General features: G+C 42.8%; 1 protein-coding gene across 2 annotated transcripts; it reads left to right on the top strand.

Annotated features, from left to right (window-relative positions):
* Positions 1-43057: 43057 nt before the first annotated feature.
* On the top strand, positions 43058-56384 carry amigo1 (adhesion molecule with Ig-like domain 1). Of its 2 annotated transcripts, none has more exons than XM_014134315.2 (5): positions 43058-43574; positions 44510-45090; positions 47448-47630; positions 53574-54062; positions 54391-56384. In XM_014134315.2, the coding sequence occupies exons 2-5, from the start codon at positions 44626-44628 to the stop codon at positions 54796-54798; spliced, it is 1545 nt and encodes a 514-aa protein (XP_013989790.1). In that variant the 5' UTR covers positions 43058-43574; positions 44510-44625; the 3' UTR covers positions 54799-56384. The 2 variants fall into 2 exon arrangements, with proteins under 2 accessions (XP_013989790.1, XP_013989791.1); XM_014134316.2 differs by having other exon boundaries at positions 43063-43267.
* The last annotated feature ends 15705 nt before the right edge of the window (positions 56385-72089 follow it).

The following is a 72089-nucleotide window of genomic DNA, read 5'->3' as shown; positions in this document are numbered from 1 at the left end:
ATATTGAAGATATTGGAAGAACTGTCTATATTTACTTTACATTTACATTACATTACATTTAAGTCATTTAGCAGACGCTCTTATCCAGAGCGACTTACAAATTGGTGCATTCACCTTATGATATCCAGTGGAACAACCACTTTACAATAGTGCATCTAAATCTTTTAAGGCGGGGGGGGTAGAAGGATTACTTTATCCTATCCTAGGTATTCCTTAAAGAGGTGGGGTTTCAGGTGTCTCCGGAAGGTGGTGATTGACTCCGCTGTCCTGGCGTCGTGAGGGAGCTTGTTCCACCATTGGGGTGCCAGAGCAGCGAACAGTTTTGACTGGGCTGAGCGGGAACTGTGCTTCCTCAGAGGTAGGGGGGCCAGCAGGCCAGAGGTGGACGAACGCAGTGCCCTTGTTTGTACTTTATTTATTTACTTTTCGGCAGCCTACAAGATGAGTGAACTAACAAAGAGCAAAAGCACTAGTCTATGTCAATCTACTCTCCCCCATAGTACAAAAGTTGACCTATTCTATTATGTGTGAGGAAGAAATATTCCAAACATAGTCTGGGACAGTTGTGGGATGCGATAGATCCCAAATTAATACAACCACTAGCATCAAAAAACTTTTTTTAAGCATTGAGGTTGACTCAACAGATCAGAATGTTTAGCTTAAAATGTTGATAAACTATTAGGGTATTTCTTCACATTATAAGCGCAGCAATGCGCACACGGCAGTAGGCTATAAGCGCAAATGTTCCATTAGCGGAAAACACCATTCTCAAAAGTGACCACAAATGCATTTATGCATGTAATACTTTGATTATAAAGGTTTAAAATGGTGAAAATTATCTTCCCTAAACTTGAAACTCATGTGCTGCATATTTATGCCAGTTAGGCTCTACACCCATTATAAAGCAAATTAATGTGCTTCATTTTAAGAAGTTATTTGGCCAATTTGTGATACAACTAAAACAATGCATGTCATCTAAGCACTTAAATAGCTAATGGAGGACACTTTTCCCGTGGTTAATTTTCCTGTTGTAAAGAGAAGCAATGTGCTTATTATTAGGAAAGTTGAAAAATAAATATAGTAGGCCTCGCCTATAGAAAGCTGATGGGATCCTCCTCTTTTTAATAGAGGCCATCACTCTGTTTCTCACGCAATTGCATAGCCTATAGAAATGTTGTGCAACATGAGCTCATGGGCTCTCATGTAATGTTTGATTAGATTTTTGACTACATTTGCATTGATGTCAGAGTGATTAGAGGGACAATAGAGTGCTGAGTACCAGGCAGTTAGCAAGTTTGGTAGACTACTAATGACTATCAGCAGCATCAGAGCTTGGAGAAGCCTAATTACCGTGACTAAATGGTCATGTGAAATTTGAATGCCGTAATTACTCGTAACCGCCGGTGTGGCAGTAATACGGTCACCGTAACAGCCCTAGCTGTAACAGTTGGAATGTTTTCATTAGACAAGAACATTACTGTTGAATACAAGGACATGCTGGTAAAGTCACCGTTCAATTCAAGGAATTGACAAGATCAGAATGCTGTCGTTACCACAGGTAAATCCCAAACTGTTTCGCACAGCACAAGTTCTACAGCAGGTATTCCCAAACTGGGGTACGCTTACCCCCAGGAGTACGCGCATTGCCATCGGGGGTATGCCAAATAAAAATGTGATTCACATAAAAAAATAAAAATATATACAGTTGAAGTCGGAAGTTTACATACACTAAGGTTGGAGTCAGAAGTTTACATACACTTAGGTTGGAGTCATTAAAACTCGTTTTCAACCACTCCACAAATTTCTTGTTAACAAACTATAGTTTTGGCAAGTCAGTTAGGACATCTACTTTGTGCATGACACAAGTCATTTTTCCAACAGTTTTTTACAGACAGATTATTTCACTTATAATTCACTGTATCACAATTCCAGTGGGTCAGAAGTTTACATACACTAAGTTGACTGTGCCTTTAAACAGCTTGGAAAATTCTAGAAAATAAATCAGCCAAGACCTCTGAAAAAAAATTGTGGACCTCCACAAGTCTGGTTCCTCCTTGGGAGCAATTTCCAAATGCCTGAAGGTACCACATTCCTCTGTACAAACAACAGTACGCAAGTATAAACACCATGGGACCACGCAGCTTTCATACCGATCAGGAAGGAGTTGCGTTATGTCTCCTAGAGATGAACGTACTTTGGTGTGAAAAGTGCAAATCAATCCCAGAACAACAGCAAAGGACCTTGTGAAGATGCTGGAGAAAACAGGTACAAAAGTATCTATATCCACAGTAAAACGAGTCCTATATCGACACAACCTGAATGGCTGCTCAGCAAGGAAGAAGCCACTGCTCCAAAACCGCCATAAAAAAGCCAGACTACGGTTTGCAACTGCACATGGGGACAAAGATCATACTATTTGGAGAAATGTCCTCTGGTCTGATGAAACAAAAATAGAACTGTTTGGCCATAATTACCATCATTATGTTTGGATGAAAAAGAGGGAGGCTTGCAAGCTGAAGAACACCATCCCAACGTGAAGCACAGGGTGGCAGCATCATGTTGTGGGGGTGCTTTGCTGCAGGAGGGACTGGTGCACTTCACAAAATAGATGGCATCATGAGGGAGGAAAATTATGTGGATATATTGAAGCAACATCAGTCAGGAAGTTAAAGCTTGGTCGCAAATGGGTCTTCCAAATGGACAATGACCCCAAGCATACTTCCAAAGTTGTGGCAAAATGGCTTAAGGACAACAAAATCAAGGTATTGCAGTGGCCATCACAAAGCCCTGACCCCAATCCTATAGAACATTTGTGGGCAGAGCTGAAAAAGTGTGTGCGAGCAAGGAGGCCTACAAACCTGACTCAGTTACACCAGCTCTGTCAGGAGGAATGGGCCAAAATTCACCCACGTTATTGTGGGAAGCTTGTGGAAGGCTACCCGAAACATTTGACCCAAGTTAAACAATTTAAAGGCAATGCTACCAAATACTAATTGAGTGTATGTAAACTTCTGACCCACTGGGAATGTGATGAAAGAAATAAAAGCTGAAATAAATAATTCTCTCTACTTGTCACAGGCGTCGAAATGAGTAGACCAAGGCGCAGCGTGTATAGCGCTCATATTTAAACTTTTAATGAAGACACTTGAACCAAAACAATAAAACGACCGACAACAGTTCCGTAAGGTACACTCTGACAAAACGGAAAACAACTACCCACAAAAAACAAAGGAAAAACAGGCTGCCTAACTATAGCTTCCAATCAGAGACAACGATAGACACCTGCCTCTGATTGGAAACCATACCCGGCCAAAACATAGAACACAAAACATAGAATGCCCACCCACCAATCACACCCTGGCCTAGCTAAACAGAGAAAACACAGCTCTCCTAGGTCAGAGCGTGACAGTACCCCCCCCCCCCAAAGGTGCGGACTCCCGGCCGCAAACCTGAACCTATTGGGGAGGGTCCGGGTGGGCATCTATAATTGGCGGCGACTCTGATTCGGGGTGTAGCCCCCACACCGCCCGCTGATCCCCCCGCTTCTGTATCGCCGGAGAAACCAGATCGTGGATCAGCGCCGGAGGCTCTGAACTGCCGACCGTCGCTGACGACTCGGGGCTGTAAACCGTCGCTGAAGACTCGGGGCTGCAGACCGTCGCTGAAGACTCGGGGCTGCAGACCTTCGCTGAAGACTCGGGGCTGCGGACCGTCGCTGAAGACCCCCGGGCTGCGGACCGTCGCTGAAGACTCCGGGCTGCAGACCGCCGCTGAAGGCTCCGGACTGCGGAGCGTCGCTGGAGGCTCCGGACTGGGGAGCGTCGCTGGAGGCTCCGGACTGGGGGGAGTCGCTGTAGGCTCCGGGCTGAGGGGCGTCGCTGGAGGCTCCGAGCTGAGGAGCGTCGCTGGAGGCTCCGAGCTAAGGAGTGTCGCTGGAGGCTCCGGGCTGAGGAGCGTCGCTGGAGGCTCCGGGCTGAGGAGCGTCTCTGTAGGTTCCAGACTGGGGACCTTCGCTGCAAGGCTCCGTGCCATGGATCATCACTACTGGTTCCGTGCCATGGATCATCACTGGAGGCTTTGTGCTATGGATCATCACTGGAGGCTCCGGGCCATGGATTATCACTGGAGGCTTCGTGCCATGGATCATCCCTACAGGCTCCGGGCCATGGATCATCACTGGAGGCTTCGTGCCATGGATCATCCCTACAGGCTCCGGGCCATGGATCATCACTGGATGCTTTGTGCCATGGATTATCACTGGAGGCTTCCTACGGGGAGCTGGAACCGGTCTCACCAGACTGGGGAGACGCACTGAGGACCGCGTGCTCAAAGCAGGCACCGGCCGTACTGGGCTATGGTGGCGCACTGGAGGAAGAGTGCGCGGAGCAGGTACAGGACGTACTGGGCTATGGTGGCGCACTGGAGGGAGAGTGCGCGGAGCAGGCACAGGACATACTGGGCTATGGTGGCGCACTGGAGGAAGAGTGCGCGGAGCAGGCACAGGGTACACTGGGCCTTGGAGGTGCACTGGAGGTCTGGCGCTTAGGGCTGGCACAACCCGTCCTGGCTCGATGTTGACTATAGCCCGACAAGGGCGGAGCACTGGTACAGGACGAACTGGGCTGTGCTGGTGAATGAGGGGTACCGTGCGTAGAGCAGGTGCAGGATAACCTGGGCCGAAGAGACGCACTGGAGACCAGGTACGTTGAGCCGGTGCACTTCTCCCTGGCTGCCGGCCAACTCTAGCACGGCAACGGTGAGGAGCTTGCACCGAGTGCACCGGGCTGTGAGTACGCACTGGCGACACAGTGCGTATCACCGCATAACACGGTGCTTGCTCGGTCACTCGTTCCCCACGGTAAGCACGGGGAGTTGGCTCAGGTCTTAACCTTGCCTTAGCCAATCTACCCGTGTGCCCCCCAAAATGTTTTTGGGGGGCGCTGCCTCTCGGCCTCCTGTTGCTTGCCTAGCCGTTCCTCCCAGAATCGCCGTTCCGCCTTCGCTGCCTCTATCTCCCATTGCGGACGGTGATACTCCCCAGGCCTTGTCCAGGGTCCTGCCCAAACTAGGATCTCCTCCCAGGTCCACTCCTCTGAGCCATACTGCTTGGTCCCGCTCCTCCTCCTGGAGAGTGCACGCTGCTTGGTCTTCTTGTGGTGGGTAGTTCTGTCACAGGCGTCGAAATTAGTAGACCAAGGCGCAGCGTGTATAGTGCTCATATTTAAACTTTTAATGAAGACACTTGAACCAAAACAATAAAACGACCGACAACAGTTCCGTAAGGCTGACAAAACACTGACAAAACGGAAAACAGCTACCCACAAAAAACAAAGGAAAAACAGGCTGCCTAAGAATGGCTTCCAATCAGAGACAACGATAGACACCTGCCTCTGATTGGAAACCATACCCGGCCAAAACATAGAACACAAAACATAGAATGCCCACCCACCTATCACACCCTGGCCTAGCTAAACAGAGAAAACACAGCTCTCCTAGGTCAGAGCGTGACACTACTATTATTCTGACATTTCACATTCTTAAAATAAAGTGGTGATCCTACAGTGAGGGAAAGAAGTATTTGATCCCCTGCTGATTTTGTACGTTTGCCCACTGACAAAGAAATGATCAGTCTATAATTTTAAGGGTAGGTTTATTTGAACAGTGAGAGACAGAACAACAACAAAAAAATCCAGAAAAATGCATGTCAAAAATGTTAGAAATTGATTTGTATTTTAATGAGGGAAATAAGTATTTGACCCCCTCTCAATCAGAAAGATTTCTGGCTCCCAGGTGTCTTTTATACAGGTAACGAGCTGAGATTAGGAGCACACTCTTAAAGGGAGTGCTCCTAATCTCAGTTTGTTACCTGTATAAAAGACACCTGTCCACAGAAGCAATCAATCAATCAGATTCCAAACTCTCCACCATGGCCAAGACCAAAGAGCTCTCCAAGGATGTCAGGGACAAGATTGGAGACCTACACAAGGCTGGAATGGGCTACAAGACCATCGCCAAGCAGCTTGGTGAGAAGGTGACAACAGTTGGTGCGATTATTCGCAAATGGAAGAAACACAAAAGAACTGTCAATCTCCCTCGGCCTGGGGCTCCATGCAAGATCTCACCTCGTGGAGTTGCAATGATAATGAGAACGGTGAGGACTCAGCCCAGCACTACACGGGAGGATCTTGTCAATGATATCAAGGCAGCTCCAATACTTTTCCCCCCCGCTGTATATGGTGAGCTACCGAGTGGCTAGGACAGGCAAGCCCCATACTATTGTGGACTTAATTCTTCCTGCTGCCGTGGATATGGCTGGGACAACGCTGGGGGAAAAGGCAAAAAAAACTAAACAGACAATGACTTCATCAAACAACACTGTTTCACGACGCATCAGTGACATGGCAGGAGATGTTTTGAAACAATTACTGCTTCGCATACAAGCCAGTGAATTATATGCGTTACAGCTGGATGAGTCAACAGTCGTGGCGGGCTGGGCACAACTCCTGGTATACGTCCGTTACGTTTATGGGGAGTCGATTAAGGAAGACATCCTCTTCTGCAAACCACTGGAAACCAGAACAACAGGAGAGAATATTTTTTAAGTACTGGAAAGCTTTGTGACATCAAATGGACTTTGGTGGTCAAGATGTGTTGGTATCTGTACTGATGCCGCAAAAGCAGTGTCAGGGAGACATAGTGGTGTGGTAACGCGTGTGCAAGCAGTTGCTCCCGACGCCACTTGGGTACACTGCAGCATCCACCGAGAGGCTCTTGCTGCCAAGGGAATGCCTGACAGCTTGAAAGACATTTTGGACACTACAGTGAAAATGGTTAACTTTGTTAAAGCAAGGCCCCTGAACTCTTGTGTATTTTCTGCATTTTGCAATGATATGGGCAGCGACCATGTAACGCTTTTACAACATACAGAAGTGCGCTGGTTTTCAAGGGGCTAAGTATTGACATGTTTTTTTTTAAATTGAGAGACGAGCTTAAAGTTCTTTACTGACCATAATTTTCACTTGTCTGACTGCTTGCATGATGACGAGTTTCTCACACTGCGCAATTACGCAGGTACTTTCCCGAAACGAATGACACAAACAACTTGATTCATTATCCCTTTCATGCCCTGCCTCCAGTCCACTTATAGATATATGAACAAGAGAGCCTCATCGAAATTGCAACAAGCGGTTCTGTGAAAATGTAATTTAATCAGAAGCCATTGCCAGATATCTGGATTGGGCTGTGCTCAGAGTTTCTTGCCTTGGCAAATCATGCTGTTAAGACACTGATGCCCTTTGCAAACACGTACCTATGTGAGAATGGATTTTCAGCCCTCACTAGCATGAAAACTAAATACAGGCACAGACTGTGTGTGGAAAATGATTTAAGACTGAGACTCTCTCCATTACAACCCAACATTGCAGAGTTATGTGTATCCTTTCAAGCATACCCTTCTCATTAACCTGTGGTGAGTTATTCACAATTTCTGATTAACAAATAAGGCTTTATATGTAAGATGGCTAAATAAAGAGCTAAATTATTGATTATTATTATGTTATTATTTGTGCCCTGGTCCTATAAGAGCTCTTTGTCACTTCCCATGAGCCGGGTTGTGACACAAACTCACACTCATTCTTATGTTTAATAAATGTATCGTATTGTGTGTGTGGCAGGCTTACAATGATGGCAAAAAACAACATTTGAGAGTGCGCTGACCCTGGTACTAGAGGGGGTACGCAGCTGGAGGCTGAATGTTTGAAAGGGTACGTGACTATAAAACGTTTGGGAACCACTGTTTTACAGCATAGCTTATGGTGCCAACCTAGCCCCTCCTTCCTGTGTTTGTATCTCCCTCCAGCCTTCCTGTCCTCCCTGACCTCTTAATTACTGTAGTCCACAGATAAGTTGTGTTTCTGAGAGATGTGTTCAACCCCAGACAGATGCTGCATGGTCTATAATAGTCTTAACGCCGCAAAGGCCTGCCGCAAGTTGCCAGGAAGATAGCACCAGTCAGGCCAGATGACGTTCTGCAGTGGAGTCAACCAGCTAGCCAGCCACACTAACGGTGTGAATGTAACGTTTATATTGGACTACTGCAGTGTTTCTCAATCTGTTTTAAATCAGGTACTGGAAAACTATGATCCTTCCTCCTTGGGGGGAGGGGGGGGGACATTAGCACTGAGGAATACAGTGTTAGCTAACCATCGAGTATCATCACCATGGGTCGTAGAGATCCGTAGAGAGAAAAAAATCAATCTAATAGAGAAAAGTCTCCATCAAATTAGTGAATGAGTTCAGCTCAGAGGAATAACACTAATCCTGCTGTAATCTGCATGATGGGGTTTGTCTGTTGATTTTACTCTGCATTAATCACATCTCAATGACTCTGGACTAAAGCCATACTAGGCCATACCAGGCCATACCAGGCCATACCAGGCCATACCAAGCCATACCAGGCCATACCAGGCCATACCAGACCATGTTAAGTACACACAACTGCTATAGAGGTTGAAGTCAGTTAAATTTGAGAGACATTTCAGAAGCTAGCCTACACAGAACATTGCAGATATACATTTTTCAAAATGGCGTTTTTTTCCCTCCACAGTAATTCATATGGGCTATTATTTGGATGTTTATCTGAAGTCTAACCTGTCTGTGTTTATCAGAGACAAGAGACGCTGAGATATTGCTTTGAGGGATTAGACGAGCATTTCCTGTGTGTGTGTGTGTGTGTGTGTGTGTGTGTGTGTGTGTGTGTGTGTGTGTGTGTGTGTGTGTGTGTGTGTGTGTGTGTGTGTGTGTGTGTGTGCTGTGTGTGTGGGTGCCTGCCTGCCTGCCTGCCTGCCTGCCTGCCTGCTTGCCTGCTTGCCTGCTTGCCTGCTTGCCTGCCTGCCTGCCTGCCTGCCTGCCTGCGTAATGATGATGGCAGAGGGATCAAACTGAACCCTAATAATGACAGGACAGTATTATGTTATTAAGAGACCATAACCCTCCAGACACACTACAGCAGGGATGGTATTACTAGAGCAGAGAAACCTTTTCAATCTCACCACGAGGCTCTTCACCAAGCACCAAGAGTGCTGCAGCTTGACATAGGCTTTATTTAACACTATGAAACAAATGTGTAAGGCTCTAGGGCTTACACAGGGCTGATCTAAAGAGTCTGCCTGCAGCGGGGGCTTCGCTAGTCACAGGAGGATGATACGAGACATAAAACAAAACGCGTTGCTATTCTTCTCTTCATTTTGTCCCATTCTTGTGTTAAACAGTGATTACAGACAGTCACCACACACCACACACCACACGGTGACTGGCTGGCTTATGTAACCTGGTCATTGGGAGTTAGGACAGCTTGCACAGCCAGGAGCCCCCGCCTCTGTCTCCTCCCTCTCCTCCACCTCCTGAGGGAGAGAGAGGGAAGGGAGGAAGAGGGGAGGGAGAGAACGGGGGAGAGAGAGAGGGAAGGGAGAGAGAGGGAAGGGAGGAAGAGGGGAGGGAGAGAGGGGGAGAGAGGAGAGAGAGGGAAGGGAAGAAAGGGGAGGGAGAGAGAGGGAAGGGAGGAAGAGGGGAGGGAGAGAGAGGGGAGAGAGGAGAGCGAGGGAAGGGAGGAAGAGGTGAGGGAGAGAGATGGAAGGGAGGAAGAGGGGAGGGAGAGAGAGGGGAGAGAGAGAGAGGGAAGGGAGAGAGAGGGGAGAGAGAGAGAGGGGGGAGGGAGAGGAAGAGGGGAGGGAGAGAGAGGGAAGGGAGGGAGGAAGAGGGGAGGGAGAGAGAGGGAAGGGAGGAAGAGGGGAGGGAGAGAGAGGGGGAGAGAGGAGAGAGAGGGAAGGGAGAGAGAGGGAAGGGAGAGAGAGGGGAGGGGAGTGAGGGAGAGGGGAGGGGAGGGGAGGGAGGGAGAGGGGAGGGAGAGAGAGGGGGGAAAGGGGAGGGGGAGAGGGGAGGGAGAGACAGTGGAGGGGAGGAAGAGGGGAGGGAGAGAGAGGGAAGGGAGAGAGGAGAGGGAGAGAGGAGAGGGAGAAAGAGGGAAGGGAGAGAGAGTGGAGGGGAGGGAGGGAGAAGGGAGGGATGGAGAGGGGGAGGGGGGAGAGGGGAGAGAAAGAGGGGAGGGAGAGAAAGGAGGGAGGGAGGGAGTGGGTAGGGAGAGAGAGGAGAGGGGAGAGAGAGAGGGGAGGGAGAGAGAGAGAGGGGAGGGGAGGGAGAGAGAGAGAGAGAGAGGGGAGGGGGAGAGGGGAGGGAGAGAGGAGGGAGAGAGAGAGAGAGGGGAGGGAGAGAAAGGAGGGAGGGAGGGAGTGGGTAGGGAGAGAGAGGAGAGGGGAGGGGAGGGGAGGGAGGGAGGGAAAAGAGGAGGGAGAGAGAGGGGAGGGAGAGAGATAAGGAAAAGAGAGGAAGGAGAGAGAGGGGAGGGAGAGAGAGGGGAGAGAGAGAGGTGAGGGAGGGAGAGGGGAGGGAGAGAGAGAGGAGAGAGCGTGGAGGGATGGAGAGGGGAGGGAGAGAAAAATAGGGGAGGGAGAGAGAGGGGAGGGAGAGAGGGGAGGGAGAGAGAAAAGAGAGCGGAGGGATAGAAAAAAAGGGGAGGGAGAGAGGGAGAGAGAAAAAGAGGGGAGGAAGAGAGGGAGAGAGAGAAAAGGAGAGAGGGGAGGAGAGAGAGAAAAAAAAGGGGAGGGAGAGAGAGGGGAGGAAGAGAGAGAAAAAGAGGGGAGGGAGAGAGAGGGGAGGAAGAGAGAGAAAAAGAGGGGAGGGAGAGAGAGGGGAGGAAGAGAGAGAAAAAGAGGGGAGGGAGAGAGAGGGGAGGGAAAGAGAGAAAAAGAGAAAAAGAGAGGAGGGAGAGCGAGGGGAGGGAGAGAGAAGAGAGGGAGAGAGAGGAGAGGGAGAGAGAGGAAAGGGAGAGAGATGGGAGGGAGAGAGATGGGAGAGAGAGGAAAGGGAGAGAGATGGGAGGGAGAGAGAGGAGAGAGAGAGGGAAGGGAGCGAGAGAGCGGGGGGGAGTGGTGCAGCACTAGATTCCTCCTTCGCTAAAGTTGATAAATCCTCTCACAGACTGATTCATATCTTAGTCAGTCAGTCCAGTGTTCCATAATGTGACTTTACATAATCAGTACCCTCTCGGGTTTAGTTTGGACTGCTGCCTGAGTCACACACACACACACACACACACACACACACACACACACACACACACACACACACACACACACACACACACACACACACACACACAGCACACACACACACACACACACACACACACACACACACACACACACACACACACACACAGTCTTGTACAGCTAACCATGTGGGGATACACAATTCAGTCCCATTCAAAATCCTATTTTCCCTAACTCCTAACCTAACACTGACCCTTACCCGTACTCTTACCCTAACCTTAACCTTAAACCTAACCCTAACCTTGACCCAAAAACCTAACCTTAACCCTAAACCTAAAACGAACCCTAGCTCCTAGCTCTTAACTCTGAACCTTATTCTAACCCAAACACTAATTCTAACCTTAACCCTAAACCCCCTAGAACAAGCATTTGACCTCGTGGGGACTAATAAAATGTCCCCAGTTGGTCAAATGTTTGTTTGTTTACTATTCTTGTGAGGATTTCTGGTCCCCACAAGAATAATTAAACATGTCCTATCTCAAAACACACAAAAGAGTGAAAAGCCATATAGATTTCCCATTAGCAGCCTGTATCAGCCTGAATCCTCTGCTGAGGGAGCCTCCTCACCTACAGTATCCGCCATCGTTAACAGCCAGAGGCTAAATAAATAGATTCCTCTATCTAGCTAGCCATAGCCATTCTATAACAGCCTGCATGGGTATCATATCCTTGGCTCCTATGCCATTATAGTGTAATGTGTCTTCTGTTGTTCTGGGGTTGGAAAGCAAACAACAAACATAGCTTGGATTTAATTTATGCTGTGGGTAAAGGGTAAGCTGTATATTATGTTTGCCAGTGGTACTCTGTGCGTAGAAGCAGAGAAACAAACATCATCACCAGATCCCGTCCTCCTCCCTTTGCCATTCTCTCTTTAAAATACCCCACTTCAAATAAAACACACATCCAATTGAAAAAACACCCCTCCCCCAGAGAGAATAGTTACTGTGACATTAAACTGAAGAGTCAGCCAGGCGTGATCTGCAACTAGTGACCACTACAGCAAAGAGACAGAGGGAGAGAGAGGGAGAGAGAGAGGGAGAGAGAGAGAGAGAGAGAGAGAGAGAGAGAGAGAGAGAGAGAGAGAGGGAGAGAGAGAGGGAGAGAGAGAGGGAGGGAGAGAGAGGGAGAGAGCGAAAGAGAGAGAGAGAGAGCGAGAGAGAGAGATAGACGAACCCGGAGAAGAGTCCCCTAAGCAAGCTGTTCTTGGGGCCCTCTTCAAAAACACAAACAGACCCCACAGAGCCTCAGGACAGCAGCACAACTAGACTCAACCAAATCATTCAGGGGCAAAAAAATTTAATAAATAGAAAAGCAGCCAACAAGTGCTCAGCCTATGTGGGAACTCCTTCAAGACTGTAGGAAAAGCATTCCAGTTGAACCTGGTTGAGAGAATGCCAAGAGTGTGCAAAGCTGTCATCAAGGCAAAGGGTGACTACTTTGAAGAATCTCAAATATAAAATATTTTTTGTTTAACACTTTTTTTGGTTACTACACTATTATTCTAAAATTTAGAAAATAGTAAAAATAAAGAAGAACCTTGGAAGGAATAGGTGTGTCCAAACATCTGACTCGTACTGTACATGTATTTACATTCCGGATACCGACTCAGCTCGTTTGAATATTTCTTAATTTCTTCGTTGTCTTTCTTCTTTTGTTTATTTTGAGTGAAGTTTGTATTGTTATTGTATTGCTGAATATTGCTGTATTGTTATTGTATTGTTAGATATTGCTGTATTGTTATTGTATTGTTAGATATTCCTGTATTGTTATTGTATTGTTAGATATTGCTGTATTGTTATTGTATTGCTGAATATTGCTGTATTGTTATTGTATTGTTAGATATTGCTGTATTGTTATTGTATTGTTAGATATTGCTGTATTGTTATTGTATTGCTGAATATTGCTGTATTGTTATTGTATTGTTAGATATTGCTGTGTTGTTATTGTATTGTTAGATATTGCTGTATTGTTATTGTATTGTTAGATATTGCTGTATTGTTATTGTATTGCTGAATATTGCTGTATTGTTATTGTATTGTTAGATATTGCTGTATTGTTATTGTATTGCTGAATATTGCTGTATTGTTATTGTATTGTTAGATATTGCTGTGTTGTTATTGTATTGCTGAATATTGCTGTATTGTTATTGTATTGTTAGATATTGCTGTGTTGTTATTGTATTGTTAGATATTGCTGTATTGTTATTGTATTGTTAGATATTGCTGTGTTGTTATTGTATTGCTGAATATTGCTGTATTGTTATTGTATTGTTAGATATTGCTGTGTTGTTATTGTATTGCTAGATATTGCTGTATTGTTATTGTATTGCTAGATATTGTGGTATTGTTATTGTATTGCTAGATATTGCTGTATTGTTATTGTATTGCTGAATATTGATGTATTGTTATTGTATTGTTAGATATTGCTGTGTTGTTATTGTATTGTTAGATATTGCTGTATTGTTATTGTATTGCTAGATATTGTGGTATTGTTATTGTATTGCTAGATATTGCTGTATTGTTATTGTATTGCTAGACATTGTGGTATTGTTATTGTATTGCTGAATATTGCTGTATTGTTATTGTATTGTTAGATATTGCTGTGTTGTTATTGTATTGTTAGATATTTCTGTATTGTTATGGTATTGTTAGATATTGCTGTATTGTTATTGTATTGTTAGATATTGCTGTATTGTTATTGTATTGTTAGATATTGCTGTATTGTTATTGTATTGCTGAATATTGCTGTATTGTTATTGTATTGTTAGATATTGCTGTATTGTTATTGTATTGTTAGATATTTCTGTATTGTTATGGTATTGTTAGATATTGCTGTATTGTTATTGTATTGTTAGATATTGCTGTATTGTTATTGTATTGTTAGATATTGCTGTATTGTTGGAATTAGAAACATAAATATTTCACTGCACCTGCAATAACATCTGTCAGACTGTGTACCAATAAACTTTGATTTGATTTGGTTTGAGAGGGAGCGACAGAGATGGAAAAAGAGAGAGAGCGAGAGATGCCATGTTTAAAAGGGCAGGCCTGGGTAAACAAACACTGCACCTTTCAACCTGTCAACTCCGGCATGTTAGACAGCCACTTACTAACAATAACAGCCAGGACCCAGACCACGTGCTCTATCACTCACTCTCTCTCTCTCTCTCTCTCTCTCTCTCTCTCTCTCTCTCTCTCTCTCTCTCTCTCATGTTCTGACCAAAGGGGTTATTTGTTATTGTAGTTTGGTCAGGACGTGGCAGGGGTTGTTTGTTTTATGTGGTTCGGGTTTTGTTGGGTTATGTTATTATGTAAGAGGGGTGTTTGTTTAGAGTGTTCCAGGGTTTTTGGGCTATGTTCTTGTTAGTTTATTTCTATGTTAGTTCTAGTTGTTCTATGGCTATGTTTAGTTAATGGGGTTGACCTTCAATTGGAAGCAGCTGCTCCTCGTTGCTTCTAATTGAAGGTCTTATTTAAGAGGGGTGTTTGTTCTATGGTATTTGTGGGTAGTTGTCTCCTGTTTTGTGTCTGTGCACCTGACAGGACTGTTTAGTGTCGTTTGTTGTTTTGTATACGTGATTTGTTTGTTTTTCCTTCTTTTGATTTAAAACGGAAGATGAGTATACACGTTCCCGCTGCACCTTGGTCCAATCCTTACGACGCCTGTTACTCTCTCTCTCTCTCTCTCTCTCTCCCCATCTCCCTCGCTTTATCTTTGTATCTTTCTCTTTCTCTCTCCTCTATATTGTTAGTTCAGTGGAGTGGTTCAGGTAATAATGTCACTGGTGTTAAGGCTGCCTGGCCTGCAGCAGCTGAGATCAACCCTGGTGTTATGGCTGCCTGGCCTGCAGCAGCTGAGATCGAACCTGGTGTTATGGCTGCCTGGCCTGCAGCAGCTGAGATCCACCCTGGTGTTATGGCTGCCTGGCCTGCAGCAGCTGAGATTCACCCTGGTGTTATGGCTGCCTGGCCTGCAGCAGCTGAGATTCACCCTGGTGTTATGGCTGCCTGGCCTGCAGCAGCTGAGATCAACCCTGGTGTTATGGCTGCCTGGCCTGCAGCAGCTGAGATCCACCCTGGTGTTATGGCTGCCTGGCCTGCAGCAGCTGAGATCCACCCTGGTGTTATGGCTGCCTGGCCTGCAGCAGCTGAGACCCTCCCTGGTGTTAAGGCTGCCTGGCCTGCAGCAGCTGAGACCCTCCCTGGTGTTATTGCTGCCTGGCCTGCAGCAGCTGAGATCCACCCTGGTGTTATGGCTGCCTGGCCTGCAGCAGCTGAGATCCACCCTGGTGTTATGGCTGCCTGGCCTGCAGCAGCTGAGACCCTCCCTGGTGTTATGGCTGCCTGGCCTGCAGCAGCTGAGATTCACCCTGGTGTTATGGCTGCCTGGCCTGCAGCAGCTGAGATCAATCCTGGTGTTATGGCTGCCTGGCCTGCAGCAGCTGAGATCAACCCTGGTGTTATGGCTGCCTGGCCTGCAGCAGCTGAGATCAACCCTGGTGTTATGGCTGCCTGGCCTGCAGCAGCTGAGATCAACCCTGGTGTTATGGCTGCCTGGCCTGCAGCAGCTGAGATCCACCCTGGTGTTATGGCTGGCTGGCCTGCAGCAGCTGAGATCCACCCTGGTGTTATGGCTGCCTGGCCTGCAGCAGCTGAGATCAACCCTGGTGTTATGGCTGCCTGGCCTGCAGCAGCGGAGTGCCTCTCATACAAACCCAACATGATCCTCCAGTTTACCAGGCTAAAAAGGGCCAGTGAGTCAGTACTGTACTGAACTGAATACACAAGGATGACAGGTCCCTTGTGAGAATACGAGAGTGGTTATTTGGAGCCTTGGTTTCCCTCCCTGTGTCTTCTGTCTCTAGTCTGCTGGATCTCAGCACTACTAACCCATTGGGCACACAATGGTTGAATCAACATTGTTTCAATGTAATTTGTCAACGTATTGTGGCATGGAATCAAAGTGGAAAATTAGAATCTCCAAATCTCCGAACTGACTAGGTGATAAATCTGTCTGGTTAGAATCTCAGAGCTGACTAGGTGATAAATCTGTCTGGTTAGAATCTCAGAGCTGACTAGGTGATAAATCTGTCTGGTTAGAATCTCAGAGCTGACTAGGTGATAAATCTGTCTGGTTAGAATCTCAGAGCTGACTAGGTGATAAATCTGTCTGGTTAGAATCTCAGAGCTGACTAGGTGATAAATCTGTCTGGTTAGAATCTCAGAGATTCATTTTAATAGAACTGTGATATGTATAGATCCATGGTTTAAGATTTATATTTAAATTTAAATGTATATTTACATTTACATTTCTATTTCTATTTTAGTCGTTTATCAGATGTTCTTATCATAGAGATCATATAATCCCTTCATTATTTATCTTGGTTAACCCAAAACTAAAATGTTGCACAATATGGTATGTTTACGTAGTCTGTCCACGAGAGATTAATTCATTATGGTATCTCTCGTGGTTCTTATCCAGAAAGACTACAGTTAGTGCATTCAACTAAATTAGGTATAACATACAGATCATGATATTGTCTTCAAGATGCTTTACAGAGAGGTTTGAAGAGTTCATGTAAACAACTCATGCGAAGGCCTTTATGCTTGTCTCAGATCAAGGCCAACAGCACTGTATACTGGAAAATGTTCATGTGGGAAGCAACCCGTCTGCCTAGTTGATGCAAATCCCTCTTTTATGCAGATGACTATGCGTACGTGTACCACTCTGACAGCGTATTGCCTGAACACCTGTCGAGGTCTGGACTTGGTTTGGTGTAGTGGCCTCTGTTGTCAACACTGACATGGGTACAACAAATCTTCAGCCTGTTGCTAAGCGATGGGAGGAGGGACGTGTTAGGGATTACAATAAGTGTTGTTTGTGTAGTATCATCATCATCACCGTCATCGTTGTTATCAATGAGTAACCTTGCCTAAGACTTGAGTTAGCTCCCTGAGCTAATGCCTAGGCTTAAGCTCAGCAGGCTAAGCTAGTCCTGTGGCCATGCAGGGGACCTACATTTGAATCCCGGTCGGCTACTGTATGTCTCAGATTTGTTGGAGAGAGAGAGGAACTAAATACTGCAAATTGGAACCTGAACCCTGAATAAAACACCCGGCTTTACTTGACTATTGTTCTCTACCTCCCAACACTAACACCTGGCCTTGCTATTGTTCTCTACCTCACCAACACTAACACCTGGTCTTGCTATTGTTTCTACCTCACCAACACTAACACCTGGTCTTGCTATTGTTCTCTATCTCCCTCTCTCAGCCCAATCAGTCTATTAATAGATTAACTAACTTTCATTTGTGTTGGAAAATCATTCCGGGTGACTACCTCATGAAGCTGGTTGAGAGAATGCCAAGAGTGTGCAAAGCTGTCATCAAGGCAAAGGGTGGCTACTTTGAAGATTCTCAAATATAAAATATATTTTGATTTGTTCAACACTTTTTAGGTTACTACATGATTCCATGTGTTATTTCATGGTGTTGATGTCTTCACAATTATTCTACAATGTAGAAAATAGTAAAAAATAAAGACAAACTGGAGTAGGTATGTCCACATGTTTGACTGGTACTGTATGTGTTTGGATGCAGACTACCATAATACAGATACAGTAGAGGGAAATACACCAATCTGTTCTCAGCCATCAAGTCATCTGCAGCTATAAGAAAAAAAGGACTAGATTGGTTGGTGAGTGATGATGAAGGCTATAGACAGGCTTTACATTGAAACACTGCAGGAGGAGACAACAGCGCCGTCACCAGCATGCAGGTCAATTATTCATCTGTGGAATAGGTTTTTTGTTTGCCACTTTCTGTCACATCTTAAATATTTAAATGGAGCTGCTGCATTATGAAATAGGAAAGTCTTTTTTATAACGGTCCTTGTCATTCTGCAGCCCAAGGCGAGACTAGAATAGTCCCAGTAAGCAAAATGATGTTGAAAAGACGTTTAAAAAAAGGTACAGTGTATTCGGAAAGTATTCAGACACCTTGACTTTTTCCACATTTTGTTACGTTACCGCCTTATTCCATTTTTTATTAAATCGGATTAATCTACACACAACACCCCATAATGATTTTTTTGCAAATGTATAAAATAAAATAAAAGTGAAATATGCCATTTACATAAGTATTCAGACCCTTTACTCAGTACTTTGTTGAAGCACCTTTGGCAGCACTACAAGCTTGGCATGCCTGTATTTTGGGAGTTTCTGCCATTTTTCTCTGCAGATCTTCTCAAGCTCTGTCAGGTCGGATGGGGAGCGTTGCTGCACAGCTATTTTCAGGTATCTCCAGGGATGTTCGATCAGGTTCAAGTTCGGGCTCTGGCTGGGCCACTCAAGGACATTCAGAGACATTGTCCCGAAGCCACTCCTAAGTTGTCTTGGCTGTGTGCTTAGGGTCATTGTCCTGTTGGAAGGTGAACCTTTGCCCCAGTCTGAGGTCCTGAGCGCTCTGGAGCAGGTTTTCATTAAGAATCTCTCTGTACTTCGCTCTGTTTATCTTTCCCTCGATCCTGACTAGTCTCCCAGTCTATGCTGCTGAAAAACATCCCCACAGCAGGATGCTGCCACCACCATGCTTCACCGTAGAGATGGTGTCAGGTTTCCTCCGAACGTGACGTTTGGCATTCAGGCCAAAGAGTTAAATCTTGGTTTCATCAGACCAGAGAATCTTGTTTCTCATGGTCTGAGAGTCTTTAAGTGCCTTTTGGCAAACTTCACACGGGTTGTCATGTGCCTTTTACTGAGGAGTGGCTTCCGTCTGGCCACTCTACCATAAAGGCCTGATTGGTCGAGTGCTGCAGAGATGGTTGTCGTTCTGGAAGGATCTCCCATCTACACAGAGGAACTCTAGAGCTCTGTCAGAGTGACCATGGCACCAATGATGATGGCACCGACAGAGATGGTCGCCTCGCTTCAGGTCCTTAGAAAACTATGCAGTTATTTGTTTTTTTAATGTATTATTTCTTACATTGTTAGCCCAGAAAATCTCAAGTGTTATTACATACAGCCGGGAAGAACTATTGGATATAAAAGCGATGTCAACTTACCAACATTACGACCAGGAATACGTCTTTCCCAAAGCGGATCCTTTGTTCTGACCTCAACCCTGGACATGGGATCTTATCCCAGAGGCCGTCCCAAAACAACGCGGTCGCCACAGGAGAGACAGACGGTGCGGCCTACTGGTCAGACTCCGAAGGCGAGCACACCATCCACCGTTTCCGAGCATATTACTCGCCAATGTCCAATCTCTAGATAACAAGGTGGATGAAATTAGGGCCCAAGTTGCCTTCCAGAGAGACATCAGAGATTGGAACATTCTCTGTTTCATGGAAACATGGCTCACTCGGGATATGTTGTCAGAGTCGGTACAGCCACCCGGTTTCTTCATGCATCGTGCCGGCAGAAACAAACATCTCTCTGGTAAGAAGAAGGGCAGGGGTGTGATTAATTATGATTAATGACTCATGGTGTAATCACAACAACATACAGGAAGTCCTTTTGTTCACCTGACCTAGAATTCCTTACAATCAAATGTCGACCGCATTATCTTCCTAGAGAATTCTCTTCGATTATAGTCACAGCCGTGTACATCCCCCCAAGCAGATACCTCGTCGGCCCTGAAAGAACTTCACTGGATTCTATGTGAACTGGAAACCATACATCCTGAGGCTGCATTTATTGTAGCTGGGGATTTAAACAAAGCTAACCTAAGATCAATACTCCCTAAATTCTATCAGCATATCGAATGCGCGACACGTGCTGGCAGAATTCTGGACCATTGCTACTCGAACTTCCGCAATGCATACAAAGCCCTCCCGCGCCCTGCCTTCGGCAAATCTGACCATGAATCCATTTTGTTGCTCACAGCCTACAGACAGAAACTAAAACAGGAAACGCCCATGCTCAGGTCAATACCCTGGTCTGACCAATCGGATTCCACACTTCAAGATTGCTTCGATCCTGTGGACTGCGATATGTTCTGGATAGCCTCAGACAACAACATTGATGTATACGCTGACTCGGTGAGCAAGTTTATTAGCAAGTGCATCGGAGATGTCGTACCCGCGGTGACTATTAAAACCTTCCCTAACCAGAAACCATGGATTAATGGCAGCATTAGAGCAAAACTGAAAGCGCGAACCACCGCGTTTAATTACGGCAAGACGACCGGAAACATGACCGAATACAAACAGTGCAGCTATTCCCTCCGTAAGGCAATCAAACAAGCAAAGAATCAGTATAGAGACAAAGTAGAGTCGCAATTCTATGGCTCAAACACGAGACGTATGCAGCAGGATCTACAGACAATCCCGGATTACAAAAAGAAAACCAGCCCCATCGCGGACATCGACGTCTTGCTCCCAGACAAATTAAACAACTTCTTTGCTCGCTCTGAGGACAATACAGTGCCACCAACACGGCTCGCTACCAAAGCCTGTGGGCTCTCCTTCTCCATGGCCAACGTGAGTAAAACATTTAAACGTGTTAACGCTCACAAGGCTGCCGGCCCAGACGGCATCCCTAGCTGCGTCCTTTGAGCATGTGCAGACCAGCTGGCTGGTGTGTTTACGGACATATTCAACCAATCCCTATCCCAGTCTGTTGTCCCCACATGCTTCAAGATGGCCACCATTGTTCCTGTTCCCAGGAAAGCTAAGATCGCCCAATTGCACTCACTTCTGTCATCATGAAGTGCTTTGAGAGACTAGTCAAGGATCATATCACCTTACCTGATACCCTAGACCCACTCCAATTTGCTTACCGCCCCAATAGGTCCACTGATGATGCAATCGCCCTCACACTGCACACTGCCCTATCCCATCTGGACAATAGGAATACCTATGTATTAGGTCTCGACCCTGCCCTGTGCAACTGGGTCCTGGACTTTCTGACGGGCCGCCCCAGGTGGTGAAGGTAGGAAACAACATCTCCACCCCGCTGATCCTCAACACTGGGGCCCCACAAGGGTGTGTTCTCAGCCCTCTCCTGTACTCCCTGTTCACCCATGACTGCGTGGCCATGCACGCATCGAACTCAATCATCAAGTTTAAAGACGACACTACAGTCGTAGGCCTGATTACCAACAATGACGAGATGGCCTACAGGGAGGAGGTGAAGGCCCTCAGAGTGTGGTGTCAGAAAGATAACCTCTCACTTAACGTCAACAAAACAAAGGAGATGATCGTGGACTACCCCCCCCCCCCCCCAATCCACATCGACGGAACAGCAGTGGAGAAGTTGGAAAGTTTTAAGTTCCTCGGCGTACACATCACTGACAAATTGAAATGGTCCACCCACACAGACAGCGTGGTGAAGAAGACACAACAGCGCCTCTTCAACCTCAGGAGGCTGAAGAAATGTGGCTTGTCACCAAAAACACTCACAAACTTTCCAGATTCACAATCGAGTGCATCCTGTCGGGCTGTATCACCGCCTGGTACGGCAACTGCACCGCCCTCAACCGTAAGGCTCTCCAGAGGGTAGTGCGGTCTGCACAACGCATCACCGGTGGCAAACTACCTGCCCTCCAGGACACCTACAGCACCCGATGTCACAGGAAAGCCAAAAAGATCAAGGACGTCAACCACCCAAGCCACTGCCTGTTCACCATGCTAGCATCCAGAAGGCGAGGTCAGTACAGGTGCATCAAAGCTGGGACCGAGAGACTGAAAAACAGCTTCTATCTCAAGGCCATCAGACTGTTAAACAGCCATCACTAACATAGAGTGGCTGCTGCCAACATACAGACTCAAATCTTTGGCCAAATAAATGACTTAATAAAGGCATCACTAGTCACTTTCAATAACGCCACTTTAATAATGTCTACATATCCTACATTACTCATCTCATATGTATATACTGTATTCTAAACCATCTACTGCATCTTGCCTATGCCGCTCGGCTATCACTCATCCATATATTTATATGTACATATTCTCATTTAACCCTTTAGATTTGTGTGTATAAGGTAGTTGTTGTGAATTTGTTAGATTACTTAGATATACTGCATAGTCGGAACTAGAAGCACAAGCATTTCGCTACACTCGCATTAACATCTGCTAACCATGTATATGTGACAAATCAAATTTGGTTTGATTTGATTTAATATTTTGGTCACCTCCCTGACCAAGGTCCTTCTCCCCCGATTGCTCAGTTTGGCCGGGCGGCCAGCTCTGGGAAGAATCTTGGTGGTTCCAAACTTCTTCAATGATGGAGGCCACTGTGTTCTTGAGGACCTTCAATGCTGCAGAAATGTTTTGCTACCCTTCCCCAGATCTGTGCCTCGATATAATCCTGTCTCGGAGCTCTATGGACAATTCCTTCAACCTCATGGCTTGGTTTTTGCTCTGACATGAACCGTCAACTGTGGAACCTTATATGACAGATGTGTGCCTTTCCAAATAATGTCCAATCAATTGAATTTACCACTGGTGGACTCCAATCAAGTTGTAGAAACATGTCAAGAATGATCAATGGAAACAGTTGTGATTGTCCATTCCATATTGTCCATTTTACTTCGACCTGTCCTGTTTTTAGGATATGTTGTTTGTCAACATGACAGCACTTTTTTTTGGGATTGTGTGCCATTTATGTTAGGCTATTTGATTGGAGAAACCTTCATGATATAAAAAGTGTCCGTCTCATTACATTGTCGTACATTTTATCTCCAGCCTGTAGGCTACAGAAAAGGCCACATACTCTTTCTATCATATCCTATATCTGCTATATGATTTATGTTAGATATTCTTTTGAAGGAATGTTGGTTTAGCGCCTCAGCGATGCATCTCTCCAACAGCACTCTGTAGAGGCGCGCTGGGAATGGACAAACAAAATATTTTGCACCCTTGCCTTTGACAAAGTGGGCACTGCTTATCACAGGGCAGCATCAACGCTCAGCTAAAAAGCCCTTATGCCACTTGTTGAGAACAATCGTCATTGTTTTTTGGCATAATTATGTGAAGATTTCTGTGTTGTTGGAGGTATGTCTTGGTCAGTTCAACTCAGAAAATGCCACCCTTGTCAATCTGCTGCCATAGGCGGCTGCCTGATCATGCCTAATGAGAGGGCCGGCCGTGAATGTGGTTCAGGCCACCATCATGACTGGCCTGTGTTCATCGGAAGGCCGTAATTACCCCCCCCTCCTCTCTCTCCCTCTTTCTCTCTACTCCTTTCTCTCTCTCTCTCCCCCCAATCTCTCTCTCTCTCTCTCTCTCTCTCTCTCTCTCTCTCTCTCTCTCTCTTTATCTCTTTCTGTCCCTCTCCCCCTCTCTCTCTCTCTTTCTGTCCCCCCACCTTTCTCTCTCGCTCGCTCTCTCTCTCTCTCTCTCTCTCTCTCTCTCTGTGTTGTTATGGGGTCGGTTTCCTGCAGCAGAACCCCTAAGTGATCTGGTTACATGGAGAGCAAAGCGAAGTAAAGTGGAGGCTGAGTACTGTAGCCACCACCACAGTACAGTCAGTTACTAGGCAACGCTGTCCTCGTCACAGCAGGAAAAAGAGTCGAACTGAACATGAATCACTTTGTGCGTCTTCAGATCTCAATTTCCTTCACATCACAACGGCCTTCAGATCTCAATGGTCTTCACATCTCAATCTACTTCACATCTCAATGGCCTTCACATCTCAACGGTCTTCACATCTCAACGGCCTTCACATCTCAACGGTCTTCACATCTCAATGGCCTTCACATCTCAACGGTCTTCACATCTCACTGGCCTTCACATCTCAATTTCCTTCACATCTCAATTTCCTTCACATCTCAATGGCCTTCACATCTCAATTTCCTTCACATCTCAACGGTCTTCACATCTCAATTTACTTCACATCTCAATGGCCTTCACATCTCAATTTCCTTCACATCTCAACGGTCTTCACATCTCAATATCCTTCACATCTCAATTTACTTCACATCTCAATGGCCTTCACATCTCAATTTCCTTCACATCTCAACGGTCTTCAGATCTCAACGGCCTTCACATCTCAACGGTCTTCACATCTCAATGGCCTTCACATCTCACTGGCCTTCACATCTCAATGGCCTTCACATCTCAATTTCCTTCACATCTCAACGGTCTTCACATCTCACTTTCCTTCACATCTCAATTTACTTCACATCTCAATGGCCTTCACATCTCAATTTCCTTCACATCTCAACGGTCTTCAGATCTCAATTTCCTTCACATCTCACTGGCCTTCACATCTCAATTTCCTTCACATCTCAATGGTCTTCACATCTCAATTTCCTTCACATCGCAACGGTCTTCACATCTCAATTTACTTCACATCTCAATGGCCTTCACATCTCAATTTCCTTCACATCTCAACGGTCTTCACATCTCAATTTACTTCACATCTCAATGGTCTTCACATCTCAATATACTTCACACCTCAATGGCCTTCACATCTCAACGGTCTTCACATCTCAATGGCCTTCACATCTCAACGGCCTTCACATCTCAACGGCCTTCACATCTCAATGGCCTTCACATCTCAACGGCCTTCACATCTCAATGGCCTTCACATCTCAACGGCCTTCACATCTCAAAGTCAGACAGAATGAAGTTTCTTCCTAACAAACTAAGGCTGATTTAAATTGATGCCATAAAACAAATATACAGCGGCAGAATTCTGAAGTTCAGCACCACAGGGCAGTGGACAGCAACTGTCTCAGGGGCATCCCCGCAGAGACTAAATTGCTTTTTATTTTTTGATGTGACTCAATCAGGCATCCGTAGCCTTGCCAAATAAGACCCAGTATAGCAGCATTTCGAATTCCCAAAGCTCATAAAAGCTGGTGGTGAGCAAATCAACCTGCCTGATTAGAATGATCAGTTTTCCCTGATCCTTGGCTCTGTGCATCCATCAATCCAAAATGGGATCGATCACAGGGGGTAAACTCTCCTAGTAAACACGGCTTGCCTGCATAGTAAGCAGGTTTGGTGTGGATTCGATGTGACTGTGTTGTGTACTAGCTTGGATCCTTCCTGTCTCCCTCCCTGTCTGCCTGTCTGTCTGCCTCCCTGTCTGTCTCCCTCCCTGTCTGTCTGTCTCCCTCCCTCCCTGTCTGTCTCCCTCCCTCCCTGTCTGCCTGTCTGTCTGCCTCCCTTCCTGTCGGCCTGTCTGTCTGTCTGCCTCCCTGTCTGTCTCCCTCCCTGTCTGTCTCCCTGTCTGTCTGTCTCTATCCCTGTCTCCCTGGCTGCCTGTCTGTCTGCCTGTCTGTCTGCCTCCCTTCCTGTCGGCCTGTCTGTCTGTCTGCCTCCCTGTCTGTCTGTCTCCCTCCCTGTCTGTCTCTATCCCTGTCTCCCTCCCTGTCTCCCTGTCTGCCTGTCTGTCTGCCTCCCTGTCTGTCTCCCTCCCTCTCTCCCTCCCTGTCTGTCTCCCTCCCTGTCTGTCTCCCTGTCTGTCTCCATCCCTGTCTTCCTCCCTGTCTGTCTCCCTCCCTGTCTGTCTCCCTCCCTCTCTGTCTCCATCACTGTCTTCCTCCCTGTCTGTCTGCCTCCCTGTCTGTCTGCCTCCCTGTCTGTCTCCCTCCCTGTCTCCCTGTCTCCATGTCTGTCACCGTCGCTGTCTCCCAGTCTGTGTCCCTCGCTGTCTCCCTCCCTGTATGTCTCCCTCCCTGTCTCCCTCCCTGTCTGTCTGTCTGTCTGTCTGTCTCTCTCTCTCCCTGTCTCCTTATCTGTCTCCCTCTGTCTCCCTCTGTCTCCCTACCTAACTGAGATCAACAGGACCAGTCAACAGGACCAGTAATCACAGGATAAATACTAACTGAGATCAACAGGACCAGTCATCACAGGGTAAATACTAACTGAGATCAACAGGACCAGTCATCACAGGGTAAATACTAACTGAGATCAACAGGACCAGTCATCACAGGATAAATACTAACTGAGATCAACAGGACCAGTCATCACAGGGTAAATACTAACTGAGATCAACATGACCAGTCATCACAGGGTAAATACTAACTGAGATCAACAGGACCAGTCATCACAGGGTAAATACTAACTGAGATCAACAGGACCAGTCATCACAGGGTAAATACTAACTGAGATCAACAGGACCAGTCATCACAGGGTAAATACTAACTGAGATCAACAGGACCAGTCAACAGGACCAGTCATCACAGGGTAAATACTAACTGAGATCAACAGGACCAGTCATCACAGGGTAAATACTAACTGAGATCAACAGGACCAGTCATCACAGGGTAAATACTAACTGAGATCAACAGGACCAGTCATCACAGGGTAAATACCAACTGAGAAGTCAACAGGACCAGTCATCACATGGTAAATACTAACTGAGATCAGGACCTCAACAGGACCAGTCATCACAGGGTAAATACTAACTGAGATCAACAGGACCAGTCATCACAGGATAAATACTAACTGAGATCAACAGGACCAGTCATCACAGGGTAAATACTAACTGAGATCAACAGGACCAGTCATCACAGGGTAAATACTAACTGAGATCAACAGGACCAGTCATCACAGGGTAAATACTAACTGAGATCAACAGGACCAGTCATCACAGGGTAAATACTAACTGAGATCAACAGGACCAGTCATCACAGGGTAAATACTAACTGAGATCAACAGGACCAGTCATCACAGGGTAAATACTAACTGAGATCAACAGGACCAGTCATCACAGGGATAAATACTAACTGAGATCAACAGGACCAGTCATCACAGGGTAAATACTAACTGAGATCAACAGGACCAGTCATCACAGGGTAAATACTAACTGAGATCAACAGGACCAGTCATCACAGGGTAAATACTAACTGAGATCAACAGGACCAGTCATCACAGGGTAAATACTAACTGAGATCAACAGGACCAGTCATCACAGGGTAAATACTAACTGAGATCAACAGGACCAGTCATCACAGGGTAAATACTAACTGAGATCAACAGGACCAGTCATCACAGGGTAAATACTAACTGAGATCAACAGGACCAGTCATCACAGGGTAAATACTAACTGAGATCAACAGGACCAGTCATCACAGGGTAAATACTAACTGAGATCAACAGGACCAGTCATCACAGGGTAAATACTAACTGAGATCAACAGGACCAGTCATCACAGGGTAAATACTAACTGAGATCAACAGGACCAGTCATCACAGGGTAAATACTAACTGAGATCAACAGGACCAGTCATCACAGGGTAAATACTAACTGAGATCAACAGGACCAGTCATCACAGGGTAAATACTAACTGAGATCAACAGGACCAGTCATCACAGGGTAAATACTAACTGAGATCAACAGGACCAGTCATCACAGGGTAAATACTAACTGAGATCAACAGGACCAGTCATCACAGGGTAAATACTAACTGAGATCAACAGGACCAGTCATCACAGGGTAAATACTAACTGAGATCAACAGGACCAGTCATCACAGGGTAAATACTAACTGAGATCAACAGGACCAGTCATCACAGGGTAAATACTAACTGAGATCAACAGGACCAGTCATCACAGGGTAAATACTAACTGAGATCAACAGGACCAGTCATCACAGGGTAAATACTAACTGAGATCAACAGGACCAGTCATCACAGGGTAAATACTAACTGAGATCAACAGGACCAGTCATCACAGGGTAAATACTAACTGAGATCAACAGGACCAGTCATCACAGGGTAAATACTAACTGAGATCAACAGGACCAGTCATCACAGGGTAAATACTAACTGAGATCAACAGGACCAGTCATCACAGGGTAAATACTAACTGAGATCAACAGGACCAGTCATCACAGGGTAAATACTAACTGAGATCAACAGGACCAGTCATCACAGGGTAAATACTAACTGAGATCAACAGGACCAGTCATCACAGGGTAAATACTAACTGAGATCAACAGGACCAGTCATCACAGGGATAAATACTAACTGAGATCAACAGGACCAGTCATCACAGGGTAAATACTAACTGAGATCAACAGGACCAGTCATCACAGGGTAAATACTAACTGAGATCAACAGGACCAGTCATCACAGGGTAAATACTAACTGAGATCAACAGGACCAGTCATCACAGGGTAAATACTAACTGAGATCAACAGGACCAGTCATCACAGGGTAAATACTAACTGAGATCAACAGGACCAGTCATCACAGGGTAAATACTAACTGAGATCAACAGGACCAGTCATCACAGGGTAAATACTAACTGAGATCAACAGGACCAGTCATCACAGGGTAAATACTAACTGAGATCAACAGGACCAGTCATCACAGGGTAAATACTAACTGAGATCAACAGGACCAGTCATCACAGGGTAAATACTAACTGAGATCAACAGGACCAGTCATCACAGGGTAAATACTAACTGAGATCAACAGGACCAGTCATCACAGGGTAAATACTAACTGAGATCAACAGGACCAGTCATCACAGGGTAAATACTAACTGAGATCAACAGGACCAGTCATCACAGGGTAAATACTAACTGAGATCAACAGGACCAGTCATCACAGGGTAAATACTAACTGAGATCAACAGGACCAGTCATCACAGGGTAAATACTAACTGAGATCAACAGGACCAGTCATCACAGGGTAAATACTAACTGAGATCAACAGGACCAGTCATCACAGGGTAAATACTAACTGAGATCAACAGGACCAGTCATCACAGGATAAATACTAACTGAGATCAACAGGACCAGTCATCACAGGGTAAATACTAACTGAGATCAACAGGACCAGTCATCACAGGGTAAATACTAACTGAGATCAACAGGACCAGTCATCACAGGGTAAATACTAACTGAGATCAACAGGACCAGTCATCACAGGGTAAATACTAACTGAGATCAACAGGACCAGTCATCACAGGGTAAATACTAACTGAGATCAACAGGACCAGTCATCACAGGGTAAATACTAACTGAGATCAACAGGACCAGTCATCACAGGGTAAATACTAACTGAGATCAACAGGACCAGTCATCACAGGGTAAATACTAACTGAGATCAACAGGACCAGTCATCACAGGGTAAATACTAACTGAGATCAACAGGACCAGTCATCACAGGGTAAATACTAACTGAGATCAACAGGACCAGTCATCACAGGGTAAATACTAACTGAGATCAACAGGACCAGTCATCACAGGATAAATACTAACTGAGATCAACAGGACCAGTCATCACAGGATAAATACTAACTGAGATCAACAGGACCAGTCATGACAGGATAAATACTAACTGAGATCAACAGGACCAGTCATCACAGGATAAATACTAACTGAGATCAACAGGACCAGTCATCAGAGGGTAAATACTAACTGAGATCAACAGGACCAGTCATCACAGGGTAAATACTAACTGAGATCAACAGGACCAGTCATCACAGGGTAAATACTAACTGAGATCAACAGGACCAGTCATCACAGGGTAAATACTAACTGAGATCAACAGGACCAGTCATCACAGGATAAATACTAACTGAGATCAACAGGACCAGTCATCACAGGGTAAATACTAACTGAGATCAACAGGACCAGTCATCACAGGGTAAATACTAACTGAGATCAACAGGACCAGTCATCACAGGGTAAATACTAACTGAGATCAACAGGACCAGTCATCACAGGGTAAATACTAACTGAGATCAACAGGACCAGTCATCACAGGGTAAATACTAACTGAGATCAACAGGACCAGTCATCACAGGGTAAATACTAACTGAGATCAACAGGACCAGTCATCACAGGGTAAATACTAACTGAGATCAACAGGACCAGTCATCACAGGGTAAATACTAACTGAGATCAACAGGACCAGTCATCACAGGGTAAATACTAACTGAGATCAACAGGACCAGTCATCACAGGGTAAATACTAACTGAGATCAACAGGACCAGTCATCACAGGGTAAATACTAACTGAGATCAACAGGACCAGTCATCACAGGGTAAATACTAACTGAGATCAACAGGACCAGTCATCACAGGGTAAATACTAACTGAGATCAACAGGACCAGTCATCACAGGGTAAATACTAACTGAGATCAACAGGACCAGTCATCACAGGGTAAATACTAACTGAGATCAACAGGACCAGTCATCACAGGGTAAATACTAACTGAGATCAACAGGACCAGTCATCACAGGGTAAATACTAACTGAGATCAACAGGACCAGTCATCACAGGATAAATACTAACTGAGATCAACAGGACCAGTCATCACAGGATAAATACCAACAGATCAACAGGGCCAGTCATCACAGGGTAAATACTAACTGAGATCAACAGGACCAGTCATCACAGGATAAATACTAACTGAGATCAACAGGACCAGTCATCACAGGGTAAATACTAACTGAGATCAACAGGACCAGTCAACACAGGGTAAATACTAACTGAGATCAACAGGACCAGTCATCACAGGATAAATACTAACTGAGATCAACAGGACCAGTCATCACAGGGTAAATACTAACTGAGATCAACAGGACCAGTCATCACAGGGTAAATACTAACTGAGATCAACAGGACCAGTCATCACAGGGTAAATACTAACTGAGATCAACAGGGACCAGTCATCACAGGGTAAATACTAACTGAGATCAACAGGACCAGTCATCACAGGGTAAATACTAACTGAGATCAACAGGACCAGTCATGACAGGGTAAATACTAACTGAGATCAACAGGACCAGTCATCACAGGATAAATACTAACTGAGATCAACAGGACCAGTCATCACAGGGTAAATACTAACTGAGATCAACAGGACCAGTCATCACAGGGTAAATACTAACTGAGATCAACAGGACCAGTCATCACAGGGTAAATACTAACTGAGATCAACAGGACCAGTCATCACAGGGTAAATACTAACTGAGATCAACAGGACCAGTCATCACAGGGTAAATACTAACTGAGATCAACAGGACCAGTCATCACAGGGTAAATACTAACTGAGATCAACAGGACCAGTCATCACAGGGTAAATACTAACTGAGATCAACAGGACCAGTCATCACAGGGTAAATACTAACTGAGATCAACAGGACCAGTCATCACAGGGTAAATACTAACTGAGATCAACAGGACCAGTCATCACAGGGTAAATACTAACTGAGATCAACAGGACCAGTCATCACAGGGTAAATACTAACTGAGATCAACAGGACCAGTCATCACAGGGTAAATACTAACTGAGATCAACAGGACCAGTCATCACAGGGTAAATACTAACTGAGATCAACAGGACCAGTCATCACAGGGTAAATACTAACTGAGATCAACAGGACCAGTCATCACAGGATAAATACTAACTGAGATCAACAGGACCAGTCATCACAGGGTAAATACTAACTGAGATCAACAGGACCAGTCATGACAGGGTAAATACTAACTGAGATCAACAGGACCAGTCATCACAGGATAAATACTAACTGAGATCAACAGGACCAGTCATCACAGGGTAAATACTAACTGAGATCAACAGGACCAGTCATCACAGGGTAAATACTAACTGAGATCAACAGGACCAGTCATCACAGGGTAAATACTAACTGAGATCAACAGGACCAGTCATCACAGGGTAAATACTAACTGAGATCAACAGGACCAGTCATCACAGGGTAAATACTAACTGAGATCAACAGGACCAGTCATCACAGGGTAAATACTAACTGAGATCAACAGGACCAGTCATCACAGGGTAAATACTAACTGAGATCAACAGGACCAGTCATCACAGGGTAAATACTAACTGAGATCAACAGGACCAGTCACGCCAGTCATCACAGGGTAAATACTAACTGAGATCAACAGGACCAGTCATCACAGGATAAATACTAACTGAGATCAACAGGACCAGTCATCACAGGGTAAATACTAACTGAGATCAACAGGGCCAGTCATCACAGGGTAAATACTAACTGAGATCAACAGGACCAGTCATCACAGGGTAAATACTAACTGAGATCAACAGGACCAGTCATCACAGGGTAAATACTAACTGAGATCAACAGGACCAGTCATCACAGGGTAAATACTAACTGAGATCAACAGGACCAGTCATCACAGGGTAAATACTAACTGAGATCAACAGGACCAGTCATCACAGGGTAAATACTAACTGAGATCAACAGGACCAGTCATCACAGGGTAAATACTAACTGAGATCAACAGGACCAGTCATCACAGGGTAAATACTAACTGAGATCAACAGGACCAGTCATCACAGGGTAAATACTAACTGAGATCAACAGGACCAGTCATCACAGGGTAAATACTAACTGAGATCAACAGGACCAGTCATCACAGGGTAAATACTAACTGAGATCAACAGGACCAGTCATCACAGGGTAAATACTAACTGAGATCAACAGGACCAGTCATCACAGGGTAAATACTAACTGAGATCAACAGGACCAGTCATCACAGGGTAAATACAAACTGAGATCAACAGGACCAGTCATCACAGGGTAAATACTAACTGAGATCAACAGGACCAGTCATCACAGGGTAAATACTAACTGAGATCAACAGGACCAGTCATCACAGGGTAAATACTAACTGAGATCAACAGGACCAGTCATCACAGGGTAAATACTAACTGAGATCAACAGGACCAGTCATCACAGGGTAAATACTAACTGAGATCAACAGGACCAGTCATCACAGGGTAAATACTAACTGAGATCAACAGGACCAGTCATCACAGGGTAAATACTAACTGAGATCAACAGGACCAGTCATCACAGGGTAAATACTAACTGAGATCAACAGGACCAGTCATCACAGGGTAAATACTAACTGAGATCAACAGGACCAGTCATCACAGGGTAAATACTAACTGAGATCAACAGGACCAGTCATCACAGGGTAAATACTAACTGAGATCAACAGGACCAGTCATCACAGGATAAATACTAACTGAGATCAACAGGACCAGTCATCACAGGGTAAATACTAACTGAGATCAACAGGACCAGTCATCACAGGGTAAATACTAACTGAGATCAACAGGACCAGTCATCACAGGGTAAATACTAACTGAGATCAACAGGACCAGTCATCACAGGGTAAATACTAACTGAGATCAACAGGACCAGTCATCACAGGGTAAATACTAACTGAGATCAACAGGACCAGTCATCACAGGGTAAATACTAACTGAGATCAACAGGACCAGTCATCACAGGATAAATACTAACTGAGATCAACAGGACCAGTCATCACAGGGTAAATACTAACTGAGATCAACAGGACCAGTCATCACAGGGTAAATACTAACTGAGATCAACAGGGCCAGTCATCACAGGATAAATACTAACTGAGATCAACAGGACCAGTCATCACAGGGTAAATACTAACTGAGATCAACAGGACCAGTCATCACAGGGTAAATACTAACTGAGATCAACAGGACCAGTCATCACAGGGTAAATACTAACTGAGATCAACAGGACCAGTCATCACAGGGTAAATACTAACTGAGATCAACAGGGCCAGTCATCACAGGATAAATACTAACTGAGATCAACAGGACCAGTCATCACAGGGTAAATACTAACTGAGATCAACAGGACCAGTCATCACAGGGTAAATACTAACTGAGATCAACAGGACCAGTCATCACAGGATAAATACTAACTGAGATCAACAGGACCAGTCATCACAGGATAAATACTAACTGAGATCAACAGGACCAGTCATCACAGGGTAAATACTAACTGAGATCAACAGGACCAGTCATCACAGGGTAAATACTAACTGAGATCAACAGGACCAGTCATCACAGGGTACATACTAACTGAGATCAACAGGGCCAGTCATCACAGGGTAAATACTAACTGAGATCAACAGGACCAGTCATCACAGGATAAATACTAACTGAGATCAACAGGACCAGTCATCACAGGGTAAATACTAACTGAGATCAACAGGACCAGTCATCACAGGGTAAATACTAACTGAGATCAACAGGACCAGTCAACAGGACCAGTCATCACAGGGTAAATACTAACTGAGATCAACAGGACCAGTCATCACAGGATAAATACTAACTGAGATCAACAGGACCAGTCATCACAGGGTAAATACTAACTGAGATCAACAGGACCAGTCAACAGGACCAGTCATCACAGGGTAAATACTAACTGAGATCAACAGGACCAGTCATCACAGGATAAATACTGAGATCAACAGGACCAGTCAACAGGACCAGTCATCACAGGGTAAATACTAACTGAGATCAACAGGACCAGTCATCACAGGGTAAATACTAACTGAGATCAACAGGACCAGTCATCACAGGATAAATACTAACTGAGATCAACAGGACCAGTCAACAGGACCAGTCATCACAGGGTAAATACTAACTGAGATCAACAGGACCAGTCATCACAGGGTAAATACTAACTGAGATCAACAGGACCAGTCATCACAGGATAAATACTAACTGAGATCAACAGGACCAGTCATCACAGGATAAATACTAACTGAGATCAACAGGACCAGTCATCACAGGGTAAATACTAACTGAGATCAACAGGACCAGTCATCACAGGGTAAATACTAACTGAGATCAACAGGACCAGTCATCACAGGGTAAATACTAACTGAGATCAACAGGACCAGTCATCACAGGATAAATACTAACTGAGATCAACAGGACCAGTCATCACAGGATAAATACTAACTGAGATCAACAGGACCAGTCATCACAGGGTAAATACTAACTGAGATCAACAGGACCAGTCATCACAGGGTAAATACTAACTGAGATCAACAGGACCAGTCATCACAGGGTAAATACTAACTGAGATCAACAGGACCAGTCATCACAGGATAAATACTAACTGAGATCAACAGGACCAGTCATCACAGGGTAAATACTAACTGAGATCAACAGGACCAGTCATCACAGGATAAATACTAACTGAGATCAACAGGACCAGTCATCACAGGGTAAATACTAACTGAGATCAACAGGACCAGTCATCACAGGATAAATACTAACTGAGATCAACAGGACCAGTCATCACAGGGTAAATACTAACTGAGATCAACAGGACCAGTCATCACAGGGTAAATACTAACTGAGATCAACAGGGCCAGTCATCACAGGATAAATACTAACTGAGATCAACAGGACCAGTCATCACAGGATAAATACTAACTGAGATCAACAGGACCAGTCATCACAGGGTAAATACTAACTGAGATCAACAGGACCAGTCATCACAGGGTAAATACTAACTGAGATCAACAGGACCAGTCATCACAGGGTAAATACTAACTGAGATCAACAGGGCCAGTCATCACAGGATAAATACTAACTGAGATCAACAGGACCAGTCATCACAGGGTAAATACTAACTGAGATCAACAGGACCAGTCATCACAGGGTAAATACTAACTGAGATCAACAGGACCAGTCATCACAGGATAAATACTAACTGAGATCAACAGGACCAGTCATCACAGGATAAATACTAACTGAGATCAACAGGACCAGTCATCACAGGGTAAATACTAACTGAGATCAACAGGACCAGTCATCACAGGGTAAATACTAACTGAGATCAACAGGACCAGTCATCACAGGGTACATACTAACTGAGATCAACAGGGCCAGTCATCACAGGGTAAATACTAACTGAGATCAACAGGACCAGTCATCACAGGATAAATACTAACTGAGATCAACAGGACCAGTCATCACAGGGTAAATACTAACTGAGATCAACAGGACCAGTCATCACAGGGTAAATACTAACTGAGATCAACAGGACCAGTCAACAGGACCAGTCATCACAGGGTAAATACTAACTGAGATCAACAGGACCAGTCATCACAGGATAAATACTAACTGAGATCAACAGGACCAGTCATCACAGGGTAAATACTAACTGAGATCAACAGGACCAGTCAACAGGACCAGTCATCACAGGGTAAATACTAACTGAGATCAACAGGACCAGTCATCACAGGATAAATACTGAGATCAACAGGACCAGTCAACAGGACCAGTCATCACAGGGTAAATACTAACTGAGATCAACAGGACCAGTCATCACAGGGTAAATACTAACTGAGATCAACAGGACCAGTCATCACAGGATAAATACTAACTGAGATCAACAGGACCAGTCAACAGGACCAGTCATCACAGGGTAAATACTAACTGAGATCAACAGGACCAGTCATCACAGGGTAAATACTAACTGAGATCAACAGGACCAGTCATCACAGGATAAATACTAACTGAGATCAACAGGACCAGTCATCACAGGATAAATACTAACTGAGATCAACAGGACCAGTCATCACAGGGTAAATACTAACTGAGATCAACAGGACCAGTCATCACAGGGTAAATACTAACTGAGATCAACAGGACCAGTCATCACAGGGTAAATACTAACTGAGATCAACAGGACCAGTCATCACAGGATAAATACTAACTGAGATCAACAGGACCAGTCATCACAGGGTAAATACTAACTGAGATCAACAGGACCAGTCATCACAGGGTAAATACTAACTGAGATCAACAGGACCAGTCATCACAGGGTAAATACTAACTGAGATCAACAGGACCAGTCATCACAGGATAAATACTAACTGAGATCAACAGGACCAGTCATCACAGGGTAAATACTAACTGAGATCAACAGGACCAGTCATCACAGGATAAATACTAACTGAGATCAACAGGACCAGTCATCACAGGGTAAATACTAACTGAGATCAACAGGACCAGTCATCACAGGATAAATACTAACTGAGATCAACAGGACCAGTCATCACAGGATAAATACTAACTGAGATCAACAGGACCAGTCATCACAGGGTAAATACTAACTGAGATCAACAGGACCAGTCATCACAGGGTAAATACTAACTGAGATCAACAGGACCAGTCATCACAGGGTAAATACTAACTGAGATCAACAGGACCAGTCATCACAGGGTAAATACTAACTGAGATCAACAGGACCAGTCATCACAGGGTAAATACTAACTGAGATCAACAGGACCAGTCATCACAGGGTAAATACTAACTGAGATCAACAGGACCAGTCATCACAGGATAAATACTAACTGAGATCAACAGGACCAGTCATCACAGGGTAAATACTAACTGAGATCAACAGGGCCAGTCATCACAGGATAAATACTAACTGAGATCAACAGGACCAGTCATCACAGGGTAAATACTAACTGAGATCAATAGGACCAGTCATCACAGGATAAATACTAACTGAGATCAAGGGCTATAAAGTAGGGGTACTTTATCTCATGTACTACTCTGTGTTGTTGTTTTTGTCACAATGCTTTCCTTTATCTTGGCCAGATAGTCGCTCTGGATAAGAGCGTCTGCTAAATGACGTAAATGTAAAAAATGTAAATGTTGTCACAGTATCTAACGAAGGTGGCGCCCCTCCTCGGTCGGGCGGCGCCTGGCGGTCGTCGTCGCCGGCCTATTAGCTGCCACCGATCGTTGTTTCTGTGTCTTTTGGTTTTGTCTGTCTACCCCGCACCTGTTTTGTGTCTGTAATTAGTGGGGGGTTATTTAGTGTGTATTTTCAGTTGGGATTCTCGTGCGGGATTGTTTATTACATTTACATTTACATTTAAGTCATTTAGCAGACGCTCTTATCCAGAGCGACTTACAAATTGGTGCATTCACCTTATGATATCCATCTAAGGAGCGGGGTGACGTGAGAGAACTTGGGAAGGTTGAACACCAGACGGGCTGCGGCGTTCTGGATGAGTTGTAGGGGTTTAATGGCACAGGCAGGGAGCCCAGCCAACAGCGAGTTGCAGTAATCCAGACGGGAGATGACAAGTGCCTGGATTAGGACCTGTGCCGCTTCCTGTGTGAGGCAGGGTCGTACTCTGCGAATGTTGTAGAGCATGAACCTACAGGATCGGGTCACCGCCTTGATGTTAGTGGAGAACGACAGGGTGTTGTCCAGGATCACGCCAAGGTTCTTAGCACTCTGGGAGGAGGACACAATGGAGTTGTCAACCGTGATGGCGAGATCATGGAACGGGCAGTCCTTCCCCGGGAGGAAGAGCAGCTCCGTCTTGCCGAGGTTCAGCTTGAGGTGGTGATCCGTCATCCACACTGATATGTCTGACAGACATGCAGAGATGCGATTCGCCGCCTGGTTATCAGAAGGGGGAAAGGAGAAGATTAATTGTGTGTCGTCTGCATAGCAATGATAGGAGAGACCATGTGAGGATATGACAGAGCCAAGTGACTTGGTGTATAGCGAGAATAGGAGAGGGCCTAGAACAGAGCCCTGGGGGACACCAGTGGTGAGAGCGCATGGTGCGGAGACAGATTCTCGCCACGCCACCTGGTAGAAGCGACCTGTGGCGGAGAGAAGGAAGGTGGAGAGGAGGATCTGATGGTTCACAGTATCAAAGGCAGCAGATAGGTCTAGAAGGATGAGAGCAGAGGAGAGAGAGTTAGCTTTAGCAGTGCGGAGAGCCTCCGTGACACAGAGAAGAGCAGTCTCAGTTGAATGCCCAGTCTTGAAACCTGACTGATTAGGATCAAGAAGGTCATTCTGAGAGAGATAGCAGGAGAGCTGGCCAAGGACGGCACGTTCAAGAGTTTTGGAGAGAAAAGAAAGAAGGGATACTGGTCTGTAGTTGTTGACATCGGAGGGATCGAGTGTAGGTTTTTTCAGAAGGGGTGCAACTCTCGCTCTCTTGAAGACGGAAGGGACGTAGCCAGCGGTCAAGGATGAGTTGATGAGCGAGGTGAGGTAGGGGAGAAGGTTTATTGTCTACTCTAGACAGTGCGAGTGTAGCTGTTCCTTTTTTTTCGCTGATTATTGTCCAGTGTATTGCCGGGCTGCGCCCCGTGCGCTTTTTCCAAAGTGTTATTTTTTGGGAATGTGTTTTCCCCTGGCGGACTTCGTCACGCGCCCTGTGCCCTACGGCTATTGCGTTCTGCATTTATCATTAAAACACTGTTGCTCCGGCCCTCTGTCTCCTGCTCCTGATTCCACATCTCCACCGGTCCTAGACAACCGTGACAAATGTAGACTGAGCTGAGGGTATAGACTATTGTATAGACTGAGCTGAGGGTATAGACTTCTGTATGGACTGAGCTGAGGGTATAGACTATTGTATAGACTGAACTGAGGGTATAGACTATTGTATAAACTGAGCTGATGGTATAAACTGAGCTAAGGGTATAGACTATTGTATAGACTGAGCTGAGGGTATAGATTTAGCTGAGGGTATAGACTATTGTATAGACTGAGCTGAGGGTATAGACTAATGTATAGACTGAGCTGAGGGTATAGACTATTGTATAGACTGAGCTGAGGGTATAGACTATTGTATAGACTGAGCTGAGGGTATAGACTACTGTATAAACTGAGCTGAGGGTATAGATTTAGCTGAGGGTATAGGCTATTGTTTAAACTGAGCTGAGGGTATAAACTATTGTATAAACTGAGCTCAGGGAATAGACTTTTGCATTGAATGAGTGATTTAATTTAATTTCTTCCATGCCGAAAAGATGCATCTCATTCTGCACCCATTAATCTTGAGAAAAGATGACATTTCTACTAGTGCATCATGGCCAGGGAGGACACATGTTAGGGTAAGGTAATTGATCAGTCACTTTAACGCTCATTCTTTAGAGCAGGACAGGAGGACCAGACAGTGTCTTCTTCATCTGTGTGAGGTTAGGATACAGTAGTAAGTCATTGTAGCCTAGTATTGGAGTAGCTTGTCGTGGTACCCAGTGGCGTGTATTCATGGTTGCCACGGGAAGCCCCTGCACCCAATTTTTTTTTATATACAGTGAGGGAAAAAATTATTTGATCCCCTGCTGATTTTGTACGTTTGCCCACTGACAAAGAAATGATCAGTCTATAATTTTAATGGTAGGTTTATTTGAACAGTGAGAGACAGAATAACAACAAAATAATCCAGAAAAACGCATGTCAAAAATGTTATAAATTGATTTGCATTTTAATGAGGGAAATAAGTATTTGACCGCTCTGCAAAACATGACTTAGTACTTGGTAGCAAAACCCTTGTTGGCAATCACAGAGGTCAGACGTTTCTTGTAGTTGGCCACCAGGTTTGCACACATCTCAGGAGGGATTTTGTCCCACTCCTCTTTGCAGATCTTCTCCAAGTCATTAAGGTTTCAAGGCTGACGTTTGGCAACTCGAACCTTCAGCTCCCTCCACAGATTTTCTATGGGATTAAGGTCTGGAGACTGGCTAGGCGACTCCAGGACCTTAACGTGCTTCTTCATGAGCCAGTCCTTTGTTGCCTTGGCCGTGTGTTTTGGGTCATTGTCATGCTGGAATACCCATCCATGACCCATTTTCAATGCCCTGGCTGAGGGAAGGAGGTTCTCTCCCAAGATTTGACAGTACATGGCCCCGTCCATCGTCCCTTTGATGCGGTGAAGTTGTCCTGTCCCCGTAGCAGAAAAACACCCCCAAAGCATAATGTTTCCACCTCCATGTTTGACGGTGGGGATGTTGTTTTTGGGGTCATAGGCAGCATTCCTCCTCCTCCAAACACGGCGAGTTGAGTTGATGCCAAAGAGCTCCATTTTCGTCTCATCTGACCACAACACTTTCACCCAGTTGTCCTCTGAATCATTCAGATGTCCTTTGGCAAACTTCAGACGGGCATGTATATGTGCTTTCTTGAGCAGGGGGACCTTGCGGGCACTGCAGGATTTCAGTCCTTCACGGCGTAGTGTGTTACCAATTGTTTTCTTGGTGACTATGGTCCCAGCTGCCTTGAGATCATTGACAAGATCCTCCCGTGTAGTTCTGGGCTGATTCCTCACCGTTCTCATGATCATTGCAACTCCACGAGGTGAGATCTTGCATGGAGCCCCAGGCCGAGGGAGATTGACAGTTCTTTTGTGTTTCTTCCATTTGCGAATAATCGCACCAAATGTTGTCACCTTCTCACCAAGCTGCTTGGCGATGGTCTTGTAGCCCATTCCAGCCTTGTGTAGGTCTCCAATCTTGTCCCTGACATCCTTGGAGAGGTCTTTGGTCTTGGCCATGGGGGAGAGTTTGTAATCTGATTGATTGATTGCTTCTGTGGACAGGTGTCTTTTATACAGGTAACACGCTGAGATTAGGAGCACTCCCTTTAAGAGTGTGCTCCTAATCTCAGCTCGTTACCTGTATAAAAGACACCTGGGAGCCAGAAATCTTTCTGATTGAGAGGGGGTTAAATACTTATTTCCCTCATTAAAATGCAAATCAATTCATAACATTTTTTACATGTGTTTTTCTGGATTTTTTTGTTGTTATTCTGTCTCTCACTGTTCAAATAAACCTACATTTCTTTGTCAGTGGGCAAACGTGCAAAATCAGCAGGGGATCAAATACTTTTTTCCCTCACTGTATATATATGTTATTCTCTCTGTGTTTCATAATTTTCCTTCAATTTGCAAGAGGCTGAATGTGTCTCACAGGAGAAAGCATCCAAGCGAGTTAAACAGCACCCCTCTGTCTCTCTATGAGTAGGCCATATATCTGATTCTGTCTGGTCCAAACGAGTATGACATTGTTGCCACCCGCAGCGCTGAAAGGCAAGCGAAGCCAGCAACCATCTGGCCTCCATTGACAAAGAAAGTATAAAACATTTGTCAATCAGCGTTGAGCTTAACTTGAGCGAGCTCAACTGTGAATGGTTCTGGCACACCAAAAAAAGTGTCAAGGGAAGCCAGCTTGGATTTGGCGTCACTCCTATCAAATCCCATTGAGAGCATACATCATTGACAGAAAAACTAGAATTGTTGCTTCTCGTTGTGGTGTTGTCCTCTGGTGGCTAGCTAGACAAAATGGGACCTTTCCTAAATTAGCCATGGATGGAGATAGGGATGTGGACTTGTGGTTTTACTTCTCCGTTCTGGCCAATGGTTATAACGGCCATTCTGATCCAACCATTAATTCATACATTGTTGTGCCCCTGACCTGAGAGGATGTTAGTTCAATATGTAGCTAGATGTAGAAGGCTAATGTTAACTAGCTAACGTTGCCCATGGTGGAAGTTAGGCTAGGGAGAAAGCATTTTAGCCAGGTAGCCTAGGACAACAACAATAAAAGCATGTACAGTATGACAGAGTGACAGAACATTTCATCAACTTGAAAGAGAGGAGGATGGCATTGGTGTTTCTCTACAAGTAGGGTGAGTCAACATGTTTTTCTACTTGCACACACACACACACACACACACACACACACACACACACACACACACACACACACACACACACACACACACACAGAAATCAGAACCATGGACAGCCACATCATATTTATCTTATTGGACTGAGTTGTTTTGGGTATATTTTAGTTGTCACTGTATTAGACTAAGCAGAGGTGATTTGATGATGTTGAAATGCTGCTGGAATAGTGGAGGCAGCTCCTGTTTTTCTTTACGCCTTACGGTAACTCTGTGGTTCTAAATCAATAGTTGTTTAGCCGTCCAAAAATGGTCATGTAACTGTCTGTTACTGTACATGCAATATGCTTTGTGGACTTCACTGGACAGAGGTTTCTATCCGGGTTTGTGATGAAACAAAGGTGTGGTTGAATTTAGGCCTATATATCACGGTCGCGGGGCATATGAACTAACAGGTTATAGATCAAACAACCGATTATCACAATACGTAGGTTAAAATATGGATTTTATGGAGTGGGTACCGCTAGAATCGCAGTGTGAGTGTAGGTCACCAGTCATTGTTGGTCTAGTATTGAAAAAACACGTCTACAAAAGTCGGTCAGTTGCTGTAGGCAGCAGTGACACTACACAGACTGGAGTATTACGAATAAGAAAAAAAACACGAACAATTTCTTCTGGCAAGACTAGACTGCTCATGCGCTCCCATGATTCACCACCTCAGCTCGCAGAGATGCTGCTGACAATGCGACTCATGAAGAGAAAACGCACTGATTTGCTGCAGAAGACGTAAGGAATCGAAGGCCGCCGCTTGGCTGACCAGACCACTTGTCCTCGTGAACATAATACATCATCAGACTACCTGGCGTTGAATTGATCTCTGTCATTAATTCAGGTTGGGTGAGTGCCACCGGTCCAACAAGGGCATGTGTTCTTAGATTTTTACATAATCTTATCCTTGCGTAATTTTATACCGCGTTTTGGATGCGGCGCGGAGCAGTGTGTTGTCAGGATCTGGGTAATACAGCCAGGAAGGATTTCTCCAGCGCTCTCTTCTTTTCGCCCTGCATCCCGCTACTTGTCTTTACATTGGATAGACTATTACTGTAAGGGACTAAGACGAGGTGCAAATTATAAACAGACGTGTCCGATTTGGTAGCGGATGGATTTAATTTCAGAGAATGGCTTAATCTGATTTGACGTGAAGGTAGGATACATCATTTATAATTTATCAACATTTCCATGAATTGATCCATTGCTGTGTTTTGGATCAAATGGAATGGAGCAATGCAACATTGAATTCACCAGCACTGTGCATGTAAAAACTAATAAAATTACTAACAAACGATTTGTTAAAGCGTCAATCAGCATTTGAAACAAAGCGTTTTTCCTCACCATTGTTTCGGTAAAAAGCTGAGGGATTTGGGGATGGAGAAATGTAACCACTCTCAAACGGATAGACATAGCTATGGATACAAGGACTGACCATCCATGATATCAACATTATAGTTTTAACCCTGTGTTGAGACTATACAGTGTTTGTTTACATTTGCTTTGTTTACAAACATTGGAGTGAAAAAAAGCTTATATTTTAGGTTCTGATGGGGAACGACAGTTGAACTAAGCTCATGAGACATAAGTTATATTCTTCAAGAATCAATAGGTGCATTTAATTAATTCAGAAGCAAAGAATGGATAAAGCAACTGCAGATTGCCCCTTTAAAGGCAACTGACGTTGAAAATGATGAGAATGCCCTTTTAGTGTAAGAGCTGTTTGAAAAGACCACCTGAGATTACAGCCTGTTTTGGTGGGATGGAGATTTGACCTGTCTGGCAGTAAATTAGTTAATAGACCAATACAAAATAGTGTTCCAAACCTCTGCCAATAACAGCTAATTTTCTGTTTTCTTCTCCCGACAGTCCTAATAAAATTCTAGCTTGAGAAATTGCTCTTTGCTAAGAAGCTATTTTTGTTAATTTTTCACCATTTTAATTGAAAACAATCACAGTAAGGTTCTTAATTGTTACCCAGAAATGATTGTATATTAATATAAAATGGCTGTATTGTACCTTTAAAATTTGACTGCGTTGATACAGCCATCTCTGTTTACAACAACAATAGTTGGTTTGCTTTTCTTTCAGACCTCAATTAAGCGATGCCTGGGATTCCACCAGCTGCTGCTCCATGCTGTGTAGGAAGAGACCCATAATACAGGAAGTTCTGCTCCTTAAATAACAACAACACACCAACAACTAGCATGTTGCCTCCACACAGAGCAGACGCCCTGCCAGAGCCCTCTCCGTCTGCCTCTCCCTCTCCCAGCCTGAGGAGGGTCCAGGTTCAATGGGCCTTGTACCTCTCCCTGGCCCTCCTCTGGTTCCCCTCTGGGGCGGTAGCCTCAACCCTCAACTGCCACAAGACCTGCATCTGTGCCAGTAATATCGTGAGCTGTTCCAAGATGAACCTGACCACGGTGCCGACTGGCCTGCCTCTCTACACGGCTGTCCTGGACCTCAGCTACAACGACATCTCCCGGCTGAGGGCTGAGTGGACCACGGTGAAACTCACCAAACTCCACAACCTCCTACTCAGTCACAACGGCCTTCACTTCCTCTCCTCCGAGGCCTTCGTCTACGTCAAACACCTACGCTACCTGGACCTGTCCTCCAACGACCTGCGACAGCTGGACGAGTTCATCTTCGAACCGTTGGGGCAGCTGGAGGTGAGAGAGAGAGAGAGAGAGAGAGAGAGAGAGATAACCTCCTAACCTTCTGCCAAATATATGATCATTAGCGACACATATTTCCCTCAGATTACACAGACCAACAAAAAAATTCGAATACAAATCACATTCTGACAAACTTCCATATCTGTTAGGTGAAATACAGCAGTGTGCAATCCCAGCATCAAAATGTGTGACTTGCTGCCACAACAAAAGGTCAACCAGTGAGTCAGAAACACCAATGTAATATAACCTATATTTACCCCCCATCATTCTTACATTCTACTATTTGCACATTGTCACAACACTGTACATAGCTTATGCAACATTTTAAATTGCTAATAGAACCATTATAATTTATTCTTTTAAAGACTGTTATTCTTTGGGAACTATTTGTGTGTGTAATGTTTACTCTTAATGTTGTTGTCTTTGTTTTGTTCTCTTTGTTGCTTAGTTTTTTTGTCACTTGCTTTGGCAATGTTTCCCATGTTTCCCAGGTTTCCCATGTTTCCCATGTTTCCCATGTTTCCCAGGTTTCCTATGCCAATAAAGCCGTTTCAATTGAATTGAGAGAGAGAGAGAAGGAGAAACAGATAGAGAGAGAGCGACAGACAGACTGAGACGAGACAGTGAAAGAAAGATAGAGAGAGAGTCAGACAGAGAGTCAGACAGAGAGAGAGAGAGACAGAGACGGGGGGGGGAGAGACAGACAAAGAGAGAGAGCGAGAGAGACAGCTAGACAGAGAGGAATAGAGACAAAGAGAGATAGAGAGCGATAGAGAGACAGAGAGAGATAGTTGTTTTTACAATTCTGACTTTTACAAACAGTACAAGTCAAAAGTTTGGACACACCTGCTCATTCAAAGATTTTTCTTTATTTGTATTATTTTCTACATTGTAGAATAATAGTGAAGACATCAAAACTATGAAATAACACATATGGAATCATGTGGTAACCAAAAAAGTGTTAAACAAATCAAAATATATTTTATACTTGAAATTCTTTAAAATAGCCACCCTTTGCCTTTATGACAGCTTTGCACACTCTTGTCATTCTCATCCAGCTTCATGAGGTCGTCACCTGGAATGCATTTTAATTAACAGGTGTTCCTTGTTAAAAGTTAATTTGTGGAATTTATTTCCTTCTTAATGTGTTTGAGCTAATCAGTTGTGTTGTGACAAGGTAGGGTCGGTATACAGAAGATAGCCCTATTTGGTGAAAGACCAAGTCCATATTATGGCAAGAACAGCTCAAATAAACAAAGAGAAACGACAGTCCATCATTACTTTAAGACATGAAGGTCAGTCAATGCGGAAAATTTCAAGAACTTTTAACATTTCTTCAAGTTCAGTCACAAAAACGATCAAGCGCTCATGAGGACAGCCACAGGAAAGGAAGACCCAGAGTTTCCTCTGCTGCAGAAGGTCAATTCTAATTGTTGCAAAGAAACCACTACTAAAGGACACCAATAAGAAGAAGAGACTTGCTTGGGTCAAGAAACACAAGCAATGGACATCAGACCGGTGGAAATCTGCCCTTTGGTCTGATGAATCCAACTTTGAGATTTTTGGTTCCAACCGCAGTGATTTTGTAAGACGCAGAGTAGGTGAACGGATGATCTCCGGATGTGTGGTTCCCACCATGAAGCATGGAGGAAGAGGTGTAATGGTGTGGTGGTGCTTTGCTGGTGACACTGTCTGTGATTTAGTTAGAATTCAAGGCACCAGCATGGCTAAAACAGCATTCTGCAGCGATATGCCATCCCATCTGGCTTGCGTTTAGTGGGACTATCATTTATTTTTCAATAAGACAATGACCCAAAATACACCTCCAGGCAACGTAGGGTCTATTTGACTAAGGAGAGTGGAGAGTGATGGAGTGCTGAATCAGATAACCTGGCCTCCACAATCACCCAACCTCAACCCAATTGAGATGGTTTGGGATGAGTTGGACCGCAGAGGAAAGGAAACGCAGCCAACAAGTGCTCAGCATATGTGGGAACTCCTTCAAGACTGTTGGAAAAGCATTCCTCATGAAGCTGGTTGAAATAATGCCAAGAGTGTGCAAAGCTGTGATCAAGGCAAAGGGTGGCTACTTAAAAAAAAATCTAAAATATAATTTGATTTGTTTAACACTTTTTTGGTTACTACATGATTCCATATGTGTTATTTCATAGTTGTGATGTCTTCACTATTATTCTACGGTATAGAAAATAGTAAAAATAAAGAAAATCCCTTGAATGAGTAGGTGTATCCAAACTTTTGACTGCTACTGTAGTTTTTAAAGAACGGCTGAATTATTTGATAAAATGTACAATTTCATAATTACAATATCCATATTTCCATAATTTTTGCAGGTGCTGTTGCTGTACAACAACCGTATATCCCAGATTGACCGCTCAGCCTTCCAGGGTCTCCACAGCCTGCAGAAGCTCTACCTGTCCCAGAACATGATCTCACGCTTCCCTCTGGAACTGGTTAAAGACAAGACCCGCCTGGAGAAACTCAGCCTGATGGACATCTCCTCCAACAGGATCAAGGTTCATAAATCTATATTAAATAATAATGTGAAGTGCAAGTGGGTCTTTCTATAAATTAGGGTGAGGATTTCCTACACTAGACAGCTTGTTACAGCTGTTTTTAATTAATTGCTAATAATCTGCCAATTTTTGTCATGTCATTACATTAAGATATAAGTTGGGAGCATAGCTGTAACGGACATCATATAGAGGAGACCAAGGCGCAGCGTGTTGAGTGATCATCGTTATATTTTAATGAAAACGAACACTAGACAAAATAAACAAAATGACAGCCAACAGTTCCATCAGGTTATACAAACTAAACAGAAAGCAATTACCCAAGAAAACCAAGTGGGAAAAGGCTGCCTAAGTATGGCTTCCAATCAGAGACAACGATAGACAGCTGCCTCTGATTGGAAACCATACCCGGCCAAAACATAGAAACAAAAAACAAAGAATGCCCACCCCCTATCACACCCTGACCTACCTAAACAGAGAAAAAAACAGCTCTCTTAGGTCAGAGCGTGACAATAGCTATATTCAATACAATTCACAAATTGATTTAAAACCTGTGTTTAACCCTTTCTCATGGTTGGTGTCTTGGCGGATTTGTCCAAAATCGTGTGACATAAAACATAACTTTTCTGTCCTTGCATTTATGGAAGTGTAAGTTGTTATATCATATATTAAGCATTAATCAGTTAAATTAGACATTGAATCCTGGATCTATCTGTCTGACAGTTTTTTTGTATAGAGATCTCAGAAATGCAGTGTAGCTACTTAACATTTCGTGTCTCCTTATGTTATCAGGTGAAAAGAGTTTTCATGGGCACACAAATCCCCCAAAATGTATGTGATTGCAAAATCGAATGCTTCTAACCAAAAGAGTCACCTTTACCTTGAAACTTAAAACCTAAATCGATACTGTCATTAACCTGGTTCTTCAATAATTATGCATAATACTTGTTGGATGAGCTTTTGGTGTTGAGCGTGTTTAATAATGCCGTGATATTTTCAACACATCATCATCTGATCCAGGAAGGAATTTTCTGAATGACAAGTCAAGTGACAAACAGCGGTTGTGATAGTGCGTGCGATGTCACAACAACCCACGTGCTGTGGGGAAAAAAAGGTGTTCGAGAATGTCCAGAATATTTTGATGTCTCATTCCTTACACCGGTGAGGACAGTTGTGACTGTATTCACATTGGATCTAATATTTCTAGCAAATTGAGGTTGATCATCTGTTGTTGTCTGCTTGATTTACAGCAGGGTCTTGTGAGGTTTAACAGAGAAAGCATTAAGGTAATGAGCTCATGTTTTCATATGTTTTTGTGCCTCCGGTTGGACACAGTCTACAGTGTGGCTAATTGTGTAGGATATATTATTGCGCAACACCAAACCCTATTCTTATTCATTATTCTATGTATAATGACAACAATTGACATATCCTAGTGAATTTATACACAATATGATCTGGTAATGAAATAACAGGACAAATACGTTTGGTTTCCATGTTACACTTGCAATTTAAACAAAACAAGGGGCTTGAAGTAGTCTATTTACACAAAGGGTGGGTCTAATCCTGAATGATGATCGGTTAAAAACGCATTCCACCGGGTGTCTATTCCACAAATTACCACCGGCTAAATCTATGAAGTTAAAATGCCTATTTACTCTGTTCCATCTGACTGCTCAATCCACTGTCTCATCAGCCCAGCCAGGCAATTTATAAACTTGATCTCCACTATAAAAAGTATCTAGACATTATCTCACATTTCTTTTAGACTAACACTTAGTTTTCAACAGCAGAGATTTGTAATAACCTTGCTCTCTGTCTCCGATATTTGAAACATTGTTTCAGTATTCAAATTCGATCTCCAACTGTCCCATAGTAATAAACGTGTAGGGGTCGGGACGAGAGAGAGAGGCAGTCAGCGTTTCTCAGCCGGTCGAAATCATGAATCAGCAGGCATAATTTTTATGGATACATACTATTGGAATGTCTATTGGAAAAAAGGTCAAATGAAACGAAGTGCAGCTAGTTTGCAGTCTTTCCAGCTTCAGTTTGAAGTGATTGTGTTTGCTGTGTTGTTGGCTAGCTCCTCTGAACAACAGTGTCCTGACGAGAGAGCACATTTTCTATGCCAGGCAAAATTGTGCCTCATTACCTAATTGTTATGGATGTATCCAAATAAATGTCACTAGAAAACAGCTTAAACAAATGAAGCTACTGTTGTTATTGTCTGCACTGTTTGATGTGACTCTAAGTTAGCCGTAGTTGGCTAGCTAGCAAGGGATAAGAACATTGCCAGCCAGTATGGCAATGGAACATTTTAAAATGAAAGACTGGGTCCATAGATACAGAACAAAAAGACTGAACGACTGGGTCGCGTCCATAGATACAGAACAAAAAGACTGAATGACTGGGTCGCGTCCATAGATACAGAACAAAAAAGACTGAACGACTGGGTCGCGTCCATAGATACAGAACAAAAAGACTGAACGACTAGGTCACATCTCTGGCAACCAAACCAATAGAACGAATGACCAGCCGGCTTGGGTACCAACCCTAGATTTGTTTCTGGACAATATATTGTGGAAGGATGAAATACTATGAATAAATTCATCAAAATAATGTTTTAATGAAATGGCTTTCCCAAAAACCTTCTCTATTAAATGTTCATCACAAAGTAGCCTACAGTATATCTGTAGCATGATTATTTCTACAAAGTAGCCTACAGTGTGTCTACCTGGCAGAATGATAGCATGATTATTTCTACAAAGTAGCCTACAGTATGTCTACCTGGCAGAATGATAGCATGATTATTTCTACAAAGAAGCCTACAGTATGTCTACCTGGCAGAATGATAGCATGATTATTTCTACAAAGTAGCCTACAGTATGTCTACCTGGCAGAATGATAGCATGATTATTTCTACAAAGTAGCCACAGCATGTCTACCTGGCAGAATGATATCATTATTATTTCTACAAAGTAGCCTACAGTATGTCTACCTGGCAGAATGATAGCATTATTATTTCTACAAAGTAGCCTACAGTATGTCTACCTGGCAGAATGATAGCATGATTATTTCTACAAAGTAGCCTACAGTATGTCTACCTGGCAGAATGATAGCATGATTATTTCTACAAAGTAGCCTACAGTATGTCTACCTGGCAGAATGATAGCATGATTATTTCTACAGAGAAGCCTACAGTATGTCTACCTGGCAGAATGATAGCATGATTATTTGCATCAATCCATTTGTTTTGCTAACTCTCATCTCATGTGAAGACTTTCTCATATGCTTTCTCCTGTTGGTTTTCTTCCTTTCATTGTCTAGCAGCTGTTAAAGACATGATCCTAGTAACCATTATCCTAGTAACCAATGATAGTTGTTGCATCTTTAATCTCAACTCTTTCAAAATTTCTAGCTGATATTTCTATCTCTGTCCATGAAACCGCCCGCAGGTGTGAGGCCCATTTTAGAAAGGTGTTTACCCGCAAATTGCATTTTGGAACATTCGCATGTAGGATTTACTGCTGTGTGCGTGCACATTGCTGCGCCTAAAATGTAAAGAAATAATAGTTGATCAACATTTTAAGCTAAACATTCGGATCTGTTCCATCAACCTTATTAATTGATAGGATACATTATATACCTCCACTATACTACTTCGATACTCATCGTGGAGATTAAGAAGTAAGTATATGCCATGCCCACTGAAGATCTGATATATTCTCCACTACACTACGGAGAAACACCTCTAACCAAACAACAGTGCTAGGTGCATATACACTTGATTTAATCGGTAACTACACAAAATATATACCAATATGGCATTGATCATTTTAGGTCATTCTAAGTGTGTCACTGTTTCTCATAGACTTTCACACAGGGAGCATTTCCTTCACCGGGTGGGCCGTTTTGGAAATTGTTGGCAAAGTTAGAGTATACCCACTTCTCCAGGAACTGTTAGGAGGGGGAGAGGGGTTGCTGAGGAGTATTTCTGTCTGTAATAAAGCCCCTTTGCAGGGAAAAACTCATTCTGATTCGCTGGGCCTGGCTTCCTAGTGGGTGGACCTGGCTCCCAAGTGGTATGCCCTCCCAGGCCCGCCCATGGCTGCGCCCCTGCCCAGTCATGTGAAATGCATAGATTTATTTAAATTGACTGATTTCCATCTATGAACTGTAACTCAGTAAAATCTTTGGAATTGTTTGTTGTTGCGTTTCTTTTTGTTGTTTAGTTTATATTAGGTTCTAAGTGCTTGAAATGTCCCTACAAGTCCTTGACTTTGACTTGCTAATGTCTGTATGAACCCTGCTTAAAGGATTACAGCGCCCTGAGAAAATATCCGTACCCATTGACCTATTCCACATTTTGTTGTGTTGCGAATTCAAAAAGGATTAAATAGATTTGTTTTCTCACCCATCTACACACAATACCCCATAATGACAAAGTGAAAACATGTTTTTAGAAATGTTTGCAAATTTATTGAAAATGAAATATAGAAATATCTAATTTACGTAAGTATTCACACCACTGAATAAATACTTTCTAGGAGTACCTTTGGCAGTGATTACAGCTGTGACTCTTTCTTGGTAAGTCTCTAAGAGCTTTCCACACATGGATTGTGCAATATTTGCCCACTATTCTTTTCAAAATTCTTGAAACTCTGTCAAATTGGTTGTTGATCATTGCTAGACAACCATTTTCAGGTCTTGCCATATGTTTTCAAGCAGATTTAAGTCAAAACTGTAACTCGGCCACTCAGGAACATTCACTGTCTTCCTGGTAAGCAACTCCAGTGTAGACATGGCCATCTGTTTTAGGTTATTGTCCTGCTGAAAAGTGAATTCATCTGAGCAGACTGAACCAGGTTTTCCTCTAGGATTTTGCCTGCTTATCTCCATTCCATTTCTTTTTTATCCTGAAAAACTCCCCAGTCCTTAACGATTACAAGCATACCCATAACATGATGCAGCCAACATTGTGCTAGAAAATATGGAGAGTGGTACTCAGTAATGTGTTGTGTTGGACTTGCCTCAAACATAACACTTTGTATTCAGAACAAAAAGATAATTGCTTTCTCACATTATTTGCAATATTACTTTAGTCCCTTGTTGCAAACAGGATGCATGTTTTGGAATATTTTTATTCTGTACAGGCTTCCTTCTTTTCACTCTGTCAATTATGTTAATATTGTGGAGTAACTACAATGTTGTTGATCCATCCTCATTTTTCTCCTATCACAACCATTAAACTCTGTAACTCTTTTAAAGTCACCACTGGCCTCATGATGAAATCCCTGAGTGGTTTCCTTCTTCTCTGGCAACTGAGTTAGGAAGGACTCCTGTATCTTTGTAGTGACTGGGTGTATTGATACACCATCCAAAGTGTAATTAATAACTTCACCATGCTCAAAGGGATATTTAGTATTTGCTTTTTATATTGTTACCCATCTACCAATAGGTGCCCTTCTTTGCGAGCCATTGGAAAACCTCCCAGGTCTTTGTGGTTGAATCTGTGTCTGAAATTCAGTGCTCGACTGAGGCACCTTACAGATAATTGTATGTGTGTATAATCCTAGGCTTATGTTGTTGTATAGGTGGAGTTATGGGCCAATTTGCATATATTCCTCTAAATACATATGTGGAACTGCATTCTTTTTGTTTCAAACCATTTTGAAAATTTGATCCCAATGTCACACATTTGGCCCCATTATTTATAGAAAGACCCATGTGCATAGCATCTTTTACCTGTGTTTTGTGCATACTGTATGTGGCCATTTGTCTTTTTTGCACAATCTAATCTACTGTTTAGTGACGGTGCATCATATGATGTTTTTTACATTGTAAATGGTGTTTTTATCAGTTACTTTGTATGTTCATTGAGTTTTTATGTTATTGCTGCAAAATGAATTTACTCATTGAGGATATAAACATTTTAATCTAATATAGGTCCCACCCATCGAGGAGCTGCAGGTGCTGCCTGCCTGGATAAAGAACGGTCTCTACTTTCACAACAACCCTCTGATCTGTGACTGTAGCCTTTATAGTCTCCTGGCCCACTGGCACATCCGCCGGCTCAACTCAGCCCTGGACTTTAAAGATGAGTACATCTGCTATCTCCCCGGGTCCCAGAAAAGCAGGGTGGGGGTCTTCGACCTGAACAGAGACTATATGAACTGTAGTACGTTCTACGAGGCGGACGAGGAGGCTTGGCTGGAACAGACGCTGATCTTGCGCTGTGATACTAAACACAGGGATCTGTCTAAGACCTGGGTGATGCCTGGTGATGTAGTGGTGACGGAGGGGTTTAATCAGACAGCCAAGGTACTTCCTGATGGTAGTCTCCAGATAGGTCCGGTGAAGTCGGAGGACTCGGGGACGTATACGTGCTATGCTGTGAGCGAAGCCCTCAACGAGACGCTCTACGTGCTGCTCAAGGTATGTGGATACTGTTTCATAATGTATACATGTTGTGTGTTGTAATGTTGTACGTCCAATGATCCTGTGACATCTTCATTTTCCGTTGGGGATCAATAAAAGTCAATTCAATTCAGCTCAAACCAATTCAATTCAGCTCAAACAAATTCAATTAAATTCAGCTCAAACCAATTAAATTCAGCTCAAACCAATTCAATTCAATTCAGCTCAAACCAATTCAATTCAATTCAGCTCAAACCAATTCAATTCACTCTGGATTAATGAAAAATTACTAAAATGTAAATAACAATTGAATTAAAATCAACTCCATTCCTATCAATTCCCAAAGGTGCATAACTTCACGGAGAACGGCAACGGCGAAGCCCTGAACACGGCCTACACCACCCTGGTGGGCTGCTTGACCAGCGTGGTCCTAGTGCTCATCTACCTGTACCTGACCCCCTGCAGATGCTTCTGCTGCCCCAAAAAGAACCATGAGGACTCCATCCACTCCTCCATGCTCAGCGCCGCACCCAGCCATGAGGACCTGATCAACAACACTGACCCAAGGCACGTGGCCTTCATCGACCCCAAGGAGCTGGGACAGGGGCTGAACGGGAAGGTGAACCCCAACGATGGGGAGGGGGACCAGGGAGAGATAGATGAGGAGGGAGGGTTACTGGGGAAGGGAAGGAGGAAGAAGTCTGTGGCTGAGTCTATTAGTTCTGTCTTCTCTGACACCCCCATAGTGGTCTGAGATGGTACGGACTGTCGATATGGATGTACGCTGTGACGTGATTGGATGGATCAGGGATGTACGTGGTGTGATTGGATGAAACTGTGACTACTTCCTTGGACAGAAAGCCAATCACAGTTTACTAAACTGACCAATCAGAAGCTTCAGGGGAGTGTTAACACATTGCCTTGGTATTAACAAGGACAACTGACAATAAACAGGACCTTTCCCCAGCATTTGATCTGTAGCACTTAAATATACATACTGTGAAAGCCTGACAGAGGAGTCCCACTGGGCACACACTGGTTGAATCAACGTTGTTTACACGTCATTTCAATGAAATTACTTTGAACCAATGTGGACTAGACGTGGAATTGACGTCTGTGCCCAGTGGAGTGTAAGAGGACGCTGTTCCTTCCTGTGATACAGTAACGGTGGATACCATGTTGGACGGTAGCAGTACTCAGGAAGACATTGATTGGCAGAGGACAGAAAATATGGAGATTGTGAGCCATTTTAAACATTTAAAAAGAAAAATTGAGATGAATAAGTTTGGAAAAGAACATAGTTCATACATATATATATATATATATATATAGTCAAGTCATGAGCATGAACCTTGTAGACTGACTCATATTTCTATTTACTAATAGGAGTAGACTAGTGTGAGTCTTCTGTAGACTTTAGTACATACAGACCGTACATACGGTAGCTATACACATAGAAATAGAATTACTTTATATTACTTCCTGGCATGGGTACATTCATTATGGCCACCGGGCCACCCATCACAGAACATTGACTTGGATGGGAATGTCTGTTCTAATAATTATATTTCTATGCATATACCCCTCCACCCCCACAGAGAGACAGACAGACAGAGAGACAGACAGACAGACAGTACCACCAGAGCTATATATTGAAGCATTAACATGGCGACCAGCTCCAGAGTTGGCCAAACGCAAGAACATGGACACCAGATCCAGAGTTGGCCAAATGCAACAACATGGACACCAGATCCAGAGTTGGCCAAACGCAAGAACATGGACACCAGATCCAGAGTTGGCCAAACGCAAGAACATGGACACCAGATCCAGAGTTGGCCAAATGCAACAACATGGACACCAGATCCAGAGTTGGCCAAATGCAACAACATGGACACCAGATCCAGAGTTGGCCAAATGCAACAACATGGACACCAGATCCAGAGTTGGCCAAATGCAACAACATGGACACCAGATTCAGAGTTGGCCAAATGCAACAACATGGACACCAGATCCAGAGTTGGCCAAACATAGCAACAAATGTAAATTGCGCTACAACGGATTGAATCGAGCCGTTAGGTACGTCTCTGGTCATGAATAGTCAGAACCAGTGATTCATACTGAAGAGGAACAGCCATGTTATAAACAAACATCACACTACAACCCAGAGACCAGACTAAGTGGGCCTGTGAGTGGGAACCAGGAAGTGTAGCTTATAACAGTGTGTGACTTATTTTACACCCTCAAGTTAGGCAGGCTGCTAGGTCAAATTATTTATTTAGTCATAATGAGATAGCAATAGAGCGGAATAGCATAATAAAAGTTCATTGTGGTTCACCTTTATTGTTGTTCACTTGATGCTTGATTCAATTATTAGTACAGTAGGTCAATGAGGAAGACTTCACCCTTGTTAAGCCATGCATTCCTATTGCCTTACTGTTTTAGGAAGCCAGTCACTAAGAGATTAGCTATTATACAATAAACCAGTCTAATGGAAATACTGTTTATCATGGATTCATAATCGTAGATAAAATATATATATATATATACTTTCAAAGACTTGCACACTGAAAAAAGAGACATTTTGACATTAGTGCATTTCATGTCCAGAGGTCTGTATACTGCACCATACGACATGCTTCTGCCAGGTGGTATCGTTCCTCATTGTAATGTTCCCTGTCATAGTGAATGCACTGCATAGTAGGTGAACACAGCCAGTCATTAGGACAGCTCATTAGAGAACCACCTGTCTCCACCTGCTAGCCCATGTTCATGAATATACATCATCATGCTGTAGCTAGCATGCTATGTCCCATTAATATATACATCATCATGCTGTAGCTAGCATGCTATGTCCCATTAATATACATCATCATGCTGTAGCTAGCATGCTATGTCCCATTAATATACATCATCATGCTGTAGCTAGCATGCTATGTCCCATTAATATACGTCATCATGCTGTAGCTAGCATGCTATGTCCCAGACTGACAGGAAAGAGATGGGTTATGTTTAAAAAGGAAGAAACATTTTGAAACAGAGTGAAACGGGGATGTACTACCTGAATAAGAACACAGATTTTAATTCCCTGTTGCAGAAGATTTGACTAAAGTGTGCCCCACTGAACAAGGCCCTGTGCTCTGTAATGCCGGGGAAACACAGAGTTATTCATTGCTGTTGTGCTGTCTGAGCTGATCCAGGTAACACATCTCTTCCTCAGTACGTTATTGGCTCTGTCTTCAATTCATAAATGCAAATTTTATGCAGGGCCTTTCAAGAGCGGCTGGCTGTTGAGCTCAAATTAACCAGGTTTTCAAGCAGACGAGGCGTCCACCACCGTCCATGTCTTGGCGAAACAAAACGGTGTCATTACATTATCGTGAGCGTCTTTGTCATGACAACGACAGGGCTACTGACGTCTGAATGCTAATTACATCGTTTGATAAGACTTCCCTCTGCCTCACTGTGTGGGTGCGTGTGCGTGTGCGTGTTTGTGTGTGTGTGTCTCCCTGTGTGTGTGTGCAGACACATTTTTTTCCAGTGTGTTCTCCTATGCCACCACAAGTCCGTTATATCAAATCAAATCACATTTTATTGGTCACATACATGTGTTTAGCAGATGTTATTGCGGGTGTAGCGAAATGCTTGTGCTTCTAGCTCTGACAGTGCAGCAATATCTAACAAGTAATATCTAACAAATTACACAACATATACCCAATACACACAAATCTAAGTAGGAATGAATTGAGACTATACATATGGACGAGCGATGTCAGAGCAGAACGGACTAAGATACAGAAGAATAGTATAGAATACAGTATATACATATGAGATGAGTAATGCCAGATATGTAAACATTATTAAAGTGACTAGTGTTCCATTCCTTAAAGTGGCCAGTGATTCCTAGTCTATGCTTATAGGCAGCAGCCTCTAATGTGCTAGTGATGGCTGTTTAACAGTCTAATGGCCTTGAGATAGAAGCTGTTTTTCAGTCTATCGGTCCCAGCTTTGATGCACCTGTACTGACCTCGCCTTCTGGATGGTAACGGGGTGAACAGGCAGTGGCTCGGGTGGTTGATGTCCTTGATGATCTTTTTTGCCCTCCTGTGACATCGGGTGGTGTAGGTGTCCTGGAGGGCAGGTAGTTTGCCCCCGGTAATGCGTTGTGCAGACCGCATCACCCTCTGGAGAGCCTTGTGGTTGCAGTCTGTGCAGTTGCTGTACCAGGCGGTGATACAACCCGACAGGACGCTTTCAATTGTGAATCTCTAAAAACATTTGAAGGTTTTAGGTGACAAGCCAAATTTCTTTAGCCTCCTGACAGCTATGATTCTGTCTGGATTGGTTTGAATATTATTGCGTATTTTGTCATTATTGGGTTGTCCTTTAATTAGATTTGAAAGCAATCACTGCCACTCAGGCAAACAGGTATTGTGATGCCCTTTAAGTGCTGTGTAATCAATGGTGGAAAAAGTACCCAAATGTCATACTTGAGTAAAAGTAAAGATACCTTAATAGAAAATGACTAAAGTAGAAGTGAAAGTCACCCAGTAAAATAATACTTGAGTAAAAGTCTAAAAGTATTTGGTTTGAAATATATTTAAGTATCAAAAGTTAATGTCATTTCTAAAATACACTTAAGTTTCAAAAGTAAATGCAGAAATCATTTAAAATTCCATATATTAAGCAAACCAGACGTCACAATCTTCCTGATTTATTTCTTTACGGATAGCCAGACACTCAGACATAATTTACAAATGAAGTGTTTGTGTTTAGTGAGTCCGCCAGATCAGAGGCAGTAGGGTAGACCGGGGATGTTCTCTGTTTAGTGAGTTCGCCAGATCAGAGGCAGTAGGGTAGACCAGGGATGTTCTCTTGATAAGTGAGTGAATTGGACCATTTTCCTGTCCTGCTAAACATTCAAAATATAACAAGTACTTTTGGGTGTCAGGGGATATATATTTTTCCTTTAGGAATGTAGTGAAGTAAAATAAGTTGTCAAAAATATAAATAGTAAAGTAAAGTACATATACCCCCAAAAAACTACTTAAGTAGTACTTGAAGGTATTTTTACTTAAGTACTTTACACCACTGTATGTAATTAGGCTGATCTGAAGGAAATGCCCTGAGCGCTCAAGTCAAGCTACATTTGTTTTCATACTGAATTACATAATTCAATATGATTTGTTTAAGCCCGGGTTAATTAAACAACTGAATTCAGTATGGTTTCTTCTAGCCTGGTTAAACAACATAATTCAATATGATTTGTTTTAGCCCGGTTAATTAAACAACTGAATTCAGTATGGTTTGTTTTAGCCTGGTTAATTAAACAATATAATTCAGTATGGTTTATTCTAGCCTGGTAAACCAGCATAAATCAGTATGGTTTGTTTTTTAGCCCGGTTAATTAAACAACTGAATTCAGTATGGTTTGTTTTAGCCTGGTTAATTAAACAATATAATTCAGTATGGTTTATTCTAGCCTGGTAAACCAGCATAAATCAGTATGGTTTGTTTTAGCCCGGTTAATTAAACAACTGAATTCAGTATGGTTTGTTTTAGCCTGGTTAATTAAACAATATAATTCAGTATGGTTTATTCTAGCCTGGTGAACCAGCATAAATCAGTATGGTTTGTTTTAGCCCGGTTAATTAAACAACAGAATTCAGTATGGTTTGTTTTAGCCCGGTTAATTAAACAATATAATTCAGTATGGTTTATTCTAGCCTGGTGAAGCAGCATAAATCAGTATGGTTTGTTTTAGCCCGGTTAATTAAACAACTGAATTCAGTATGGTTTGTTTTAGCCTGGTTAATTAAACAATATAATTCAGTATGGTTTATTCTAGCCTGGTGAACCAGCATAATTCAGTATGGTTTGTTCTAGCCTGGAAAAAACAGCATAATTCAGTTTGGTTTCTTCTAGCCTGGTTAAACAACATAATTCAGTATGGTTTCTTCTAGCCTGGTTAAACAACATAATTCAGTATGGTTTGTTTTAACCTGGTTAAACAGCATAATTCAGTATGGTTTCTTCTAGCCTGGTTAATTAAACAACATAATTCAGTATAGTTTATTCTAGCCTGGTTAAATAACATAATTCAGTATGGTTTATTCTAGCCTGGTTAAACAACATAATTCAGTATGGTTTGTTTTAACCTGGTTAAATAACATAATTCTGTATGGTTTGTTCTAGCCTGGTTAAATAACATAATTCTGTATGGTTTGTTCTAGCCTGGTTAAACAACATAATTCTGTATGGTTTATTCTAGCCTGGTTAAACAACATAATTCAGTATGGTTTATTCTAGCCTGGTTAAACAACATAATTCAGTATGGTTTGTTCTAGCCTGGTTAATTAAACAACATAATTCAGTATGGTTTATTCTAGCCTGGTTAAACAACATAATTCAGTATGGTTTGTTCTAGCCTGGTTAATTAAACAACATAATTCAGTATGGTTTATTCTAGCCTGGTTAAATAACATAATTCAGTATGGTTTATTATAGCCTGGTTAAACAACATAATTCAGTATGGTTTATTCTAGCCTGGTTAAACGACATAATTCAGTATGGTTTGTTCTAGCCTGGTTAAACAACAGTCTTGTTAAACAACAGTCTTGTTTAACCAAGCAAAGGTTCACGTTCCTCAGTATTCCAACCTCATCAGTATTTCACTGGAACGGATCATTGTGGTGAAACTGCGAGATCCAATCGCTAGCCTTCTTTTTCATATGCATCATCTTTTAATGTGAACCTTGTGCCTGTGCGTCTCTGAGTGATGTAATGGATGGATGAATCATATGTAGTGACCATAGCCATGTGTCTCTGACTGTAGACAGATATCTGTACCAGGTTTACATAGTGTGGAAGAAAGAAGTCTCACTCATCCCAGTGGTGTTAATGTGAAAGCCCATAGGAAGGCCCGTGGGAAGGGCCGTAGGAAGGCCCGTAGGAAGACCCGTAGGAATGCCCGTAGGAAGACCTATAGGAAGCCCCATAGGAAGGCCCTTAGGGCCTGTAGGAAGGCCCATAGGAAGGCCCTTAGGAACTCAAGTAGGAAGGCCCATATGGCCTGTAGGAAGGCCCATAGGAAGGCAAGTAGGAAGGCCCATAGGGCCTGGAAGGCCCATAGGAAGCCCCATAGGGCCTGTAGGAAGGCCCATAGGAAGGCAAGTAGGAAGGCCCATAGGGCCTGGAAGGCCCATAGGAAGCCCCATAGGGCCTGTAGGAAGGCCCATAGGAAGGCAAGTAGGAAGGCCCATAGGGCTTTGGTCAAAAGTAGTGCACATTGCAAATCAAATCAAATCAGATTTTATTGGTCACATACACATGGTTAGCAGGTGTTAATGCGAGTGTAGCGAAATGCTTGTGCTTCTAGTTCCGACAGTGCAGTAATATCTAACAAGTAATCTTTACAAATTCACAACGACTATCTTATACACAAAAATGTACGTATAAATATATGGATGAGCAATGGCCGTGCGGCATAGGCAAAATGCATTAGATGGTATAGAATACAGTATATACATATGAGATGAGTAATGTAGGATATGTAGACATTATTAAAGTGGCGTTATTTAAAGTGACTAGTGATGCCTTTATTAAGTCATTTATTTGGCCAAAGATTTGAGTCTGAATGTTGGCAGCAGCCACTCTATGTTAGTGATGGCTGTTTAACAGTCTGATGGCCTTGAGATAGAAGCTGTACTGACCTCGCCTTCTGGATGATACCGGGTGAACAGGCAGTGGCTCAGGTGGTTGTTGTCCTTGATGATCTTTTTGGTCTTCCTGTGACATCGGGTGGTGTAGGTGTCCTGGAGGGCAGGTAGTTTGCCCCTGGTGATGCGTTGTGCAGACCACACTACCCTCTGGAGAGCCTTGCTGTTGTGGGTGGAGCAGTTGCCGTACCAGGCGGTGATACAGCCCGACAGGATGCTCTCGATTGAGCATCTGTAAAAGTTTGTGAGTGTTTTAGGTAACAGGCCAAATTTCTTCAGCCTTCTGAGGTTGAAGAGACGCTGTTGCGCCTTCTTCACCACGCTGTCTGTGTGGGTGGACCGTTTCAGTTTGTCCGTGATGTGTACGCCGATGAACTTAAAACTTTCCACCTTCTCCACCACTGTCCCGTCGATGTGGATGGGGGGATGCTGCCTCTGCTGTTTCCTGAAGTCCACGATAATTTCCTTTGTTTTGTTGACGTTGAGTGAGAGGTTGTTTTCCTGACACCACACTCCGAGTGCCCTCACCACCTCCCTATAGGCTGTCTTGTCATTGTTGGTAATCAATCCTACCACTGTTGTGTCGTCTGCAAACTTGATGACTGAGTTGGAGGCGTGCATGGCCACACAGTCATGGGTGAACTGGGAGTACAGGAGAGGGCTGAGAACGCACACTTGTGGGGCCCCAGTGTTGAGGATCAGCGGGGTGGAGATGTTGTTTCCTACCCCCACCACCTGGGGGCGGCCTGTCAGAAAGTCCAGGACCCAGTTGCACAGAGCGGGGTCGAGACCCAGGATCTCAAGCTTAATGATGAGTTTGGAGGGCACTATGGTGTTAAATGCTGAGCTGTAATCAATGAACAGCATTCTTACATAGGTATTCCTCTTGTCCAGATGGGATAGGGCAGTGTGCAGTGTGATGGCGATTGCGTCGTATGTGGACCTGTTGGGGTGGAATGCAAATTGGAGTGGGTCTAGGGCAGGGCTGCCCAACCCTCTTCCTGGAGATCCATCGTCCTGTAGGTTTTCAGTCCAACCCTCTTCCTGGAGATCTACCGTCCTGTAGGTTTTCAGTCCAACCTTTTTCCTGGAGATCTACCGTCCTGTAGGTTTTCAGTCCAACCCTCTTCCTGGAGAGCTACTGTCTTGTAGGTTTTCAGTCCAACCCTAATTTATCATATATGATTCAGCTAGTTAAGGTCTTGTTGAGCAGCTAATTAGTAGAATCAGGTGTGTTAAATTAGGGTTGGACTGAAAACCCACAGGACGGTAGATCTCCAGGAAGAGGGTTGGACTGAAAACCCACAGGACGGTAGATCTCCAGGAAGAAGGTTGGGCAGCCCTGGTCTCGGCTATCAGGTAGGGTGGAGGTGATATGATCCTTGACTAGTCTCTCAAAGCACTTCATGATGACTGAAGTGAGTGCTATGGGGCGATAGTCATTTAGTTGCAGAGAATAGGGTGCCGTTTGGGACGTATCCATGGTAACGGAATGGGAGACTACAATAGATCATTATTGATACATTTTCACAGAAATTTGTGACGTCGTTAGTTAGTTAGTTAAGTTGTTAGTTAGTTAATTAGTTAGTTAGTTAGTTAATTAGTTAATTAGTTAGTTGGTTAATTTGTTAGTTAGTTAATTTGTTTGTTAGTTAATTAGTTAATTAGTTAGTTAGTTTGTTAGTTAATTAGTTAATTCGTTAGTTAGTTAGTTAGTTAGTTAGTTTGTTTGTTTGTTTGTTAGTTAGTTAATTAGTTAGTTAGTTAGTTAATTAGTTAATTAGTTAATTAGTTAGTTAGTTTGTTAGTCAGTTAATTAGTTACTTAGTTAATTTGTTTGTTAGTTAATTAGTTAGTTAGTTAGTTAATTAGTTAATTAGTTAGTTAATTCGTTTGTTAGTTAATTAGTTAATTAGTTAGTTAGTTAGTTAGTTTGTAAGTTAGTTAGTTAATTAGTTAATTAGTTAGTTAATTAGTTAATTAGTTTGTTAGTTAATTAGTTAATTAGTTAGTTAGTTAGTTTGTTTGTTAGTTAGTTCATTAGTTAGTTAGTTAGTTAGTTAGTTAGTTAGTTAGTTAGTTCATTAGTTAGTTAGTTAGTTAGTTAGTTAGTTAGTTAGTTAATTAGTTAGTTAATTTGTTAGTTAATTTGTTAGTTAATTAGTTAGTTTGTTAGTTAATTAGTTAGTTTGTTAGTTAATTAGTTAATTAGTTCGTTCGTTAGTTAGTTAGTTAGTTAGTTAGTTAGTTAGTTAGTTAGTTAATTTGTTAGTTAATTTGTTAGTTTGTTAGTTAATTCGTTAGTTAGTTAGTTAGTTAGTTAGCGTGGATATTGCTCAATTGCATACATATCCAATTATGGTCAACTCCTCCTCATTTGCAATTGTAACAGGAGGGATTAATAACCATTGGACCAAAGTGAAATCAATCAGAAGAGTGTGATTAGAAATCACCTGCTCCGCTACATTATCGCAACCATGTTCTGCCCAGTTAGTTCTTCATCTCCTATCATGTGCGTGTATTTGCTTCATCCAATTCATTGCTATATGCAAAGTTGTATGCTCATTCAAATAGAATGTTTGTCATTTACGGAGCAGAAAGAAGGCCAGTAAATGTCAGTAGGACGTTCAGTGGGGACGTTCAGGGGGATGTTCAGTGGGACGTTCAAAGGGACGTTTCGGTGGGACGTTCCGGTGGGACGTTCAGTGGGACGTTTCGGTGGGACGTTCAGTGGGACGTTCAGGGGGACGTTCAGGGGGACGTTCAGGGGGACGTTCAGAGGGACGTTCAGGGGGACGTTCAGGGGGACGTTTCGGTGGGACGTTCTAAATTGCTAATAGCTGGTAAAACCTTGAAAACACATTATAGGAATTGATTTTATGCAGCACGCCTCCTATTTATACTCTCGTGAGAGAGAGCCATGTCATTACCCACGATGAATCAGGATAGAGTCTGCTTCTTCAGCTAATGGTATTCATCAGTTGCCTGTCACACAATTACTAAACGTAGATATAAAACACGATGGATAATGGAATGGAACACTATGTATAGTCTAATGTGTATGGTACTGACTGACTATAGTCTAATGTGTATGGTACTGACTATAGTCTAATATCTATGATACTGACTGACTATAGTCTAATACCTATGGTACTGACTGACTATAGTCTAATATCTATGATACTGACTGACTATATAGTGTAATATCTATGATACTGACTGACTATAGTCTAATATCTATGATACTGACTGACTATAGTCTAATATCTATGGTACTGACTGACTATAGTCTAATATCTATGGTACTGACTGACTATATAGTCTAATATCTATGATACTGACTGACTATATATAGTCTAATATCTATGATACTGACTGACTATATATAGTCTAATATCTATGATACTGACTGACTATATATAGTCTAATATCTATGGTACTGACTGATTGTAGTTTAATATCTATGGTACTGACTGATTGTAGTTTAATATCTATGGTACTGACTATATATAGTGTAATGTCTATGGTACTGACTGACTATATATAGTGTAATGTCTATGGTACTGACTGATTGTAGTTTAATATCTATGGTACTGACTGACTATATATAGTGTAATGTCTATGGTACTGACTGACTATAGTGTAATATCTATGGTACTGAAGATATATAGTTTAATATCTATGGTACTGACTGACTATAGTTTAATGTCTATGGTACTGACTGACTATATATAGTTTAATATCTATGGTACTGACTATATATAGTCTAATATCTATGGTACTGACTGACTATATCTAGTGTAATGTCTATGGTACTGACTGACTATATATAGTGTAATATCTATGGTACTGACTGAGTATAGTTTAATGTCTATGGTACTGACTGTATATAGTGTAATATCTATGGTACTGACTATATATAGTGGAATATCTATGGTACTGACTGAGTATAGTTTAATATCTATGGTACTGACTGACTATATATAGTGTAATGTCTATGGTACTGACTGACTATATATAGTGTAATGTCTATGGTACTGACTGACTATATATAGTGTAATATCTATGGTACTGACTGACTATATATAGTCTAATATCTGTGGTACTGACTGACTATATATAGTGTAATGTCTATGGTACTGACTGACTATATATAGTGTAATGTCTATGGTACTGACTGACTATATATAGTTTAATATCTATGGTACTGACTGACTATAGTTTAATATCTATGGTACTGACTGACTATATATAGTCTAATATCTATGGTACTGACTGACTATATATAGTGTAATGTCTATGGTACTGACTGACTATATATAGTTTAATATCTATGGTACTGACTGACTATAGTTTAATATCTATGGTACTGACTGACTATGTATAGTCTAATATCTATGGTACTGACTATATATAGTCTAATATATATGGTACTGACTATATATAGTCTATCTATGGTACTGACTGACTATATGTAGTCTAATATCTATGGTACTGACTGACTATATATAGTCTAATATCTATGGTACTGACTGACTATATGTAGTCTAATATCTATGGTACTGACTGACTATATATAGTCTAATATCTATGGTACTGACTATATATAGTTTAATTTCTATGGTACTGACTGACTATATATAGTCTAATATCTATGGTACTGACTATATATAGTGTAATATCTATGGTACTGACTATATAGAGTTTAATGTCTATGGTACTGACTGACTATATATAGTGTAATATCTATGGTACTGACTGACTATAGTTTAATATCTATGGTACTGACTGACTATAGTGTAATATCTATGGTACTGACTGACTATATATAGTCTAATATCTATGGTACTGACTATATATAGTGTAATGTCTATGGTACTGACTGACTATATATAGTGTAATGTCTATGGTACTGACTGACTATTGTTTAATGTCTATGGTACTGACTGACTATATATAGTCTAATATCTATGGTACTGACTGACTATATATAGTCTAATATCTATAGTACTGACTATATATAGTGTAATATCTGTGGTACTGACTGACTATATATAGTGTAATATCTATGGTACTGACTATATATAGTGTAATGTCTATGATACTGACTGACTATATATAGTGTAATATCTGTGGTACTGACTGACTATATATAGTGTAATATCTATGGTACTGACTATATATAGTGTAATGTCTATGATACTGACTGACTATATATAGTGTAATATCTGTGGTACTGACTGACTATATATAGTGTAATATCTATGGTACTGACTATATATAGTGTAATATCTGTGGTACTGACTGACTATATATAGTGTAATGTCAATGGTACTGACTGACTATATATAGTCTAATAGTGTAATATCTATGGTACTGACTGACTATAGTTTAATATCTATGGTACTGACTGACTATAGTCTAATATCTATGGTACTGACTGACTATATATAGTGTAATAGCTATGGTACTGACTGACTATAGTTTAATAGCTATGGTACTGACTGACTATAGTGTAATATCTATGGTACTGACTGACTATATATAGTCTAATATCTATGGTACTGACTATATATAGTGTAATGTCTATGGTACTGACTGACTATATATAGTGTAATGTCTATGGTACTGACTGACTATAGTTTAATGTCTATGGTACTGACTGACTATATATAGTCTAATATCTATGGTACTGACTGACTATATATAGTCTAATATCTATAGTACTGACTATATATAGTGTAATATCTGTGGTACTGACTGACTATATATAGTGTAATATCTATGGTGCTGACTATATATAGTGTAATGTCTATGATACTGACTGACTATATATAGTGTAATATCTGTGGTACTGACTGACTATATATAGTGTAATATCTATGGTACTGACTATATATAGTGTAATGTCTATGATACTGACTGACTATATATAGTGTAATATCTGTGGTACTGACTGACTATATATAGTGTAATATCTATGATACTGACTGACTATATATAGTGTAATGTCAATGGTACTGACTATATATAGTCTAATATCTATGGTACTGACTGACTATAGTTTAATATCTATGGTACTGACTGACTATAGTCTAATATCTATGGTACTGACTGACTATAGTCTAATATCTATGGTACTGACTGACTATATATAGTGTAATAGCTATGGTACTGACTGACTATATATAGTCTAATATCTATTGTACTGACTGACTATATATAGTCTAATATCTATGGTACTGACTGACTATATATAGTGTAATATCTATGGTACTGACTGACTATAGTGTAATATCTATGGTACTGACTGACTATATATAGTGTAATATCTATGGTACTGACTGACTATAGTGTAATATCTATGGTACTGACTGACTATATATAGTCTAATATCTATGGTACTGACTGACTATATATAGTGTAATATCTATGGTACTGACTGACTATGGTGTAATGTCTATGGTACTGACTGACTATATATAGTGTAATATCTATGGTACTGACTGACTATAGTGTAATATCTATGGTACTGACTGTCTCTGTATTACTCTGTATCACCATGGGCTCTCATGGTTGGGGAAAGGGTTCAGTCCCAGGTGGCTTCCAGTTCCCATTCAAATGTTTTACTCTCACTGCTAGTTTTCTGAAAATGTTCTGTTAAATATTGTCGGGTAGTATATTGCTATGTTTTACCAATGTGCTAATAACAGTATTCTTGTATTATTACACAATGTTATTGACTGATCATTCAGCATTGTGTCTGTTCCCGTCTGTTCTTCAGCCAGACTTTTGTCTCAGTCTAATATCTTCAGTGTTGAAATAATGTGTTTATCTGAGTATAGAGACAGTTTCATATTGAAAGAAAAGGGTGTTTAATAGCTACTGAAACCTATAGAGCTAGTGAAAGGTAGAAGCTCACCTCGCCGATGTGAAGAGGGCTACATTAAATGTTATTGGAATGGAGTGTTGTCAGTTTTGTCATTTTATCAAAAGGATTGCTGTTGGTGTTGGTCGTCAAGGTCTTTGCTTTGAGGAGGAGTTTGTATGGCCATTAGGAGTTAGGAATGTTAGAGAATAATGTTCTTTTTTTCCTTTTTCTTTTTGCACTGGAATTTTTACACAAAGCCGTCAGAAATAAGCATGAAGGTAAAAGACACAGCAAGCCAAGGCCTCTTGGTGACTAACAGAATAGTATATTGAGGTGTTGTGGAACATGCTGCGTCCTAGAGAGAATAGTCTATTGAGGTGTTGTGGAACATGCTTTCTCCTAGAGAGAATAGTCTATTGAGGTGTTGTGGAACATGCTGCCTCCTAGAGAGAATAGTCTATTCAGGTGTTGGGGAACATGCTGCCTCCTCGAGAGAATAGTCTATTGAGGTGTTGTGGAACACGCTGCCTCCGAGAGAGAAGAGACTATTGAGGTGTTGTGGAACATGCTGCCTCCTAGAGAGAATAGTCTATTGAGGTGTTGTGGAACATGCTGCCTCCTAGAGAGAATAGTCTATTGAGGTGTTGTGGAACATGCTGCCTCCTAGAGAGAATAGTCTATTGAGGTGTTGGGGAACATACTGCCTCCTAGAGAGAATAGTCTATTGAGGTGTTGTGGAACATGCTGCCTCCTAGAGAGAATAGTCTATTCAGGTGTTGTGGAACATGCTGCCTCCTAGAGAGAATAGTCTATTGAGGTGTTGTGGAACATGCTGCCTCCTAGAGAGAATAGTCTATTCAGGTGTTGTGGAACATACTGCCTCCTAGAGAGAATAGTCTATTGAGGTGTTGTGGAACATGCTGCCTCCTAGAGAGAATAGTCTATTCAGGTGTTGTGGAACATGCTGCCTCCTAGAGAGAATAGTCTATTCAGGTGTTGGAGAACATGCTGCCTCCTAGAGAGAATAGTCTATTCAGGTGTTGTGGAACATGCTGCCTGTTAGAGCGAATTGTCTATTGAGGTGTTGGGGAACATCCTGCCTGAGGCTGCTGAGGGGAGGACGGCTCATAATAATGGCTGGAATTGAGTAAATGGAATGGCAATTAAACACCTGGACACCATGTGCTTGATGTATTTGATACCATTCCACCTATTCCGCTCCAGCTATTACCACGAGCCTGTCGTCCCCAATAATAGTGCCACCAACCTCATGTGATTCAGCCGTTGGGGAAGAGAAAACAATTGATGAAAGCTTTTTTTAATGGCTTCTGCTCTAAGACTACTACACAGTACATTGTACACAGTGAGTTCATGGAGTACCCACTGTATCAGTAATGAACCTGCTGGTTCTGTTAGAAGGATCTTGCGAATAAAGTTAAAGGGCTTTGAATGGTTTGTTTAAAAAAGTCCAGTGTATCTGAATCTGACTGCAGAACAGAAATGTAACATGAGAGAATAGATTAAATACTGTAGAGTATAACCTTTCGACTCAATAAAAAGTTAGAAATGTTTGACATTTTCTCGCTCTTCCTGCTTTTTGAGTTCTGCTGTTGTGCTGTTTAAACATTTTAACAACAGTTGATCATATCCAGAATCCAACTACAAGAGGATAACAGATAATGAATTGAACAACAGATAAATATACTTGACACTCTGCTACATCATGTCATGCATTGATTGATGATAGATTGATGATAGATTGATGATTGATGATAGATTGATGATTGAGGCTTGATTGATGATTGATTGATGATTGATTGATGATAGATTGATGATAGATTGATGATTGATTGATGATCGATTGATGATTGATTGGTGAATGATTGATGATTGATTGATGATATATTGATGATTGAGGATTGATTGATCATTGATTGATGATAGATTGATGATTGATGATTGATTGATGATTGATTGATGATTGATTGATGATCGATTGATGATCGATTGATGATTGATTGATGATAGATTGATGCTAGATTGATGATTTATGAATGCAGTTTTAAGAAACATTCTGATTTAAGAAAATATTTACTAAATAAACGAAAGTTTAAAAAAGTAACACAACAAAATAACAATAACGAGGCTATATACAGGGGTACCGGTACCAAGTCAATGTGCGGGCTACAGGTTAATCAAGGTAATTGAAGTAATATGTACATGTGGTAGGGGTAAGTGATAAGTGAAATAAATGATTATAGGTAAATGAGTAAAGAATCCACTCTGAAACTTATCTAATTAGTAATTAGTAGTTGATGTAGAATGTGTAATGAGTAATTAAAGTACTGAACGTAGGTCCCATAAAGGTCTAGTAGAGGCTGGAGAGGGAGAGAAATGTGTGTGCGTATTAGAGGACCTAAGAGAACAGTAAACATTTGTTCTACCTGATCTAGCAACTTTTAGAGGCTTTGGAGGAAATATGGGAGTAGCCTTCAAGGTTCTCCTAATCTCTGGGGAAAGGAACAGGCTGCGCTGGATAGTGATTAACAGTGGTGGGAAGTCAGGGGAGAGATACTGTTCACCTACTGTTTGTGTGTATGTGTGTGCGTAGGTTATCTACTTTTGTGTGTGCGAAAGCGGAGAGAGAGGATAAAATGAACTTCTTTGTTAATGTTGGGCAGAACGTTCTCTGAATTAAGCGTACGAACCTTTTGCAGAAAGCTGAGTCCTTGCCTAATTATTAACCCATTGTCTTACAAACCTTGGGAATTAGTCAAGGCTTATTGATTGTTAATTATTATCATTAGGATAGAAAATTCCTATAACAGTAAGTGACTATGCTTAGATAATAAACAGTGAGTAGCAGCAGTGTAAAAAAAGGGGGGGGTCAATCCAAATAGTCTGGGTAGTCATTTGATTAGCTGTTCAGCTGTCTTATGGCTTGGGGGTAGAAGCTGTCTTGGCACTCCAGTACCGCTTGCCGTGCAGTAGCAGAGAGAACAGTCTATGCCTTGGGTGGCTGGAGTCTTTGGCAAATTTTAGGGCCTTCCTCTGACACCGCCTGGTATAGAGGTCCTGGATGGAAGGAAGCTTGAACCCGGTGATGTACTGGGCCGTACGCACTACCGTCTGTTGCACCTTGTGGTCGGAAGCCGAGCAGTTGCCATACCAGGCGTTGATGCAACCAGTCAGGATGCTCTCGATGGTGCAGCTGTAGAACTTTTTGAGGATCTGAGGACCCATTGCAAATCTTTTCAGTCTCCTGTGGGGGAATAGGCATTGTCGTGCCCTCTTCACGACTGTCTTGGTGTGTTTGGACCATGATAGTTTGCTGGTGATGTGGACACAAAGGAACTTGAAGCTCTCAACCTGATCCACTATAGCCCCGTCGGTGAGAAGTCCACGATCATCGCCTTTGTCTTGATCACGTTGAGGGAGAAGTTGTTGTCCTGGCACCAC

This window comes from Salmo salar, chromosome ssa13 (genome assembly GCF_905237065.1).
Source record: "Salmo salar chromosome ssa13, Ssal_v3.1, whole genome shotgun sequence".
Lineage (NCBI taxonomy): Eukaryota > Metazoa > Chordata > Actinopteri > Salmoniformes > Salmonidae > Salmo > Salmo salar.
The sequence above is the reverse complement of the archived record's forward strand: the minus strand, read 5'-3'. Positions and strand labels throughout refer to the sequence as shown.

Excerpts from the sequence above, each read along its gene's own strand:
- amigo1 (XM_014134315.2), top strand. The coding sequence starts at position 44,626 with ATGTTGCCTCCACACAGAGCAGACGCCCTGCCAGAGCCCTCTCCGTCT. Across the intron at positions 45,091-47,447 it reads AACCGTTGGGGCAGCTGGAG|GTGCTGTTGCTGTACAACAA; the intron begins GTGAGAGAGAGA and ends TAATTTTTGCAG. Across the intron at positions 54,063-54,390 it reads CGCTCTACGTGCTGCTCAAG|GTGCATAACTTCACGGAGAA; the intron begins GTATGTGGATAC and ends CAATTCCCAAAG.